This window comes from Anas acuta, chromosome 2 (assembly GCF_963932015.1).
Source record: "Anas acuta chromosome 2, bAnaAcu1.1, whole genome shotgun sequence".
NCBI classification, from domain to species: Eukaryota; Metazoa; Chordata; class Aves; order Anseriformes; family Anatidae; genus Anas; species Anas acuta.
This window is the reverse complement of record NC_088980.1, coordinates 118291566-118358626: the sequence shown is the minus strand read 5'-3', so window position 1 is coordinate 118358626 and position 67061 is coordinate 118291566. Positions and strand designations below refer to the sequence as shown.

The 67061-nt window shown below is 39.0% G+C and overlaps 2 protein-coding genes across 9 annotated transcripts; both read left to right on the top strand.

Annotated features, from left to right (window-relative positions):
- The first annotated feature begins 14711 nt into the window (after nucleotides 1–14711).
- Nucleotides 14712–37122, top strand: LOC137851096 (DGAT1/2-independent enzyme synthesizing storage lipids-like). Of its 2 annotated transcripts, XM_068671880.1 has the most exons (8): nucleotides 14712–14861; nucleotides 19826–19963; nucleotides 20057–20162; nucleotides 21560–21724; nucleotides 23436–23629; nucleotides 30711–30771; nucleotides 31168–31307; nucleotides 33112–37122. In XM_068671880.1, exons 2-8 carry the CDS (start codon nucleotides 19829–19831, stop codon nucleotides 33214–33216), a joined length of 906 nt encoding a protein of 301 aa, XP_068527981.1. In that variant the 5' UTR covers nucleotides 14712–14861; nucleotides 19826–19828; the 3' UTR covers nucleotides 33217–37122. The 2 variants fall into 2 exon arrangements, with proteins under 2 accessions (XP_068527981.1, XP_068527979.1); XM_068671878.1 differs by having other exon boundaries at nucleotides 14737–14861; nucleotides 19826–20162.
- Nucleotides 37123–38071: 949 nt separating this feature from the next.
- Nucleotides 38072–66371, top strand: LOC137851095 (DGAT1/2-independent enzyme synthesizing storage lipids-like). Of its 7 annotated transcripts, XR_011092995.1 has the most exons (9): nucleotides 38072–38397; nucleotides 42104–42431; nucleotides 44816–44980; nucleotides 50099–50292; nucleotides 52325–52385; nucleotides 54134–54273; nucleotides 55442–55567; nucleotides 56310–56424; nucleotides 65999–66371. XR_011092995.1 is itself a non-coding variant. In XM_068671873.1 (8 exons), the coding sequence occupies exons 2-7, from the start codon at nucleotides 42107–42109 to the stop codon at nucleotides 56412–56414; spliced, it is 990 nt and encodes a 329-aa protein (XP_068527974.1). In that variant the 5' UTR covers nucleotides 38074–38397; nucleotides 42104–42106; the 3' UTR covers nucleotides 56415–56424; nucleotides 65999–66371. The 7 variants fall into 7 exon arrangements, 5 of the variants coding, with proteins under 5 accessions (XP_068527978.1, XP_068527974.1, XP_068527977.1 ...); XR_011092996.1 differs by lacking the exon at nucleotides 65999–66371 and having other exon boundaries at nucleotides 56310–58570; XM_068671873.1 differs by lacking the exon at nucleotides 55442–55567 and having other exon boundaries at nucleotides 38074–38397.
- Nucleotides 66372–67061: the final 690 nt, after the last annotated feature.

Genomic DNA, 67061 nt, shown 5'->3' with positions numbered 1-67061 from the left:
AAGCTTAGCCATTGGGAAGCCTTGTGAAAAAGATGTTACGCCAGATCAAATTTAATTTGGACATGCAGACTATGTTTTCGACATCCTGCTTATCTTAAGAAGGATGTCACCTAGTGAAGCAGCTGGGGTTGGTTAGTGACTTATCTCGTGCTTGAATTAGCTTCCAGAATCCACAAGGATGTGAACTACTATTCTGAGTCCTTCAAAAGGCCTGGACAATCAAAAGGGAGATTTCTGAAAACAGAATTGGGAGTAGCATACTTAATTCAATGGGTAACTAGAAACAGATATATTTTAAAAGAAGGTTGAATAAAATGTAGTATTTGGGAGAGAAAGAGGAGTGATGAAGTTAAAGAGTTACTGTTGTACATATTTGACCAGAGTAGCTTTTAAAATCTTAAAATAAAATTCTGGTAAAACTCAGTGTTTGAATAGCGAATGTTACAGTACTAAGGTTGTGGGCTGTTGAAGAAATATCCAACCTGGACTAGCTACAAAATCTTTCTCTCTTCTGAATAAACCCCTGGATGAGATACAAGCATTCCATCAGAGAGATTTCTCCTGTTGCCTGGGTAAAATAAGCCACTACCAGTACTTCAGGTTTTTTGTTCTCCCAGGTGAGGGTGACCGTAGGTCCCCCAGGGACTGGAGACATGACACTTCGAAGCAGTTCTGAAGAATCAGGGAAGGAGCAACAGGCAGCCTCTCATCTCTTGTAGTTATCCCTATAGGCCAAGGTAAAATACTAAAGAAAACCATTGACGAACCACAACTCAGCTTACATGTAGTCCCTAAGCAGAAAATATAAACAAACAGATAAGACTTTTTGCAAAATGTTAAAAATAACATCTTAAAATGAAAAGTATTGCTTGTTGCTTTTTTCTGTTTGGGCTTATTTGTTCAAAACTCTGGTGTCTGTTCATATGACAAATGAAGTGTCTCTTATCTGTACTCCTGAATAAGTTGTCTGTGCTTCCTTTTACTGAGCAATTAATATTTCATGTCATTTACTGTGAAGAAAAAAGACAATAAGAAATGCTTACCATGGAATTCATTATCAAGGAAGAGAATTTACAAATCGAAAGTGTTCTTCAAGCAAGAAAGCAAGAAAAAAGTAAGTGGAGTTATGTATGAAAACATCACATTACACCAATATTGTTTAGAAGTTATGATAACAGAACTTAAAAGATATTTTGAAGTTAGTATTATTCCTGATCATAACTGCCAAAGAAAAATAGTTGTGTGGGAAGTGAGGGTGTAAATTTGCAGAAGATTAAAAAAAGAAAAGGTTCTGGAATTATATTTCATCCAAAACCGTGAACAATGCAATCCAGATTTAGTATGTGAAAACTGAGGGAACTGTGTTTTTATACTTCCAGCAACAAATTATGCGTCGGAGAAGAAATGTCCATGTACAATGTGCCTACAAGTCTCAGCAGTGAGGGCTTTTGAATGTCTCAGATTGTTCTTGTGATACTTGGATATATTTTTTTTCTAAATTGTAAGGACCTTTTTCACCAGATGGCATACAATGACAGGGATGAAAAAGACATTTTATACATTTTATACCTAAGATTTCTTTCCATAACCAATTGGGAATAGTGGGAGTTTATGTATCATCCTATGTATATTTTTTAGAAATGCCTGAGGCACTTCTTTAAACCTTACCCAGTAACAATATCACGTCAATAAAACAGTAGTGTTCAACCTACCACATGTTCAATAGGTTTATTCTAATGATTTTTTTATTTTTATTTTTTCAGAAAGTGGTTATAACCTCCCTTGGACTTTCCATCTAAGCTGGGAGTAACCGTCTTCCTTCCAGCAGCTTTAAACATAAGGCAGGTTACCATTTCTGTGTGTGGTGCCAGGCTTTTAACTCGAGGTAATTATTGTTATTCCCAAATGACTGGGAATAATTTTGTGTAAGATGAGGAAAACTAATCAGACGAGTGAAAGATGAAATGGTAACCATTTATTAAAATAAATCTATTTTTCTGGAATTTCAACAGATTATTTCAACAGATGATGCAATTACCACTATTATATGAAGGGAAATACATCTGTAATGCAACTCTCCAGCTGATAGATGATAATAATTATGGGATCTAAGGATGTTACGCACACATACTTACTTACATGCTCTAAAAATCCCCCTAATAAGACATACGAGATGCTGTCCTGTTATACATGTTTTTCAAAAGCCTATTTTATATATTATGCACATAGGACCTTAGTTTTTTGTTTGTCTGTTTGTTTGTTTTCAGCATTTAGAAGTAATTTATACAAAGAAGCACTAAACAGAAATGACATTAAGATTTGCTAATGTAGTCTCAAATTGCCAATCTTAGGCTCACTATTGCAACATTAGCTGCTCTCTTTTATAGACAAATGTGATGTAATTTTCCTCCCATTGGACACATGTGTTAGTGCAGATGTGTTATTTAAGGCACATGCTCAATATTTATCTTGTTATTCATGGTGTTTTTACTCTGCAGAATCCACCGCTATAAATGTTTCCCTCCTTTCTGACCTATTCTGAGCTTTGATACACTGATGCAAAGGAGTTAATTGAGTTCCTGAATGGGAAAATACGCTGAATTAATTTTGAAGTGAGAGATTGTATTTTGGATAAGAATTTACGATGAACTAACATTCAAACATGAATTGCCAATAGTATGTTAAGGTGTCTACAGTTTAAAAACTCAAAAATGTATCATAGTATATATGTATATCAAAGTTTACTTTCATATCTTCACTAAACAAGTAAAATCAATAAAATCAATAAAAATACATAGTCTAGATTCTGTATCCCTATTAAATTTGTTTCTTTGTTCAAACCAAAGAAAAGCTAGAACTACAAAAGTGCTTCTGTTTTTAACATAGACTTTGCTGTTCTAAAACTTTGTTATTAAGTACTATGCTTTATGGGTCTCTTTTATCTCTTTTTAGAAAAGGTTCAAAACCCAAAAGCTCAGTCTGTATCTAGACATATATAAAATTCATTCAAAAAAAATAAAACTAGTGATGGAGAAAGACTCTCTATAATGATATCTGTTATGCAATATTATTTACAGGCACTGCTGTAACCCAGATGATTAATAAGATTATTTCCACACCTGGGTGGTGTTGATAGAAGAGTTAATTATTTGCTACAACTTTGATTAAACTGTTTACAAACTATGACTTTAATATCAGCTCTACAACGTACAGTGTCTAGGTAAATGGTGCTCCTGTTAGTTTCAAACATGGTCCTGACCCATAGATGTGAAATCAATTAATGGTTTGTTCTCTCACTTTTACTTTAACGATCCAGGTAACTTCTGACCAGGATGCAAAAGGAGCTTGAATCTCGAAGTCTGACTTTAAACAGCTTTTCATACAGAGAGAGGCCACATTTCTGATGGTCAGCAGATGCTTTTTTGCTGACGCATTATCACATTGAGACACATAACTAGGGCAAGAAAACTAAGAAAATAAAAATCTACTCAAATTTATTTTTTCCTTATCAGCTACTCTCAGCTGCAGATGCAGCAGAATGGTTTTGTTGAATGAAAGATTCCAAAAAAGATACTGTTCTGATGACCCTACAGGCTGTAGCACATGAACTTTTTTCGACCTGTCTTTGGGCTACAATACTGTGAAGAACTTCCGAAAATCCTATTAACTAAGCAGTCTATTGATCTATCAATCCATCTGTCTACATCTCATGATGTTGTAGTGAATTGTAATGATAGCTGGTTTTAAATGGAGACACTTCTCAGCAAATACCTTCTATTTTTAAGAGTACTTTCTTCACTGTATTTTAGGAATACAAAGAAAATGTGTAAGAACATAAGCAAATGTATTCTTAATGTATTTATCTTGAGTCAGGATATTAAAAAGGAGATCATTTTTCATGCATTCTTTGATTTGTTTGTTCATTTGTTCAATTGCGTGTTCTCAAATATAAATGGTGAAAATGTTGGTTGCTTCCTACTTGAGGATGACAGGAGCAGGAAAGCATACAAGGAACAATGGTATTTTGTTCGCAATTTCAATTGTTAGGTTTGGAGTTATGTGGATAACCAGTACCCTTGACGGCTGGAAATAGCAATGATCTCAGCTGTGGGACTGAGTCACAGGACAGACAGGCAGTCACAGGGCCTAGGGCTGCAACTGAAAGAGGACATCAATTCAAGATGAAGTCTGTAACACCATGACCAAATCACCAGGGAGTGCACTACTTAGGATTCATCCTTTACCTGACAATTACAGGTAATAATAGAGCATTTAAGAACATATATATTTATAATCTACCAGAATTATTTTACTCCTTAGGGATCAACAAACTTTTCCCTGTCTGTTGAAGAACAGATAACTAGGACCACACATGAGACTGTCCTGAGCCCATATACATGTATGAGCTGCTACTGCATTAAGAACTGGCTAGGTTATGCCATCTCTAGGTATTTTCAACAGCAAAGTAACTGGAGTTCATTAATGTTCTTTTAAATACATTTAATATATGAATATTTGCACTGTAATGTGCCCAGTCTTTAGAGCTTGAAGCATTTTCAGCCTTACAGTAAAGACGTAGGTTATGATCCCTTTCACTTCCTTCACACGCATGAGTACACAGGACAAAAAACTGTCTGGCATCAGTCTGACTCTCTCCTGATGTCAGAATCCAAGAGTTCATGTTTGTAGTAGATTCTGGAGGAGAAAGAAAGAGTATCAGGAAGCAAGTATCCATAAAGACAGATCTATTTCAGAGAACTCCAGCTGGGAGAAGTAATTTTCTTTTTTACCTTCAGGTTGTTTGTAAGCGTGTTAACTTCATGGGTTAAGCTAAGGAGCTGTTCACAGTTGTTGAGTGATGGGTTTCATAATCCATTATATAAGTAAGAAATTTAGAAGCCTTTACAACTAGTGGAGTTCCCCCCAGGCTCCTCAGTAGTGACACTGTGGTTAGAAGCAGTATGGATGAAGTTACAGATGGGATGTGGGCAATGAAAGAATAGCATCTTTTTCTTACTGAAGACACAAATAGAGCTTGAACTGGCATGAACTGTGATGACAAAGGACAGTTCCATCCACTCTAGTGTCATAACAAGCCTTGGCACAATCTGTCCTGTACACTTCCTTGATGTGGAGATGGCTGTAGCCCTGGATTTCTTGGCTGCTAATGTAACCAGGTTACCAGACCATCTGAAACAAATAGTGCCGTGGAAGAGATGGCCCTCTTGATATATACACCTCAGCATACACCTCAGCCTCAGATTAATGAGGTTTAGGAAACAGCACAGGTAATTTAATTTTTGGATTAAACTTCAGTATTGCTTCTGGGGTTAAAAAAAAAAAAGTTTTAGAGGTACCCAACCAAAAGTGAATATTACATTTGAAGAAGCAGACACATTGGCCTTGATTTCTTCCTACTTCATCACACCTGTTATCACTGGGGAAAAAAAAAAAAAACAAACAAAAACACCTTGCTGAATACATGTAAGAATGAATAAATTTCCAGGGCCCCAAAAAGTAGATCCAGGAAGGCTGTGAATACCAAAATCAGGCCTTACTAGCTGACGGGCTTCTAAAGACAGGAACAAATTGGCCTGTGCCTTAAAAAAGTTGTGTACAATTGGATGTGGAAATATTAAAATATTTATATATATATTTGTGGAAATATTGAAAAATTGAAATGACACGCTGTGGCCCCAGTTAGCTACCAGATTATTTAGTTCTTGATTGAACTAAAGAAATGATAAACTCCTTCAATTCTAACAGAGTTCAGGATGGTTTTAACAAAGTTGAGCAGATGGAAAGGTCCAACAGCACATTATAATCTGGTGCACTTTGACAAATGAGCTTTGTGGTTTAATTCTTACAGCCAGTGAGTACCTTTTTCATAAGGAAAGAACAAACAGGTTCTCTGAATGCAGATCAGCAAACACCTGAGCCATAAAGTTAGGTAGCTCTGGGCTCTGTGTTAGTAAATTGGAAAAAGGTCAACTTCTGTGATTTCTCACTGAAGAGAAAGTGGAACTCCGTATGAAAACCACTTCCTTAATGTTTCATCCTGTTTAATCCAAAATAAAATCTCCAAGACTATGCATGCTAAATTATCAAGCATGATTTTAATCACAACGTGCAAGAACGTATTGGATTGACCAAGGTCTCATAACTTTCTCAAAGGCAAGGCTAGCAATCAGTGATGAGAATACCCCTGGCCATTGCTTGTTACCTCCTATCTATCTACCTACGACCAGTGACAAAAAACAAAACAAAACAAAACAAAACAAAATGACATCAAAGTTCTTTGTCTTTGATTGGAGCACCTTTGACTGGAAGCTCACGTTTTCTGGTTGATGACTTGAATAGACAGCTCTAGTTAATAACTCTAGTTATCTGATAGGAAGAGAAATTTGGTCCAATCCTCAAACAGGTGGAAGCAGTGCTTATTACAAAATACTCATAAAAAAAATAAAAAAATATGAGGAGGACTATTTTTCTGATTCAAGTTATTTGATCCTCAGTGGCTGAGCACAGGCACATTCACATGGTGGGCGTAGGAAGGAATGATGTATGTGAAAAAACAAAATGGATTTTAAAAACTAAAGTAGCTACATTATATATACACATGTATGTGTGTGTGTGTGTACATACTCTCTCTTTTTATAGAATCCCTCTTATAAACAGGGGGAAATAACACTGTGAAGAAGCCCAGCAGATAGATAAATAGTAAGCATCTTTTCAGGTGCATTCACACTGCTAGAGGAGTATAAATTGAGCCCAAATGTGAATGAGAATCAAGGACCCTGCTCTGCTGAATCTTCTTTGCTATTAGAAAGATCTTTGGCACAGTGAATGAAAGAAAATGAATTCAGTTTACTTTAACACATTGCAGCATATCTACTAAATTCAAGCTCTATTCTGAAGCATAGCCATGAAAAAAACAAACAAACAAAAACAAACAAAAAAAAACTTCTTTCATGGCTGGGTCTTGTTATTTTAGAAACATTGATTTTTAAGCTTTTCTTAGTAGCTACTTATTGTAGATATTAATGTAACCTGAGCTATGAGTAAATCTAAGGAAGAATAAAGTCACTGTATTGCAAATCAGCAACTTAATTCCTTATTAGTCATTGAGTTCTTGAAAATCCTAGCTTTGATCAGGCACGAAGTGTGGCTTATCACTGAAAATCTAGAAATCGACAAAAAAGGACTAAGTTCAAGAAACACTTTGGTACTTTTTCTTAAAGGAAGCAGGGATTGAAAGACAAGCTGGACAAAAATGTGGTTTAAAAGCAGAAAAGCAGTCTGGTTAAGAAAGTATGATGGTTTAGGTTTGCTTTTGTATTATTAAAATATAAACGTTTTCCCTGTTTTTCAGATTCTTTTCAAGTGATAGCTTTGCTCCTGAGAAATCACTTGAAAGCATGATTTAATCTTTTTTTTTTTTTTTTTTTTTTTTTTTTCCCCAGAAGGTTACTCCATTTTACATATTCCTGAAGATCTTCCATTATTTTTTTTTCATGTGCCAGGCATTGAACATCTAAAATTGCAAAGAGGAAAATGCATGTGCATCCGTGGTTATTACTAATTTTAATACAATACTAAAATGCCTTAATCCATCACATTTCAAATCACTTGCAAAGGACCTCCCAAATTCTCTGCCTTCTGAAACACATTTGTTTTACAGAAAAGTCCTAACAAAACAATAATAACAGTCTTGAAGCGTAGAGGGGTAGTCTCTATCTCCAGATTATTTTTAGACTGAGATAGACAAACATCTATGAAGACACAGAGGCGCTGCCTCAGGCAAGAGGATGAACCTGATCACCTCTTAAGATCCCTTCCAGTCCTCTCCTCGTGATTCTTTGGCAACCATGTCTCTGCTCTTGCCATAGAGGGTTATCTATCCATTTCCTTGAATAAAAGGAATTGACAGCCTTTTTTTTTTTTTCTGTGGAGTGATAGCAGAGATCATTGCCATTGCCCTTTAAGTCTCTCAAGTGTGCTTGAATTCAGTTCTTTGTGTTACCAGGACTGGAGACAGAAAACTCTGGCCTACTAGTGGTAGAAAACCCTGTCCTGAAATATATGAAAATATAAAGTAGTTAAAATGTTTTGAAATTAACTGCACGAAAGGGTGGCTTATTGAACAACTGTTAAGATGTATTAGTGGTCCGATTCTGGTCCAAGCATGTTATGCAAGCATTAACCTGTTGCACTTTGTATCATACGAAAACTGCTTGAGTAAGAAAATCGACTACAGCTTCTGACTTCCCATCATCCTGCATGCGAGGTTTGCCAAATTTATGGTTTCTCTTTTTCTTAACGAATGAAACACTCCTGTAACCTGAAATAAAGTTACAATATTTTCTCATTTCTCTTTGAATATATTCTTCTATGAAAAGAAACATTTTCTTTGCTGTTCAGTTTCTCAACAAACTCAAACAGGCTTTAGCCTTTTATTTGTGCTGTCATTTAGTTAAGATGAGAATTCAGATAGCAAATGAAGAGAAAAATATTTTTCATTTCAAAAAAAAAAAACAGAAAAACATGTTAATCTGTTTTATAAATGTCCAAATGAAATAACTTGATAGTGCATCAGAAGATGAAAAAGAAGAGGAAAAAAACAAAAGAAAACAAAACAACCAAACAAAAAAAGCAACAAAGCAACACACCCAAATTACGTCTTGTTAAGCACTTTCCTCTTAAATTGCTGAAACATCCTAAATTGATCCATTCGGTAAAACCCATGATCCTGTGAAATTTAATAACTCGATGGCCTCGTTCAGTGTGTACATCCTGTGTGGGCAAACTGCTAGGGTGTATAAGGAGCCATGTCACCCACACTTGATATTACAGCTCATCTACTTCATTTTCATTTGTGCACAGTCTACCCACTTAGGCAATTGCTACATATACTCCCACTCAACAGCTTGCAATAGAAAGAATGCTATTACAGTATTTAACTGAAGTAATAACTACTGCAAGGCTGCCTAACCTCCTGACAATCAGGACCTGAATTATATTACAGTGTTTGTATTGGGATTGTGAATAAGGTTTATAATGCTTGTGGTGGTGCAAAATCATTCAAGAGCAATAGAGCCCTTCAGGGGACTCTCAGTTAGACTGCTCTGAAGGGGAGACCTCAGTCCTGACTACAGTCAAGCCATGGTATGAGCTGTACAATGTTATGTATGGGCAAGAAGTCTGATCTGATAGACCCATTTTTTCCTGTGTCTCTATATGCATGAGTTTAGAAAATTACCATGTATTCAGGTACACATAATAGTTAATAGCCATGTAATCTGCATAAATGTCCATCAGCAACATCACCCAGGGCAAGTGCATTAGATACACTTCAGTCCTGTTAAAAGATGCATACTTATGGTTATCACTAGTTTTTTGACTGCTCACACCAGCACTGGGCTTGGTTCTCTCTGCCTTGAATGGTGATGAGTTGTCAGAGAAACTACGTATGTATGTTTTTGCTCATGCACAAGTGTTGTAATCCAGAAAACAGTATGTAGCTTCCGAAAACATTCCTTAATCTCATGTTTGGGATGAGTATTTGGGGTGCATGTTTGGGATGATTTTTTTCATGTCTCTTCTCTGAAAATTTTTGACAGCACGTTGGGATGTAATCATCACAATCTAGAGGCAAAGAATGAAGTATTTCTATTTTATAATCTATACTCAGCTCTTGGTTGGCTTTAGCAAATGCGTACTGAGCTTTTAGGCATTGACACGAAGGCTAAATTCTTGTTCCATCGTGAAGCTGGAGTGAATGCATGGAAATTGCCAGATACATTTCTGTCCTGTGTCTAGGCTGACCTACTCTGAAACTTAAATTGATGTACTTATGTTAAAAAGAAGGTCAGTTTTTAATATCTAAATACTTACAAAGATGCTGTCCTCTCTATATACTGTAATTTGTCACAATATATAGCACTGATCAGACTACATCTAAACAGAACAACTTATCCTAGTTCTGCTGCCTCTAGGCACAAGAATAGCTCAAGACTATCAGTGTAGGCAACTAAATTTTATGGGAGCAACTGAATTCCAGGAGACTGGAGGTAAGGATGAGTACAAGGAACTAGGGGAGGTTGTGGGAAGGAATGCTGGGGGATTGGGAAACATCAGTGGGGCTTAAAAGATATGAAGATGGACGAGGAGGATGGAGAGCAGTCTTTTTTTTTTTTTTTTTTAATAAAAAAAAATAGTGAATAAAAGAGCTAGGAATGGACAGTGGAATTTCCAGGTAATAAAGGTGGGGAGATCCAACAGCTTTGGGGGTTCATGAAGGGGTCCTGGGAAGGATGCACTAAATCGGAGAGGGAAGCTCTCATTGGTGACATTGTGATAAACAGCAAAGAAACCAGGAACCTAGGTGATGGTGACAAGGCAGGGGTTGTTCAGCTGAGATGGGTTAATGTTGAGAACATGTCAGAAATGTGGAAAGGAGAGACAGAATCTCAGTGTAAGAACTAGCACTGGGAAACAGCGACTGAGAATAATGCAGACAGAGATTAGATATAAAGGACAGGGAGGGAAGGAAACTGATCTGAGCATTAGTAGATAGGAGATACATTGGAAAAGAACACAGAGGAGATTTGCAAAATATTAATGTATGAAGAAAAAAAAATAGGACATACCTGACAAGGAACAATGTTTCTTTAGAAATTGGAAGAGACTCAAAAATTCCTTGTCACTTGTCTCATCTCTGCTATCAGAAAATGATTTGCTGAAAACCTTTAACAAAGTATGCATGACAAGGCAGGATGAAAACCTATTACATAGTGATGGGTTACACTTCCTTACAGTGCCAAACTCCAGCTGCACTGTTTAAAATGTTTCTAGCCTTAGCTGAGGACAAGTGTATCTGCTCGCACTGAATCTGGAAACAGTTGGCCTCGATTAACAGCTTTGAAAAAGAACAATAATGAGGTTGAGGATGTGAAAAATAAATGCAGAAACTGAATAGCAAAGCACCCTGGCTCTCATGGTCCTGTATAGGTAAGAGAGCTGGCACTCAGCAAAGCAAACCAGCTCAGAGAGCAACTCACCTGCAGTGTCCCGTAAGTAACATGAGACCAGGACCTCCAGCTTTCCATAACCTATTTATTAGATTCGACTTACAATTAGCAATAGAAACTCTTACTTCTGAAAACAGCTTCAAAGCCTCTTTTTCTTCTTCTTGCTAGAAATCTTACCGGAATATAAAACTTGCTGAACTTACAGACTGACCATTAAAATTCACTTATTCTGCGCTTCAACTGACCTTTAACTCAGTTACTTTTCTCCCAATTTAACCCCCAAATTATATAAAGGCAACAGTGATGCCCTGTTTGAAATTTCATTTTGTTAGGTGCAGATAAAACAAGTTTCTGTCTTATTCCTAAGACAAGCTTTTGCATCCTTGTCATCTTTTGGACTTTTTAATGTATTTGTTTCAATCTAAGTTAATCTTTACAAACAGGAAGGAAATGCATTTAAATACAGTATTTTAAAGAATGTTTCAGTACTGCCTTCCATGGTTACAGCCTCTACACTGGATGCAACTCTTCACTAATCTTACAGGAAATTCTTGTCAGATAAACCCTAAGGTTATTAATAAAATCCCTTCCACGGTTTCAACAAGTTGGCAGCTCTGCCACTGATGTGATTTGGTTTGTATAGTCCAGTCTTCTCTTCATCGGCTTCCACTGATATGCTTCCTACCAATGGTATACACATACACCATTGCATCCTAAACCATGGTGTTTTAGCAGTTATTCCTGAAATAACTTTTTCCCCATTGTTTCATGATCAAGATTGTTCATCTTCCCATAGAATATTACAGTTCTTCTTTGTACTGATGTTTACAAAACTGCTCACAAGTAAATTTCATTAGTCCATTCTCTTTATGCTGCTGAAATGGCTTAATCATTTCGTTTATGATTTATTCATGAGGCAGACCATGAGGCATCCTCTTTCAATACAGTGTGTTGTCACCCTTTTGGCCAGGTTCGATGAACATCAAAAACATTCAGTTTTCTATCAGATAACATATCAAAAACTTTCATGAAGCTTAGATAGATGAAACCATGTTTCTTTTTTTCTTTTTTTTTTCTTTTCATTTTTCATTTTTATTTTTAGCCTAGTTTCTTTGGCAAAGACAGATTGGGTTAGCTTGTTAGGATTTATAATTAGAAAACTAGACATGAATTTACTATCTCTCCACAACCAGAATTACTGTTTTCTTAAAATGCATAATACAGGTAAATCCTAATTGTTCTCTTCTTACTTTCTCAAATATTGGTGCTAACTTTGCTATTCTTCAGTTATCTGGTATTCTTAATTTCATGAAACTGCTGAAAAATCTCTATTACTTGGCCTGCAATTGTATCTGTTAGACATTTTTTTCTGGTATAGATAAAGAAAACTAACTCATCCTTACAGTTGCTGAACATTACTTTTTCCTTCCACCTTTGCACTCTCCAGTCTTTCATCTTTACTATCAATCTGCCTATGCTCCATCTTATTGCCCTTGTTCAAAATTAAAGTACTTTTTCAGCTCTATTAACTTTTAATTTCTCTCTTTTTCATTGGTTGCTACTTTTCTTTTGAAGGTACAAAATCACAGATAGTTTTTTCCTTATTTAACATATGCTCCTGATTCACAAGAAACAGCTTCTTATAGTGGTAATATCCTTTTTCTCATTTCTCATAGAATCTCCGTATTCATGATAATATGCATTGTACACTAGCTATTTGTTCAATTATTTTGAAAATGTCTTTCTAAAATTTTTGGCCATCATTTCATCTAAACTTTCAGACTTGAAATTTTGCATGTCTTTAACACCTTCTCTCATTCCATGAGATTTGAATTCTTAAATTTTATTTTCATGTTATAACAAGGGTAGTTTATCTGCCATCAGAAACCTCCCTTTGTATCTAAATATGCTGCTGCAGGCCTCGATCCCTAAAACTGAAAAAACTTCCAACCATTCTTCAAGATTATTCTGAAAGAGAGAGAGAGAGAGGGATAGCAAAGACAGCAATGAAATTATTTTTTATAGAATCATAAAATATAGAATGTCTTGGGTTGGAAGGAACCTTAAAGATCCCCTAATTCCAACCCCCCTGCCATGGGCAGGGACACCTCCCACCAGGCCAGGTTGCTCGAAGCCCCATCCAACATGGCCTTGATTACCTCCAGGGATGGGGTATCTACAGCTTTTCTGAGCAGCCTGTTCCAGTGCTATTCAATACTCTTTATTCCAATTTATCTTTCAATATCCATGTTATCATGGTTGTTATTTCATTATACTTCTGTTTTTCAATAGTAGTTTTAGTTCCTTCATTTCTATGCAGATTCTTTGCGGGACAGTACAGTCATGCAAATATAGGAAAACAAATCACATGTAAACAGAACAAATTGCTTCATTTCAGCTAGATTTTGCATTGGCTGGTAAACATTACATACAACCCTTTTTCTATCTGCACTGACCACGTAAATATACTTTTATAATTTTTAGCACTTTATTTCTGCATTTTGTTAACCTGTCTTGACCCATAAAAGCCAGAAGCCAGCTGAAAAGCATCACTGGTGAATTTCTGCATTTCTGCATTCACCAAGTTTGCGACTACCTTCCTTGAACCGAAGCTATAGCCTAACGTATGGGCAGGAAGGAATGTACTGCAGCCATAATTTTTTATCTCATGGGACTCGTGCAGTGACAGCAGTTTCTTTCTCGGCGCTGTGATGAATGTGGGTGTGTGAGGAGATGCTCAGGTGGGAGCACTGCTTGCTGTCCTCTGCATCTTCTGAAGTGCAGGTGGCAAGCCGATCTGCTCACATCAGCTGAATCCAAACTCTTCAAAAGTTTGGAGGGAGGGAGTCTCTGTTGAAGAATCCTCCTTGGGAATAAATCCTGCTGGACAAGCATTCAAAATCCTTGTCATGGTGCTACTGAATATGCTTACTTAGTTCCCTGAACATTTTCAAGTCTGTGTGGATCTTTCTGAAAGGGTGACGGCAGTGTCACACTGTGAAGGGCAGTTGACAGACAATTTTGCCTGCCTTCAAGACCCATGCCAGTTTTGAATCAGTATGCTTTACCCTGGGAAAGATAAACTCTGAAATCTCCCTTAGAAGCCTCTTCAATCTTGAGAAGTTTACTCTAATCATATATATATGTCTGTATATATATATATATGTCTGTGTGTGTGTGTGTGTGTATGTGTTACTGGTGTTGACTAAGGAAACTACATTGTAGGTTTCTCTCATCTTCATTTTACAAGTCGTTGTTATCGCTCAATTTCTTGCCCAGTTTCAACTGAAATTGATGGACGTGTCCTAAAGAGGTCACGCTAATCCTTTCCCGAACCAAAAAATTGGTATCTATTGATCTTATCTGCCTAAATATGACCTCTGTCATAACAGCCACACAATGAGTAGTAGTGAAACAGAAAGGTATTCTGCTTAATTTAGCCATGACTGCAAGGTTTCGGTGCCTTTTATTTAGTTGCCTGTCTGGCATCCTTTTCATCTAAGCCCTTAAAAGACCCTTTCCTTTGCCCAGAGAGGATGTAGATGCCCTATCCCTGGAGGTATTCAGGGCACCCTAAGGGCGGGCGGGCGAAGGTCCTACGTCCCCCCCCGCCGCCATTTCCTTCCTATGGGGGCAGCGGCTCCCCCATAGCACCGGCATCAGGCTCCGTACCCCGGACGGTTTAAAGATGGAAGTTTGGGCACGGAGCCCGCCGGGGCTGGCAGGCCCAGCCCCAGCCCCAGCCCCGCCTCTCCCCAGCGCGGGGGTGGCCGTGCCTCTTATGCCGGGCCAGGGGCGGCGCGGCGGGGTGCCTGCTGCTGCCGCGGGCAGGTGAGAGGGGCGGCGGGGGGCGCTTCTCGGCCGGGGCCGTGGGGGGGGAAATTAGGAGGCATTTCTGCTCAGAAAGAGCAGTCAGGCACTGGGACGGGTTGCCCTGGGAGGTGGTGGTGTCATCGTCCCTGGGGGTGTTCAAGGAAAGGGTGGATGTGGTGCTTGGGGATATGGTTTGTGGGTGGCATTGGTAGTAGGGGGGTGGTTGGACCAGGTGGTCTTGGAGGTCTGTTCCAACCCTAATGATTCTCTGATTCTACGTGTTTGGGTGCTAAGAGAGTAGATGGGAAGAAATCCACTGGGTTAAGTACCCTGGGTGTATTCAAAATCTGGAATATCCACCAAAAGTAGAAGGGCTGGGCTCTGTAATTGCTTACAGGGTGGTGGTTTCCTACTTTGGAGGGATGGTGCCTTCAGTTTTGGGGTGGGTGTGCTGATAATCCATTAAGTTAGGGGAAAGCTGTAGAAACATAGCAACACATGAGGTACGTGGGTTTATGTGGCAAGAAAAGTAGGTGATGTCTGTGTGAGAACAACACAAGGGTTACTTTCTGTGGAACTGCTATAAAAATTCTGGAAAACACAGAACTTGAATTTTATTTGCATTGAAAGGCAAGATGTGGAACTGTAACTGATCTGTTGCTTCCCTTGTGAACGGAGCGGTTGAGTTTGGCAGAGCAGGGAGTAAGAGGCTGCCACAGAAGAGCAGGTTGAAAAAAATTCAATGCAGAAGAGTCTCCAGCTACTTAACACTGCTCATCCCACTAGGATCTGCTGAGCTTACTGCCAGGAACACGCTGCTGAGCACTGAGACCAAGATCATCAGATCTTTAGTTGCAGTTGAAAGGCAACTGCAAGGTTTTGTTTTTTTTTCTGCCACATGTTTCTTGTGACAGTTTTGTTGTTGGTTTTCTGTTCCCTGGAATTATCATGTTAGCTGGTAAAATTATCCTTATCGTCAAATGCTACTTCAGCGAGGGCTGGGGATCTGAATGATGTGTATGCACTACAGGAGTCTTCTGCTGGAAGGGAAGCTCCCCTTTAAGTAGGGAGACATTAGTCCTGTCTCTGTGTGACATCACCTGTAATTCTACATTGTCGATATGGCTATTACTTTGGAATTTGATATGCTTTATAGGTGGAGCCAAAACAAACATCTTGCATGTCAACATAGATGTTGTTCTCTAAAAGAACAACGAGATCACTCACAACAGTAGCGCTTCATCTCCCTTGCCAGATGAGATAAGGAAATATCAATTCAACAGAAAAATGTTTTCCACAAAACGCTGTGCCCATTTGCTAGCTTTTTACAGGTTGTTCAGTTGTAAAGAACATGGGAGCTACTCTTGGCTCAGATTTGATAAAAGTAGAAGAGAAACTTTCCCTAAAACTCTGAGGCTTGGGGGCAAAACAGCAGTTATGTGTAAATGTGCTGTTAACTCTTGTATTGTCCTGCAGTGCATAACCAAGCAGGTCTTTAGTAAAAGTGTTGTACCATGCACTCCAACAGGTATGTAATAAGTTCTCTGTGTAGTGTTGGACAGAAAGGATGCTGCAAAATTGTGTTTGTGGTCTCAGTTGCGGGACTGGTGAGAGCTAGCCAGTAGGACATGGCAACAATCCAAGTCCTGTCCTGTTGTAGGCCTTTGTTATACAGGTAGGATGGAGAGATGTGTTTGGCATGGTGGACTCAAACTCACTTCATATGATTGAAACCCCGCTGACGGTTTGTTCTTTCATCATAAAATGTTGGAGGAAGTGTACAGCTGAAGTATGGGAGCTGGAACTGAAATCTGGTTGAGCATCCTAACTACCAGAAAAAGCCGTGCTCCTTCTTGTTTCCTCGCTTAGTCAATTTTTCAGTCACTTTTTCCACTCTGGCTTGGATTCAACTGGAATGATGTAGAACTTGCTTGTATCCCAGCCACCCTCTCACCCAGGTGTAAAGTGAACTCACACCACGTGTGCCAAATACTTTCACGTGTCCTTAGTCAAATCTGTGCTGCTGCTACCTGTTTTGTAGGTTTTTAAAATTACTTTTGAATACTTAAGTCTTTGAATTTCTTTTTTTTTTTTTTCTGCAGCCTTTTTCAGTGCATGTATTAAACTTTAAATCAGAAATGAATAAATAATCAATGTTCATTTGTACTTTAGTCTGAGAGCAAACAAGATTAAATATAGTAGTCTTCCATCCAGGAAATCATTTTCTGTTACATTAAAATTGAGATGGAGAAGGAATCAGTGGGATGTTACATGGTTTGCATTGATCAGTGTAACATCCCATAAATATTACAAGAAAATTCTGAAAATCCTAAATAACACGGGATACAGAATCAGTTCTCATTTTGTGGGCATCTGCTGATGCACTGATGGGAACTTTCTTCTCATGTCACTTAACATATGAAACGAATGATGATGTCAAAGTGAGCTTTATTTTCTTAAACAAAATGCCAACTGGCATTAGTAATGTACTTTCATAATCACTGTAGACCAGGTTAAGTTTGGGCTGCTCCCAGTAGTGGCTTTGCTTTGTGCCAGCATTTATTTATTAGCAGGGAGCCAGCTGGTACTGCTGCAGACAGGGCCAGATGCGGAGAGTGGTGGTGGAAAGGTGGGTGCTGCCTCTGAGCAGCTGCTCACATTAAGCCTACACCAGATATAAACCTCTCACCCCCTCAAAGAACTGAGGTGCGTTTGTTTGCAAAGTCATTTCCCACAAAATTATCATGAGTGGCATCAGTTACATTTGTCCCGTACCGGCTTTTCAGTAATCTTGCTGGTGATTTCTTTGGCTGCTGAAACTGTAGTTACTTTTCTTGGGGGACTTTGGAGTGATATTAAATCTCTTCCATTCCTCTGGGTTTTCCCTAGTGTTTCGAGAATTACTGAAAATGAGGTCAGAGGGATTTTTTATTTTTTTTTTTATTTTTTTTATTTTTTTTTATGTACTAGAAGATACCTGGACATATTAATCTTAGACTGGAACTTGGCAATTGACATGTTCAATGTATTCAAGTTAATCTTCAGATCATACAATGGTTAGAAATGTTTGCTTTATTATCAGCGTATTTACTATCTGTATGGAAGCTTTATCTCCAAATTCAAGGAGATCTAAGTTATGCTGCTGGCTGTTGTAGTCTCTGTTCCCAGTCTGAAGCCTCCCTAACAACACCAAATCCCTTCCTTCAGCCTATGCTACAGGTTGAATGAGTTATTCCCAGCAGCGTTTAATACTTCTGATTTGGTAGCCTGGGGCAAGCTCTTAACACTGCCTTCTCCTAGGCCCTTTCAGCAGAGCACACTTCACAAGCACTGAGGATTTGTAGTCCTTATTCTTATCACCAACTTCAAACAAGCAGTTACATCCTTTCTGTAGGGTAGAACCACACCATCAGCCTTAACCTTCCTAAACACCTTCAGCGTAGAGATTTTAATATCTAAATCATGCGGACTACTGCTTTTATGTCTTCAGTGAGAACTTCTAGATCTTGGTACATCTTAGCCAGGTATTTGTCATCAGTATGTAAACAACTCTGCTAATTTAGTGATGTTATTTATCATGTAGGTTTCATTTGTTTGTGACATGCTGAGCATGATTTAAAGCAGTGCTTGCTTCCTTCGTGCTCCTAGTTTGCTAGGAGCAAACTAGTTCCGAGTTTGCTCTTCTTACTGTTACTGTTTGTTTCCTTTGGCTTGGAAGCCATCCCGTGTCCTGGGGAGCTGAGCTCTGTGGTACCGGAGCTGTTTTACACCACTTCACCAAAGTATTTTATCCAGTGCTTTAGAGAAATAAAAAGATGGGGGGTTGGAGTCGGTGCTGTAGAACAGGTTTGCTCCTGTAAGTAGTCAGCTGAAGTCAGAAGAGTCTGGGCTTGCTGTGCTTTATGGTCTTGGCACTGACCGTGGCAGCTGTGATTTGTTTCTTGTTTGTACTTGTTCCGGTGTTGGACCGGAAAGTTGCTTGTTCAACAAGCAGTAACCTGATTAGGGTAAATAAAAGCTGCGTTCAGTTATGAATATGATCGTAATATCTGGCTAATTCTAAGACTTAAAGCAAGCAAGGGATGCTGTCATGCGGTTGCACTCTAGGGAGACCGTTACCTGCTGTAAGACAGGGCACAAATACCACTAGACCCATGGAAAATCTGAAAGAAGGGTGTGTTGGTGTGGTTGTATGGATGGGGAACAGCAGGGAAGAGCTGCTTTTTACAGTTCTGCTAGCAGTAGCAAATGCTGTCCCAGTCACCTCTTGCCCTCCAGAAGGAGCCACAGTTGTCCAGGTTTTTCCTGCTGGCTCTTCCTCTAGCTCAGTAACTCACTCTTTTGTTGGTTTCCCTCACCTAGCTACTGAATTGAGAACAACCAGAATCAAAGGCTGGGTTCTGAGGAGGATTGAAAGAGCCCAGACGTCTGGTGGCAGTCTTCTTGACCAACTGCTGAAAGCACTTAATAACGTTTTGAGTTTCTAAAAATTAAGTCACTTAACCACAGAAATCTTACACAGATAAATGGTTTTGACAATGGATGTGTTCCATGGGTCCTCGCACTTCCTTCAGGATCCTCCAAGAGCTTAATATAAAAATGCCTTTCTGTTGTGGCTGGTAACTTTCCAGAGGTTGATAGTTCGAGCATTAAATTGTCTTGAAGGTCTGCTGGGAATAAAGGTGTTCCTAAGGTGTGTAGCTTGCTTTTCTGATCCCCTGGCTGTACTCCAGGCTCCAACCATTGTACCATGAGTCCCTGTTGTCTAGCAGTATTGAAAGATCCATAAGTATATACGATAATCTCATCACTCTTTACAGGCAGTAGTGTAAAGCAGTTATCATAACATGACAGGGAGAGAAAAAACGTGTAACTCTGTGCTATAGCAAAATAGGCATCAATTACCTCCACAGTAAATCGTTTTTCTAAATGAGAAGCTTGCATAATCAGAGAAATTAAACTTTTTCCTTTCTCTCATGCAGGAAATGATAGGTAGAAAAGAATCCTGTGCCTCAGGACAGCTACCTATGACCTACCTAAGCTGCCTTGCTTACATACTGGAAGAATGGACTGCTGTGGAGTACCTGAAGAAATATTTTTTCCACGTGGTCATCATCTCGGTGACAATTAGTGCAATGTTAATTTTTTTTATTGTTCCTTTAACAATCCTCTGTTTCATTTACCTTACTAATGTTTTGCTTTTAATATATCAGAGGAGTGATGAGGTAAAAGCCACAAAAGATCCCTTGAGTGAAGTTTGGGATAGTGCAAGGAAAACTGTGGCAAGCTTTTGGGATATATATGCAAGAATATGGCATGGTAAGTGTGACATGACTTGCCTGAAGCTTTGAATTACAATTCTGAGTGAGGTATGGTGTAAATGTTAGTTCTGCTAACTTCTCTGTAAGTAAATGTGGTTTTTGTTATTGTTTTTTTTTTTTTTTTTAATTTAGTACCTGTTTGTAACCTGCTTATATGATCAAAACAAAACAACTATTTGGAACTGTAATTACTGTCTTTTTAGTTGGAGAAAACTATTCTGTTATGAAAATTTTAAATGATTCCAAGAGCTGTATGGAAAAATAAATGTGGTATTGAATTATTTCTGTTTGTACTGCAGCAGAATTTACAAGTACTCTGATTTTTCAGTTATGTTATATTTAACCTTTAGACGCTTTCACCACACCCTAATCCCTAGGAAAATTCTCAGCCACAAGCTAGGCACCTGTTCTTACCACAGGTATAGTTTAAGACTATTAGCAGGACTTAATTTGCTGCCCTAAGGGTAAAGAACAACAGGCTCTCTATGTTGCTACCCTTCCTCACAACTTTTTTGTGTAATTGTGAAGTATACTGCAGTCTAAAACTTTCTCCACCTCTTGCTAGGACCCTGCCTGTACCATCCCTGTCCTTCTCTTCAAATGGCTTTTGAAAGGAGCTGTAGCAGGGATAGAGATAAAGGCAGACCGGGTGGAATAGATTTTTTTTTTTTTTTTTTTTTAGTTAGTGGAAGCCGTGGCTTTCTCAAGCCTTTGTATGCATTAGCTTCCTACTCTCGTTCCACCTGAAACATACATCAAATGTAGGAAGAGCCAGGAGAAGTATTTATAGAAGTCCGTGCCCGTGAGGAATTTCCCTTACCTTGTTAAGTGAATGCATTTAAGTCTTGTGCAGAGAATTTCTGTTTGGGATTCTTGTGGATTCTGTCTTGGACTTGAGCCTGCAAACCAGGTCAACTTTTTACTATGTCAAATCAGAATGAAAGGGTCCCCAGCCCAACTCTTCATAACTTGAATGTTTACCTAAAAGGTCATCCATTCCCAAACTTTGAAATCCTTGTCTGTCTGAAGCAGTTTCATCAGGAGAATGAGAGTCACAGCAGTATGATAATGTTTTCTTGTTTGTTTTTTATTGCACTTAGAGGTGGAAAAAGTTCCTAACGGGCAACAGTTCTGGTTCAATGTCAGGTTAGAGTCTGATCTGATGATTAAATTGATCAACAAGTTAGTCCATTGAGTAGGATAATCTGTGGTGGCGGGGCTTTCTCTTTGCTGTTAATTGAACATTCCATCCAGAACATAATTCTTTTAAAGCTACTGCAGAGGCTTTTACAACTCTACAGAAGTCCTTTAATAAAGGACAGTAAAAAAAATGTTTTGAATTGCCATATAATTTACAGCTATCACTGTTGGTGTGTTGCTTTACATCCCAAACAGGTTATGAACTTCATGGTGTGGAAAACCTACCAGAAGGACCAGGCATTCTTGTTTACTACCACGGAGCTATTCCCATAGACTACCTTTACTTTTTATCTAGGCTGTTTCTCTGGAAGAAAAGACTTTGTCTGTCAGTAGCCGATCATTTTGTCTTTCGTTTACCGGGTAAGAACACATTCTTTTGTATTTAGGCATCATGAATTCAATCAAACTGTTGCTAGTTTTTGTGGAATTAATATTTATTACGCTTTGAAGGCAGCTTTTAAACTAAAAGCCGGGGGAGTAAGCTGGTAGATGCAGAAAGCAAAACAGAGTAGAATGCCCTGCTTGGTAAATAAAAGGTCATAAAAATACTGATAAGACACTCTAAAGCCAACAAATAGACGTATTTGGATGAAATTTCATGCTTCATTAGAAAGTGTAGGTTAGGACTATGTTATTAATCTAATGCTGCTTCATCAGAAATGAGCTATGAGTGCAGAAGAGTCTGGTGAATAGTAGGATATTAATTACCAACCTGCCCTCTGCATGGGGTAGACTTTGCAGTGGGCTATGATGTCAAATCTGTATTTTTGAACAACACCTGGAATAGGGTGCAACTTGTTTGAAAAAATTACTGTGAAAGAGTGGCTCTGTAATATTGACTAATACTACTTGTCCTCCTTGCCTGGGAGAAGAGCCCACCCTTGTCCTCCTTGCCTGGGAGAAGAGCCCACCTTGCTACAACCTCCTTTGAGGTAGTTGTAGAGAGTGCTAAGGTATTCCCTAGCCTCCTTTTCTCTAGGCTAAATAACCCCAGTTCCCTCAACAGTTCCTAATAAGACCTGTACTCCAGGCCCCTCACCAGCTTTGTTTCCCTTCTTTGGACATGCTCCAGCACCTCGATGTCCTTCCTGTAGCGAAAGGTCCAAAACCCAACACGGTATTCGAAGTGCAGCCTCACCAGAGCTGAGTAAAGAGGGATGATCTTTACCCTCGTCCTGCTGGCCACACTGTTTCTGATAGGATGCTGTTGGCCTTGGCTACCTGGGCGCCCTGCTGGCTCATATTCAGCCGGCTATTGGCCAATACCCCCAGGTCCCTTTCTCCCAGGCAGCTTTCCAGCCACTCTTCCCCCATCCTGTAGCGTTGCATGGGGTTGTTGTGCCCCAAGTGCAGGACCTGACACTTAACCTTGTTGAACCTCATGCGGTTGGCCTTGGCCCATTGATCCAGCCTATCCATATCCTGCTGTAGAGCCTTCCTGCTATCGAGCAGATCAACAGTTCCACCCAACTTGGTGTCATAAACTGTGTGAACCGTTCACTGGTTTGTGCAATGCTGAAACTGTCCTCTTAACTTGGACCATTCATGCATCTAAAGAGTCATACAGCAGCCCAATTTAACCCAAGTAGTTTGCAATTTAACCACAGAACACTCAATTTTACAGTTTAAGAACCTTAATGTTTATAATGTTAAAAATTACATTTTAAAAGAACACTTAAATGATGTGTTTGTTAGGTGTTTATTTTTGCAATAACCTGTATTGTACTGAAAAAGATAATTCTTCTACATTAAAACCTATTTAAAAAGCAGGAGGAAGAATTAGATGTTTGTTTTCAGATATCTAGATATGAGGCACAAGTCTCAGTTGCATAGCTGCTGGCTTGATAATTATGGAAAGGAGCATATGTAGGCATTGGCTTATGGTGGTGCTCTTGATAAACTGTTTTATCTTTATAACATTTGGGCAAAAACACTGTCACTTAGCCAATATTTACTCTGTACGTGTTTTATTTACTTAGTACAAATTTGCCTTAGTCTAAACACAGCTATTAGATTTTTTTTTTTTTGTTTAGCTGTAAACTTGTTCTTACATGCTGCTTATTTATTACAGGACTCAAGTTACTGTTAGAAGTGACTGGTGTTATGCCAGGTACGAGGGAGGAGTGTCTCAGTGCACTGAAGAATGGTCACCTGGTGTCTATATCACCAGGTGGAGTTAGAGAAGCACTATTCAGCGATGAAAGTTATCAGCTCATGTGGGGAAATCGAAAAGGCTTTGCTCAGGTTGCTCTAGATGCAAAAGTGGTGAGTATTATGTTACCAATCCCAGTTTATGCTTATTGCATGCAAGTTTCATTATAAAATGTAGTTCAGAAGCATTGGAGTCTCTTCTTCTATATGGAATATACTTGGGAGTAGAGATTTCTTTTCCTTTGCCCACTACGTTCTTCAAACTCAGTAACCATAGGGAGCATGAGTTTCATGGAACTGTATAGCCTTTTTTCCTGGATGCCTTGCAACAGCTTCATTTCATCAGTTCTGTTTCTACAGTTCCGTCTTGTGGGCATCTAACATGTCTTGACTGTATTTCAGGAATCTACACTGTGGTCATTCACAATGTTATGTTTTTTTTCCATCCTACTATATTTATTTTCTGACTTCATTTTTCTTTTACTTCTACGTACCCAGTCATTCTCATTTGGTTTGTTAACATCATATCGTTACATTCCTTTCTTATATTCTGAAAGGCTCCAGGATTTGTTCTTGCCATTACTTTTCTTAATGTTTGTGAAAGATTGCATCAGCTTAACACAAGGCGTTTCTACGTTAGCATTTGCATTTGAATCATATGTGCACTTCTGAAACAGTTTTTCTATCTCCCTCACTTACCATGCTTTCATTTGCGTCATGGAATAGTGTTTGAGTACCAGAGCTGCATGCATTTTGTCTGATACTAAACCAGAAGTGGAACCTAATACGCTCCAGCTGCAAATGTGTGTTCAGTCAATGGTACAAGACAAGAATTAGTTCTAAGTAGATGCGGAGCACTGAAATGTATTTGGTGGTGTCTGATCCTCAGCATCATCTCTTTTCCTCTAGAGGAGTGTCTGTGTTGATTCGCACTGTGAAAATATACATGTACACATGGACACAGTTCATTTAGATTTTCCATATGGATGATCTACAAATACAAGCTTCCACCCCTGGCTCTGAGTTTTCCCATCTGTGAGACTCCCACATGTGCAACTCTTTCTCTGATACAGACTCTAGGAGACAACTTTATTTGGGATGGCATAGAGCTTGAAGAGCAGCAACACTGTCTCTTTCCTAACTGCCACTTCCTGTCATCAAAAGTAGAGACCGGTTTTCTTTCTTAATTTAGACTTCGCATACCTTGCACTGTGGGTGTTTGTGACAGTACTAGTATACATCCAGGCTTCATCTATTCTGCCATGAGCTTTCTCATGGAATTGCAAAATCCTAAGTTTCTTCTGTATCTTCTGTACATTCTTATGAATGCCCCATCTTCTCCTGTGCTTTTCTTTGGCCTTCCAGATAAATGTAATCCTTTTCCATCTATATAAGAGAATTTTACAGGGAATTTTTACAGGAAGTGGAGAAGTGGAGTTCTTCCCATAACACTTGAATTCCTTGCCATTCTTTTTACTTTTTTTTTTGTGTCTATCCGTATCTATTTCTGTCCCCCATTCAAGATGTTGATTCTCAAACTTTTGGTTATTTGTGCCAAAACTCCTACTAAAAAGAACCTAGGGTTGCAAAATGAACGCTTCAATTTAATATTTCTTCATAACTATATCTGTCTTTGAAATCTTATGGGAGGTTACAAAACTCTAGAAAAAAAAATTAGAGGAATTGGATTATCCAATGGGTAAAGTACTTTTAGACCTGGAGTCCTATTTCTACCTCTTTGTTGTGTGGCCTTTTAAGAGCGTCACATTTCACAGAATCACAGAATTTCTAGGTTGGAAGAGACCTCAAGATCATCGAGTCCAACCTCTGACTTAACACTAACAGTCCCCAATTTCTGTGCTTTTGTTCCCCCTCTCTACCCTTCTCTCAAAAAGCATGGACTTATATGAAGTATTTTGACTAACATTTATATTATATGCTACCACTACTAGAAAATACCAGTCTGAATAGGATAAACCCAATCAAATTCATACGTGCATTTTGAATTCCCTTATAGTCTTTCCTCTTTTGTATTAATAAAATACTTGAGCAGTCTGAAAGCAATGTCACTTCAACAAGTGATTTTGCTTCATTTTATTTTCATATGTCTTTCAAGCTACCTCAGACATTTGAATAATATTTTGCCAGATGTTTTTACTTCACTTGCGACCTTATAATGTAACTCTTAAATGAAATGTCTTTTTTTTTGATACAAATTGAGTTAAACAATTGAGTGACCTTAATAGAGTGCCACTGGGATTTCAGTATGGTGAGCATCCCTGTAATTAACTTGCAGACTCCACTGAATCTTGGGCATCTTTGATATTCCTCTGGAAATCTTTGACCAGAAATACCTTAGATAACAGAACACTTACCAAAAAAAAAAAAAAAGGTGCTGTGCATTTAACACTAGCCTGGGCAACATTAACCATATGTACAATTTCTTACATAAGGTTATGCTACAGTATTAACTGGAGTCCATCTTTTGACAAAGTTGGAGTTTGATTGCTCCTGCTTACCCTTGCTGCATCCTTTCCATTACTGGTCAAACCAGTCTCATAGGTTGACTCAAGACTGGGGATGGACTCGTCTAAACTAACAGAACTTGCTCTGTAATGTAGCAATCCATGTGCTTTCCTAATACTTGGATCATGGCTGAAGGCAGAAGAAGACAAGCATCACCTTGTTTTGAGTTTATTAAACATATGGTGTAGCCATCAACTGAAGAACCAAACACGCTTTACAATCCTCGTAATAACTACGTGGAAGTTCCAAACCTGCCATAGGTTACTTGAACAGGAGGGTTTCAAGACAGAAATAACTTTACATATCTGAATACAGATTCCTATTCTTTATTTAATGTTATGGAAGTTTAATAGTTCTTCCTCTGGAAAAGTTGATGAAAAGCAAGCCAGGAATGTAGTTTCAGCCTTAATTCTTGCCTGCAGATTTCCCCATTCAGTTTCCTCTTCATCTTGTGTAACTACCCTGCTTATACAAGGTCAGAGAAGGAAAATACTACTATTTAATGTAAATCCATGATCTTCCTGGACACATATTTGTATCAATTGAGGTTAAGTATGTCAGTGACCCAATCTTCAGTAATACCCTCTGTCTGTGCCTCAGTTTTGGTGGGCTAATGGGGAGGAGCCTTCATCCCTGCATTTTATCTATGCCAAAAAACAGTTTGAATCTAGTTAGGTAAAAGATAAGCAGGAACTACTGTTTGTAAATTTCCTACAAAATAGTGCTTCAAACACTTTGGTTTTCTTTCTTTTCTATAATTTAATATACACACATGGAAGTTAAAAGAATGCTGGAATTATGGAGGTAGCCCCTTTAGTTGGAGGCTGTCACGATATAACTAGGCCCTGCTTTCCTGTAACTGGTGATGGTAAACTAGGGATTAATCCCTAGGGATTAAGGGGAAGGGAGGGAGTATTCCTCAATCAGGCGAGGAAGTCATGGACAGGCTCATTTAGCAAAGGGTCGAAGGTGATATAAACGGTAGGGACGTGGTAATCAACAAAACTGCTGAAGTGAGCTCATCCTGAGCATAGGCAGGCAAATAAGGAAGTACCTGTAGGACAGTGTTGGGGGAAAGCTCTCATACTACTGCTGCGAAATTGATGTGCTTTGGATGCTTCTCTGAAGTGCTTGTATGCTGATGCACACAGGATGAAGAAAGAAAAAGAAGGAATTAATTACAAGTCTGGTCTGTGGGACGAACCCATGAGTGCCAAGGGAGCTGGCTGGTGTTATTGCAAGGCAACTGTCAGTTGTCTGTGGAAACTCCTGGTGATCAGGAAAGGTTCCTGTTGACTGGAAAAAAGTAAATATCAAACCTGTCTTCAGGATGGGTGAGAAGAAGAGTGTGGGGAACTACAGGCAAGCCAGTGTTACCTCAGTTCCTAGGGAAAACAATGGAGCCACTAATACTGGAAACCCCTTTCAGACACAAAGTGCGAGGGGGATGATCTCCAGAGGTCACTTCCAACCTCAACTATTCTGTGATTTTTGAGTTGGCTGGGTGTGATCCAGCTCAGTTCCAGCATTGCAAATTAAACCTATAGATTACTGCTTCTCAGCTAATCGGCCCTGTGGATTGGCTTGTGCCTCTGTTACAGGCACAAACTCATGTATAGTGTGTACCACTTTTTATTAGCCTAAGAACTGAATGCTGCGAGTTCCTCTGTTTTCATCAGCTGATCATTGTATGCAAAAACTTTTTTAGTTGCTTGCCAGATTGCTTAAAGCAAAAAAAAAATGTTTTCTTGCATTGTTCCTAATATTTAAGTGTTTTGTCTTGATGGCTTTCCACCATTTTAAATGACATAGACAATTAATAGCAGAAACTTAATGTTCTATTTTTAAAAGTGTCCAGTAGTTGTATGACTTTAGAAGATGTTACTGGTTATTTTTAAGAGTTAATTTATGATATTTTCCCATAACTCCTTATTCTGAAGGATTTTTTACCACAGCTTTACATACCTCTGATATTTTTGATATATGTATTTTTTTTTCTCATTAAATGGTCTCCATTGCTTTGAGTTCTTTACTTGGATTTACTTATTTTTTTTTCTTGCTTATTCATTTTTATTATTATACCAGACCTTACTTTGAGAAACTGATGAGGTGGGCTGAATGTGAGCATCTACTTGCATTCTGCAATGCTTCTTGAGCTGGCCATTTTCTTATTCATAACACATGATTTTAACTTTAGGCAGAGAAATGGCAAAACTTGTTGTTTCAGTCAGTGACACTGCAATAAATGCATAACCTGTTATTTTTTTAGACTCCCACTTACATTTTATATGTACATCCAAAGGGAAAGATATAAACCTTTTAATACAGTATCACTTTCCTCACAAATGGCAACTTAAAAACAGCAATGTTTGTGGGAGCTGAGGAACGTAAATTGGTTTCTGTTACGGAGTTTATTTGATACACCAACTTGCTGCCTTTCAGCAGGATGTTAAGGTAGTTCACTTTTAAGCTTTTACTGTAATATCAGTTAACACAGATTACTCAAGGTATGCGCTTCTAAGGCACAGGCAGAAAAGCCAGACTTAATCAGGATGTAAGTCTGCATCCAGAAAAGCCAATAAGATGGACTAAAAATAACTGAGAAAAAAGAACCAGAAGCTGAGAGGTTACCAAATAATCACTAGGCTTTCTCTGTCTGCCTGCCCGAGATAGATGCCTTGCTGTAAACAGCTATTGAAGCTCTGTGTCTTTCTAACAGCTAATACATTCAGAAAAAAAAAAAAGTATTTTTGAAGTTGCTCTTCTAATTTTGTTTTGCTATGAGAGGGTTGATTCAGTTGCACTTTAAAACATCAGAAATGAAAAATATGATTCTGATATTGTATTGCTGGAATAATCCTTGAGTCAAGCCCAAGGATTTAATCATCTGCCTGCTCACAGCTAAGTACTGCACTGCATCACAGTATAGTGAAACCAGGGCTAACTCTTACACCAACAGCAGTTCATTTCCATGGGCTACTGTGCTCCATTCTCCATGCGGACTTCCATGATACAGCTGTACAGTGCTCTGAGTAGCTGTACTTGTACTGTAAGTCTCTGGAAGAAAACTAGAAGAGCAATTCTGAGAGCAGAAACTGAAACCTAGTACTTGCTCCTCCCAGCTAAGTGTCCCAAAAGAACAGTGCATCTTATGTTGCATGTGTATGCTCACTTGTTTTTTTTTTTCCTTTGCTGTAGCAGGCAGGATGCGCTTCAAGGACATTTATAGCTGTAGGTTTGAACATTCAGAAGGTGGGGAGGGAGTTAAAGGTATGAAGTCATGTTCTTGTGTCATAATATCATCTCAAGAGAGCAGGTATTAGTTAATTGCTTGAAAGGAGTGTGGACTTCCCTGTCTGTTGGAATATTATGGCACAATATTTAATCTTTTTAGCTAAAACATTCAGTTACGAATAGGAAAAAAAAGAAAAAAACTTTCGTGCAGACTAGCGTGATGGTCTCTAAAAATGCCTTCGCTTGGGATGTTAATTGTTCAATTTTAATCACTTCTAAGTTCAACTAGAAACTAGCTTTCTAAAAACAGTGTAATGGAGGATAGTATTTGTAACACGTGTGAAAACTAAAATTCTTCCCAGTATTTCAATGAGTACATCCTTGGGTTATCTCCATAAATATATCTACTAAACAATGTGCCTCTTTATTAAGGGTAACTTCCACATTGCAAAATAAATAATTTTGATAATTTGGTTAGCTCTGCTCAATATCTTCTCCCACATAAACAAAGAAATACATATTTCATAGCTATGAATGAAAAGCAGACTAGCTGATGAAAATGTCATATTAGTATATTTATTTCTGTGCCCTAAATAGGAGCTGTCATTAAAAGTAATATCAATTGTGTACATTTTACAGGCTTATATAGATTTTCTCTATCAGTGACCTGTGTGAAGCTGACAGTTTCAGGCCATACTTGATTATCAACAAATCCACAAAATTTGTATTGCTCACTTATAATTTTTTCCCTGATCATTGCAGAGAGGATATGTTCATCATGGCCAAAAAATAGTTCTTTGTTATGATTCAGTATGTTTTACTCTTATTTTTTTTTTTTTTAATTTCATTTGGGAAAATAAAAATGCATCTACCAGAATTTTCTGAAAACACATCAGTTTCATTGGTACAGCCTGCAGGTAAGATTCCTGAGGGCCAGGATGGGCTTCCACAATGGGTTCAGAGACATAAAACTTGGAACCAATGTCCTGATAAAGGCGCTTAATGGCAGTGTGAAGAAGCTTGTTGATTTATTGTCTTCTTTAGGCAGAACAGAAGTTTGAGCCTCTGTTGTAATCACTTATGGTGTGGAAAACATTCAGCGATCTGTTGGCTACTGGGAGGTGATGCACTGTCTGACTGTCCATGCTTTTCTAAGAAAAATGTTTAGCGTGCATCTGTGTCCCAAACTGAGATGTGAATGTTAATAAATGTTCAGAAGTTCCAGTGCAGGAGCGTCAGATAAGTTCCAAATACAAGGAACTGCCACTGCTTTACTCAGCTCTCAGTGTATCAGTGGTAACAAAATTCCATGTTTGCTGCCTGACCAACTGATGATTATCTTCTGTATTCATTTTCTTAGCTGCATTAACAGAAACTAAAAAATAAATTCAACCTTTGTATAACATTTTTACCTATGTTTTTCATGATTCCATAGCCCATCATTCCAATGTACACTCAAAATGTACGGGAAGGATACAGGATGTTTAAAGAACGAAGTAAGGACTTTAAATATATATTTAAGTATTTAGCATGTTTCCTCCACTCTTCTCTTAGACTTGTCTCACTTTTCTTCTAGACTTTGTTTTTCAGACTCTGTAATTTAGCTTCTCCAACGTGCCTGCTAGGGGTAAGAGGTGTCTCAAATATTGAACTAGCTTGTGTGTAACTGGCTGGGGCTGTGTGATTTGATTCTTTAATGAAGTCTTATTTTAGTGATCTATTAATTATATTAAGCTTTGTTTTAGTGAACAACTACCTAAATCCTGTAATTTCATCTTGATTGTCAGATAAAGCATGCATTTTTAAGGAGTCTTCCAAATCCATCAGATTTCAAGTTTGTATTATGTTTTCTATAATTATAATCTCACTTTTTCCTCCTTCAACTGTTACAGGATTTTTCAGAAGATTGTATGAAAGTACTCGATTGCCATTTACTCCTCCATATGGAGGACTTCCAGTTAAATTTCGCACGTATATAGGGGAACCAATCCCTTATGATCCAAATATAACTACAGATGAGTTAGTTGAAAAGGTAAGTTGGCTCTACTTGCAGTATTGAACTACACATCTTGTGCTCTATTATATATGCACTTGAAACCATTTTTTGTACACTTGAAAAAAGACAAGTACCCTTTTACTAGCTTCTTGAAGTAATAGGTAGTTAAGCTTCAGAATTACAAAATGGATGGATACTTATCAGTACTGACGTAGTAATAGGTTATTTGGATGCCCTTACCCCTTCAACGCAGGTGAGCTCTGTCTTCCTGGGAATGCTAACTTAGTTTCTTGCATGCTGTTGATAACCTCGATAACTGAAATGATATAAGCTAGGTTTTCAGTTCAGTTTTCAGTAACTAGGAAAATAATTTTCATATAGAACAAGTGTCTTGAGAAACTTGTCTAAATAACAGCTTCAGCCTTGTTTTCAAATGAAAAACATCAGCGACAAAAATTTTCATCCAAAATACAGAAATATTTTGAGTACCTACAGCTTGGTGAAATCAATGGAGCCTAGGAACATAAAAATTTCTATAGATTCAGGATTTAGGCATTTTTCAAAATACTAATTTACAGAAAATGCGTGTTCTTGTACTTTTCATAGAAGATGAAAAGAGGGATTTATTAAAAAGAAACTGGTATGGTCTAGGAATACACAGATCAAAACATTGGTTAGAAATTAGTGATCTAAAAGCCACCTTGATTTTTATTTATTTATTTATTTATTTATTTAAGTATCCACAGCAGATTTTTCTGGGCTTTCTCACAGTGAAACCAGAACGACAAAGTTTCTTGTAAGGTTCTTTCTTAAAGGTTATTATAACAGATGGTTACAAGAGAACCGTCCCAGCAAGCTGTAGAGTTTGTTCTTAGCAGGCTTGGGAGGCTGCATACAAAATTCCTACTAAGACTTTTTTCTCATATTCCTGGATTTTGGGGAAACAGTATTTTGTGGACCTGCAAAAGAGAAATTTAAAGGTCACATGGAATTGATTTGCTTTACTTGGTCAGCTGTTTGACCACCTACTTCAGTGGGAAGAACATTAGGTGTTCTGTGTCTCCTATTAGTTAAAGACTTAAATTGTGTTTGAGATGAGAGCAGTGGTCTGGCTGACAGCCATCTGATCCTGCCTTGGAAAGGAGCGAGGAATTGAATGTGTCAGGAAAAGTTTAGCTACTCTGTTCTTATATTCCCAGTGATACTCTACCATTGCTCTGGAGTAGATCACTAGTACTTGGCTCCCCTTAGTTCAATTTTAAATACATCAGGAAAAACTGAGATACTATTTCCTTATCACTAGCAGAAATACCTAACATTTTATGCACCCTTGTCATAAACTTGCATTCGAATCTGCAATATTGGAGTAAAAGTAAACAGAATTTAGATATGTGTCTTATGTGCATGCTGAATATGATAAACTCAGAGAAGAATTCTTGTTGGGGAGGATATATGGAGGTCCGAATTCCTGATCACAGCATGGGATCAGACTAGGTCAGTGAGGTTGTAGCCAGTGCTCTTGAAAGCCTTCAGGGATGGAAGTTGCATAAGCTTAATGCCTGCATATGTTAAAGGCTACTTTGACGTAGTAAATCTCAAGTTTGGTAAGTACCAATAATTTAAGCCTATCCAAACTGCAATTCAATGTTTTTATTCCCTTCCTTTTCAAGGAGAGCATTGTTAGGATAACTAGCTAATGTAATAGACAACTTTTTTTTCTTAAAGTAGACCTGTATGTGAATTGCCTGGATACCTTTTAAAACTGTGAGAAGTCAGTGATTGTACTGTTCTTTATTGCATATGTAGGTATGTAAAAGTCAACTTTCTCCTCTCTTTTCAGACAAAGAGTGCAGTTCAGGCTTTGATAAAGAAGCACCAAACGATCCCAGGCAGCATATGGAAGGCTTTAATGGACCGATTTGATAGACATCGTAAAAGTGATTAGAATGCTTATGTTTATTTCATTGTTTTTACAATATATAGTAAAAAACAATGTCCTGTGGCAGTGATGACTAATTGGTGTTTAACCGGTTTAATGTACAAGTTTCTACAGATTCAACAGAAGAAAACAGTAACGCTTTGAAGGTTCCCCCCTGTAAGCTCTTTCAGTCAATGGCTTTTGGAGGATATTCTCGAAGTCAGAAGGAGTGAGCCCTTGAACAAGAAAACTTGTGTATAATAGCAATGCAAGTGCTAAATTTACCAAGAAGAAATCACGTAGCCAATATTTGACAGGTTCCTAAGAAAAAGGTATTTACATATATCTGAAAGTTTGAGAAGTTTTACCTAGTTCTGTGTTGTTGTTTTTTTCTGAGCTGTTCACTGTCCAGTCTCAGAAAAGTATCTCAGAGTAGGTGTTGTCCCACTGAACTGCAGTCTAGCAGGCACTCCGTCAGTACCTTCCAAGCTAGACCTCACACAAGTGTGAGAAGAGAAAATGCCTTTAGCTAATGATATGTTGCTTGGATCATTTTTCTACAAATGTATGCAAAGAGAAATAATCCCATTAAAACAGGTATTAGACTCATACAAATATATCAGTGTAATGGTTCACTATCCTAGAAAGTAAGAATTCTGCATTCAGGACTTCCCTCTTATGGGGGAGAAAAAGTCTCCAATCCCATTTTATGTCCTCCTGCCCTTTTATGAAAGAATGAAACAAATCTGGCTAACTCTAGGGAAGAAGTAACACAGTAACAGAAATACGTGGTTCAGATTCCAACTACACTTTGAGGCAAAATTTAGTTTTGCACTCTCAAAGAGAGTGGAAAAAAAGCTTCAGTTAATTGTAGCACTTTGCAAATACATGTAGAAAGTACTTTCAAGTCTGTGCTGGTACATTCATGCATTATTGCACCATGCAATACTGATTTAGCAGATGAGGCTGCCTGTAGTCGGAGTGACTGCGTCACAGTCTATTTGCAGTACAGATGTGCTACACTCACCCAGGCTTCCCAGGGAGTGGGGTGAGGAGAGCTTATCTAACACAGGCCTGAGGCTTGTAACCACTGGTGGTTCACCTAAAAATGAGGTACTGCAACACATCCATTCCCATATGGATTGAGCTGAAGTGCCTGCTTGGAAGGGAGGATATAGGCAGTGTTGTCTTCCTAATACAATCTTCAGAATACAGAAACCTGCTAAAAACAGAACGTGTTTTTACAAGCTGTGGGTTGTTGTTATTGGTGGGAGTGGGAGAACTTCATGTAATCTTTTCAATGTGCCATTAAAAGCAACCAAGTCTCTTAACTTCAAACATGAAGGAAAGTAATTTTCGTGCCTCATTTTGTCTTCTTGTACTTCTAATATCTTGCCCCTGCACATACTAAAAAATTATGTGGCATGTATAATATTAGCTTGTTGTCACTAGAAAACTAAATCTATCTATTGGATTAAAATAAACCTCTCTTCTCATGCTGCTTTTCTCTAAATATTTCTTGCATATCTGAAAAAGGGAACAGAATGGACAGGTGAGCATCCCTTGAAGAATGTTATTTCCCCGGAGCAAAAAGACAAGAATCGTGTCCTGAAAAAAACTCAGATCTGTCATAGGACATAAGAATGTTTACTTGAACCCCTTAACTATAATTGCAGTATGCAGGCAGAAAGATTTTTCTCTCAGCAGAGATGCAACACGCATAGGAGTTGATAAACTAAAGCAAACCAAGATGCTGACTAGTATGCCTTGACATGAATAGGAATTCAAACCATGAAGCCGTGTATAATGCACTCCAACAATACAAGCTAAAATTCAAAAATGGAGCTTAACTCGAGTGAGAAAATGAACTAAAAGAAAGGATTATCAAGTACTAAAATAAACACAGATGATGAACCAACAGGAATTAGGAGTAATGAATCTAAAAGCATTCCTTGTATCACAGAACTATGTGGAAGGACTAGACAGCACCATTCTCTATCCTATTCTATTTTTCAAGCACATTAACATCATCAGTTAATATACTTGTCATCTGTATTCTGAGAGCAACACAACCTTCAAACTCCATGTACTCTGGTACCTGATAGTAGGGGCTGTGCTGCAACTTCGAATAAAGCGCTAGCCTTGGACAGAAGATATGTAATCAGAACAACAGCTATCTTTCAAAGTGGGGATTTGAGCCTAGAGCTCCTGTATCTCAGACAGCTTGGAACAGTTTGTTAATAACAACTCAAGGTTTTCTGGGCTATTTCATCTTAACACCTGCATCCCTACGTTATCTACAGCTTATCTGAAGTGAGATGGAGTGAAACTTAATTTCTGTTGGTTTTCTTCTATCATAGTTGTCTTAGAGTATTTACTGGGTTCTCAGGATGATGGACAAAAATATTATTTAGAGAGCCAAGTGGTTTTGAATGAAGAATAAGACTGATTTTTCTACTAAAAATAGTTAACCCCCCCCGCATGTTAGAATACTAACATGTATTCTCTAATACAGAATTCTAATCTAGAACTGCTCTAATACAGCAACTAGAACTAGAAACTGGTCTTACAGAAACTAGCAGAAAGTAGAGCTTCTTTTCATAAAAATAAAATTGTAATTGTCTATGAGATGATTCCCCTACAATGCAAATTTTCCAGCTTCTCTGTTATATATATAAAAAGAAAGGTAAACCCAGCAAATGAAGATGACCTTTCCCTGTCTCATAATCCAAACCACATTTATGACTTTTTAAGATGCTGCACTAGGGGAAAAAGTTCTGCTGGTAGCTTTGGAAAAATAAATTGTAAATAATGTAAATAATGTAAATAAAATTATAAAAATGCACAATGGAACAACCCCAGCTCAGAAGTCCAGTAGATTATATAAAAGTAAAAGATAGTCAAAAAAGCATGACAAAGATACACAGAGTTTGTACCCAATTGATGCTAAATTTATCTTACCTAAAGTTGATGTCAGAACAGTGCTGTTGCTTTGAAAACTGTTGAATTTCAGTCCAGCTGGTACAGTAGCTAAATAAACCTGTATGTCTGGAACCAAGCCTGGTGTAACTGCAATATCCTCTTATTTATTGCATTTATTTATATAACATATCAGGTAGATCCAGAAATCATATCCAAGGCTGCGGGACAGTCAAATCTACGTCAACATTGCTTAAAAAGTGTCCAAACTGCAAAGATTCAGGAATATTAATTTCAGTCAGATACTGCACAGAACAGCACACATGACTTCAGGAGAAGAGTATGAGAACTAAAGCAGCATGACTCAAGCTATGCTGAAGGGCTAAACTACTCTGGACTGTGTGGTTTGGACTCCTGTTCATGTCCAGGCATATTAGCAGACATACACTGAATATAGTCTGCATGTGAATGAGGTCCCCACCCCAATTTTATCAAATACATAACATCAGCACAACCCTAACATTATTTCCAATGAATCCCAGCTGTGTTTTTTTTTTGTTTGTTTGTTTGTTTTTTAACTTTCAGAAATGAAGTCTATTGTATTCATAGGGTTCTTCCAGAGTTGTTTCTATAATGGAATGTATTACTATTTCTCCCTTTCCTATACCAAAACCCTCCCCACAAAAAAAAAAAAATAATAAAAAAAAAAACTGTCCCCAGTAAAATCCTTAAAAAATTCATCAATATAGCAACTTCACTTTACTCTGTGGTAAGAATACCAACATTTCCTAAATGTTCCTGATCTCTGGCTAAAACGATTTAAGGCAAAGAAGTTTTGGTTTATGGAAATAATTAGAGAACAAGTATTTGAGTTGTATGCAAAACATGTCAAAGAGACCAAACACTGTAAAAACCAAACAAACAGATACCAGACATTGTTTAGATAATGTGATTTGCATATCATATTGCCTTCCTGTTGCCCTAATCAAGCTGAATAAAAATTAAATCTTTTTACTTCTGGTTGTCAAACCAGGGAATGAGGATGGTATAAATTTGTCAGTGTCCTCCATATTCAGTCCAAATTTAATCCAGGTTTGAAGTTCCTGACCATTTCAAACGTCACTGGAAAGAGACCTCTGTATTTTTAAAAGTCTAAGCACAAATATTTGCAGTTGTGTAGGCATCTGTAGTTTTAAATTTAAACATGTTATGGTTTTAAATGGAAAACAGGGGAATAGGGAAGGTGGGAGGCATGAATTTTGGTCAATGGAGAACTTTTTCAGAAGTTGCTGAGTGTGTGGTGTCGGGAAGGGTCCCAGCAAGCATCCAGGACACTACAAGCATCCTATACAGCCTGCAGAGGTTCCAGGCCAACTAACATGAAACAAAGGACGATGACACAAGGCTTCTGCAGGAGAATATGAACACAAGTCTTATGAGAGTCCTATGAGGAGCGGCTGAGGGAACTGGGGGTGTTTAGCCTGGAGAAGAGGAGGCTCAGGGGAGACCTCATTGCTCGATACAGCTACCTGAAAGGAAGGGGTGGGGAGCTGGGGGACAGCCTCGTCTCACAGGTAACTAGTGATAGGACTAGAGGGCATGGCCTCAAGTTGTGCCAGGGGAGGTTCAGGGTGGGAATGAGGAGACATTTCTGCTCAGAAGGCGCAGTCAGGCACTGGGACGGGTTGCCCAGGGAGGTGGTGGAGGCACCGTCCCTGGGGGTGTTCAGGGAAGGGCTGGACGTGGTGCTTGGGGACATGGTTTGTGGGTGGCACTGGTGGTAGGGGGTGGCTGGCCCAGGTGATCTTGGAGGGCTGTTCCAACCGTAACGATTCTCTGTCCCTACAAAAGATCTTCCCCACGAGCCCTCCCACACACAAGCCCCGGTCCGGCCATGTAAGGAGCCGGGCGGGCGGCGCCACCAATGGCGGCGGCTCCCCCTGGCGGCCGCCTCCAGCACGGAAGCGGCGGGCGGCACGGCGCGGTGCGGGGCCGGCAGCGGTCCGGGCGGCTCCCGCGGCCCCGGCGGCGCCGGGTTCCGAGCGGCACCCTCCATCCCTTCCCCTCCTCTTCCTCCTTCATCTCCTCCTCCTCCTCCTCCTCCTCCTCCTCCTCCTCCTCCTCCTGCCCTCACGCCGCCGCCCCCGCTCCCCCCCGCCCCGCGGGGAGCCGCCCGAGCCCCGCCGCCCCGCGGGCACCCGGCCTCCGCGGGGGCGGTGGGCGAAGGAATAAAAGCGGGACCCGGGAGGGGCGCGGGGCTGCAGCCGGAGCCCCGGCCGCCAGGGGAAGGTGAGCGGGGACCGGCACCGGCACCGAGCTCGGCACCGCGGGTTTGTAATGGGGGAGCTGGGCTGGGCTCCGCGGGGCGCTGCTCGCTGCCCCACAGCACCGGGGCAGCCTCCCAGAGCCTCCCAGCTGCGGGGTCCTGCCCCTCGGGGGGCTTTTAGCGGCGTTACCGGGCTCTGAAGCCCCCTTGTGCTCGTTTGCTGTGGTGGTGGCTTTGCTCATTTTGCTCTAAATGCCTCCTGTGGCTGCCCGGCGCAGTAGGAGGCGGCGTGTTTCTGCTGGCCGGGGCGTGTTGTGGCTGTCGTTTTGCAGAAATTCCCTAGTTTTGGGGCACTGGGATGCTTTGTGGAGGTTCCTCTTGGACTTTTCAGCTGTGCAGTGAAACTGCAGCGTGCTGGTGCTCTGCTTCTCGCAGCACCATGAGCCCAGGTAGCCCAGTGGCAAGAGCACAGCTGTAGTTTAATTAAAGACTCGTCTGGGCCACGTACTAGAAACTCATGAAGTTTCATGAAACTCAAGTTTCTTGTCCTTTGCTTGAAGGAGGTCCTGATCAGAGTGGTGTCACTGGTGTTTTGAGAAGGCAGGGTACTTAATTTTGTAGTCGTAAGGGTGCTGGGCAGTCATCAGTTAAACAGCTCTAAAGTGGGACAGCCCAAAACATCTGTCTATTAGTAGTGCACATGAGCTGTGTTGGGCCTTTATTCAATTCAGGGCATGTGTGTGCTGTTTTGAGGATGGAGAGAGTCTGTCATCTCCACTGCCATTACCTTTGGTAGGGCGTTAGGTGCAGCTATAACATAAATCACATTTAGGCTTGGAAACAGAGTGTTCCTGTGGACCATCAAGGCAGGTGCTGGATTTCTTAAAAGGAGAGCAAATTTACAGGCTGGAGGTAAGTTGAACATGGGTCAGGATGGCTGTCTGCATGCTGGGCTGCGTGGGCAAGGCCATAGCCATTAGATGAGGGAAGTGTGTATTTCCCTTTATTTCCCTCTTCATCACTCATGAAACCACATGTTTTGAGCCTCACGATACAAGAAAGGTGCGGACAGCCTGGAGGAGACTCCAAGAACACGGTTAGGTGACTGGAACACATTGCAGACGTGGGGAGGTGGAGGGAGCTGTGTTGTTTTTCTTAAAGATGAGGAGGATTAATGAGGATCTCACTGCTCTTCTTAGTGAGTGGTTGCAGGGAAAGTGGGATTAGGGTTCTCAGCCAAGGGACAGGAAGCAACAGGAACAAATTGTAGTAAGGGAAATTCTAACTAGGTCAAGGGAAAGCATTTTCACCATGAGGGTGGTCCAGCACTTGATTAGGGGCTGAAAGAAGCAGTGGGATCTCCATATATGAAGATACTACAAATGGGACTGGATGGTGCCTTGAGCACCCCAGTCTAACTCCTTGGCTCTGCTTTGTGCAAGAGGTTATATTAGTGCTGTCCAGTGATTCTTTCCCCTCTAAAATATTCCATGATTCCCTTCAAGAGTAGGAAACAGCATTATTCAGAGTAGAATTGATGGTCCCTAAGGGAAGGCAGTACTTCAGCTGTTACCTCTGTGGTTGGCAGCAAAGAATTTTTATTTATGTTACAGGTTACTGCACAGATACATAAGCAAACCCATAAAATTGCAGTGAGATGCAATACCTCAAATGCAATCACATTTCATGCACAAGGACAAGTAACATTTTGCAAGACTGGCATGTGTAGACAGGACTTAAAGTTTACTTGATGAGGACTTTGTGTTTGGAGAAAGTCGTAAACAATTAAAGATGTAGTAGGAGGGAAAGCATAACTTTCAGTAATCTTTGAAGTTCTGTACCCACCTCTGAGTTTTAAAAAGCTCTTGTGCCATAACTCATGCCTACGTACTGTTCTCTGCTTAGTAGGTGGAACCAATGGAGATATCCAGGCATGACAATCTGGTAAATATAATGTTGAATCCTACTCCTAAATCCTACTTGGTCTTGGAGTTGTGTTCTTATGACTTCCCATGGTTGTTTGCTGCCTCACAGGTTCTGGAGTTAGTCTCTCAACTGGAATGAGAAAGAACTTTCCCTTGCTCTCTTTCCCGTCCTTTTGTCCAAATTGATCCTCCCTGCCACCCCTTAAATGCACACACACGAAATCGGCAAAGTGCCTTTAACTTATGCCATGTGCTTATGCATTTATGAAGATTTATCAGCCGCTCTTCTCATTGTCCTCGAGAACATGCTGAAGAGCAGAAGTTTGTAAGCCTGGGTTGGTGGAAAAGGCATGGATCGTGGGAGCAAAGCTCTTGTCAGGACATCCTCTATCTCCTCTTGAGTAGGAGTTACCTGGAGCAGTGTGGGTATAGGCCAGTTTCAAAACAGAAGTGATATCCTTGCTATATCGAAATGGGGGAGGAACAATTGAGACTGGGAAATAAGTGAGCTGAGTTCTGTTCTGGTGCATGCTTCAGTGTCTCATAGCAAGTGGGGAGTGAAACTGATCTGCTTCTTAGTATTTGCTGCCATTGGGATTCTGATAGCATTAGCAAAATTATCTTCTGAATTTCAGTCTCTTGTTGCTTGTGAAACAGAGCAAGAGTAAAGGAGTGATGAGAGATATCTCTCTGCGTAGCAATTCTGCAGTAATATGTTGTAAGTCACATTTTAATAATAAAAAAACTCACATTATTTCAGAAATTATTGGTTTTAATTAAAATCCATCCATTTCCCTCTAAGTCTGCACTGTAACTGCAAAATGTTTTTTTTTCCCTGGACTTGATTAACAGTTACTCCAAGTCTTGACCAAAACTTTTCCACACGAGGATTTTTTTTTTTTTCCCAAGGTATTTATCTTGTTCTAGAACTCTAGCTAAGATACCCCAGCATACAGGTTGTCTCAGGCTTGTAAGATGAAGCGAATAGCAAATTTTCCCCTAAACTGTACATATCAGAAAAAAATGTTGCTCCAGAACGATAGAAAGTATGAAATCAGTCCAGAGAGAAGTAACACTGAAACTTCTTAGGAACTGGCATGGAAGAAGGTTCTTATGCCTAGACACAGTAAATGCTGAGCGATTGAAGCTCTTTGAGGACTTTGTGATCTTTTTCTCTTTGTGGAACCTCTCTGTGTTGTATTCTGGGACTTGCATTTCACGATCTTTAAGTTTCTAGATGCAATCAAAAGTCTCTACATGAGCAAGACTTGCTTATTTGAGGCCATCTTCTTACCAAGCCATTGTACGTTCATGGTTAGTGGAAGCGTTTGGTAGGGTTTTTATAGCACTGAATTTGAGATTGCACTATTTCCTGCTGGAGTAAATGCTTGGGACAAAGTTTTGAGTGTACTGCATATGATGTAGGATAATAAAAAATACTAATCAACTAATGAATGCGGCTTTCTGGGAACTGGAAATAAAATAGGTGTCCTGGATCTCTATAAGATGTGCAGTTTTTAATGAGAGAAAATAGCTTGAGGTGCAACAACCATTCTATCTTTCTGAAATTAGAGCTGTCAGCATATCTGCTACACAAAAATGACCGAAAAGAATAAAGTAATGGTTTTGCTGTGTGAACCATTCTGTTTCTAACGTGGCCTACTGTCTTGTGTAGCACATGGTGTACAAATAAAATGCATCACTATTTTGTATGATTATGCAGTATACGCAGGTTTATTGCTGTCTTTTTTAAGGCTTTATTCATCTGTATTTTCTTTTTTTTTTTTTTTTTTTAATTAAACAGAGGATGATAGGTGGAAATGAATCCTGTACTGCAGGACCAATATCGCTGTCCTACTTAACCTGTGTGGCTCACTTACTGGGAGAATGGACTGGTGTGGAGCATCTTGAAGATTATCTGGGTTATACAGTCTACCTTTTATGGTTGCTTCTTCCACTTGCAATAGCTTTTATATTTCCAGGAATTTTCTTCTTCGTCTTTATCTACAGTGCTGTTATCATTCTTTATATTCATAAAAGGAAATTAAATGGAGAAAAATCAGGTAACGTTTGGGATGGTGCAAGAAAACTGTTGACTACCTTATGGGATGGACACGCAAGGATATGGCATGGTAAGCAAGATCTGACTTCTTATTAGAAAGTGCTGAAGCTCTTATTCCTGGCTTTACCTCTGGGGATTATCAATGTACATCTGATTGTTGTTGCTGTTTGATGAAATTTGAAATTCAGGCCATTTTTTTTCCCCTAGCTTAACAACTGCCATTTGTGCTTCAACCATTGTAGAGCTGGGAGAAAAAACAATTGAGACTTTTGGATGTAATATTTTTAGTCTTGCACTTTTATTCCTTAGCTGCTACCTTGAGATCTTTCATCTAGCTGGATATATGCTATTTTTTAAAATTGTTTAATTGTTTTTCTTTTTTACTTTTTAATAACTACTGGATTTTCTTCATTCCAGGAGGACCTGAAATTATAGCTATGTTAAAAATCAAATTAATTTGCCATGTCCTGTGAACTTTTTAGCAAGCAATAAAAAAACCAAAAATCTTCTTTCTGTTCTTTCAGAGTGAATACATGAACACTGGAAGCTAAATGACAGTTATAACCTAATAGCTAATATTTCTGCACATATTTGTGCAATTTAATTACAAGTAACCAACATAATGCCAAACAGTGGCTAAAAGGAACCCTCAACATTGGTTCATTCACTAGTTGCTACTTTAATTTGATTTTAGAACCCCACTTTTTATATTTTCTTTCTCTCTATGTATTTTTGACAACTACTTTCTCTAGTAGAAGAATGTCAAAACTAAGGGCTCTGTTCCTTGTCCCTCTACTATTATATCTCTTATAAAGACAGACTTAATAAATGATTTGGCTTTTCTTTCTAAGGAAATCATAAGCCTCTTTCAGAACCATTCACTCTAAATAGAGCTAAAGGAGAAAGATGTTTAAGAGCAATTTACATAAAGAACAAATCCTTCTTGAAAATCATCTCTATTTGTTCTCCAGTCAAAGGGAAGAGGGTTTTCAAGGCATTGATAGCCAGATGGTGCAGCGGCTGTATCAGATGGGCTTTGTAAGACTAAGATGTAACTTTCAAATCTGTGAAAGTACACTAGATCAAAATCAACAGCGAAATCAAAGGGCTTAAAATGCTCACTTCATAATGAAAAGCTATTTACTTTTTTCATAAGAAAATGATTTTTTAAGGCCTTGGCTCTTTTCATCCGTAGTAACTTTTTCTTTTTTATAAGAAGCCCAACTTTTTATTTGCACAGAAAATATTCTTATCCAGTCCATCATCTACTGATGTGACTTTTTTTCTGCCCTGGCAGCTGCTTCCACGTTCTCTGAAATATTTTGTGATATTTGTTTTCCCCACTTGGTTAATTGGTAGTTCACAGGAAGGAATTTTCCTCCTGAAATCTCATAGCAATGGGGAAAAAAAAAAAAACAACAGCAACAACAAAAATAAATAACAGAACCCTAAAATGGTGTGTGATACCTCTAACCTGTGCAAATGTTAGACACAGGTATTGTTCTGGTTGTGCACAGCTGGCAGGGAGCTCAATTAGTGGTCACTTGTGATGGCACAGGTGATAGGTGGGTGTGTTTGCTATAGGTTGCAGATACACAGGTGTAGAAAGTAAAACAGTAAGAAGAGCCAAAAGTACAGACAGAAGTTTAAAAAAGAGGGGCGTGGAGAGATTGTTCCAATAACTTCAGAAGTGGCAGTTAAAAAGAAAACAAAAACAACACTAACAAAACTGCTCAGTATTAACTGAATGTGTTTTAAACTGGTCTATTTTGTTATTTTGTGCTAACTGAATATTTTCCTCACTGCTAACTAAATTAGAAATACACGTCCAATAAGAAACTTGTATGTTTCAATTCATGTAAATTGCAATTGAGCACATAAAGCCTCAGACAGCTTTTGGTGCTTAGTGATGGAAAAAATAGAGCAAGCATAACTCTGAGAAAAGTAACAAAAAAGAGCTTCACATGCTGGAATAAAAAGAGCCACATAAATGGATGTTGTCATGTCAAATCTTCTTAAACAGTTACTCATGGCAATGAACTTGACTTTGAAAGGTAGCTAATAACTTGAAATGGTAGTGTTTCAACACTTCTATCTAATCTGTATTTTGATTTATCTTGAATGATTGATTAAGAAGGCTACAGCCTTGAAGGCAGCGAAATGGAAAAAAAAAAAAGGTAAAATTATACAGTAGTTGAAGAGATCCAAGCTGTTGTTTTTGGTGTTGTTCTGTCTTTCTTTAAATGTAGATCTTCTGATTTAAATGAAGCACGTATTTCCTGTGAAAGCAATTTAGTCAATGCTGCAAGTCACCTCTTGACATTTTAGCTGCCACTTTGCTCTAACACTTCTCAATAGATACTGGTTTCAGCTTGCCAGTTTGATGCAAGTTAGTTTCTTTGGGATAGAATTGTATCTTATTTTGACATCCATTATGTCTTTGATTCCTAACAGGTTACGAGCTTCATGGTGTTGAAAAAATTCCAGAAGGACCTGCACTTTTTGTGTTTTATCATGGAGCTTGTCCTGCTGATATTATCTATTTCATATCTAGACTTCTTTTAGAAGAGAAGAGATTCTGCTGCCTAGTAGCTGATCATTTTGTCTCCAGAATACCAGGTAACATGCTTCATTATGAAGGATCAATTTGAAAACTCTATAGACACTTTTTTTTAATAATGTAAATAATGAAAATTGAAGTGCAAGAATACAGCTTTCAGAACAAACTCTCAGACAAATTTAGTTGATGTCTGTTGGAGAACAGATGTTCCCTGTAAAGAGCATACTCAAGAATGAGTTTATGCAACTGGCCTGTGCAGGGATGGGTTGTACTCCTGGCTGGGCAACTCCTCTCACAACTCCGAAGTGTTTAGAAACAAACAAAAAAGAAGAGGTCATGGGAGAAACTTTTGTCTTTGTATTAATTGGTGTCCAATACTTCAATGAGGTGTTTCCTTTTTATTAATATAGGCAGAACGAGTGGTGTATAACCTGATTAAGAAATAGTGCCCTTAAAATTGGTGACATTAGTATGGGAGAATAGAGGATGCCTTTGTGTATCCCACTCAATTGAGTATGGTGGGCAGTAGAGACTGGTATCTCCAAGAAGACTTTAAGTAGAATCCGGTCCAGAGGAAAGCCATGGAGGTATCCAAGTTTGTGTGAAACGTGTAGGAAATGAAAAGTATGTTTAGGGCAAACTTCTGGCTGGACAGCCTAGGGAAAAACCATGCTGAAATAAGTCAAGTTAGTTATGTGGGGATTTAGTTTTTTTCTTCTGGAGGGGTGGGAAAATGCAGTTGAATTTCCAAAATACATTAGCATCCAGTTCTCTTCCCAAATTCTACTAAAAACCTCATAATTTGACTTGTGAATTTATAGGAGTATTATGTAATGTACTAATATACAACATCAGCAATGCTTTTACTGAAAATAGTTCATATCAGAGAACTAATTTTGCCATGAAATCATTTCAGCCTTAATCCCTAAACACAAAACCTTTTCATGTGAGTAATGTTAGGTCTTCGTTTCTACAACTGCTTTTGCCAGTAGACTAGGATTTGGGTTAATTATCCAACTTCTTGTATACATCTGACTAATGCAATCTATTTTGTAGTTTATTGGGTATGATGTGGAGTCAAATCTTAATAATTATGCACACTTGTTAATTAAATGTTAGTTGTAGTTTATTCTCGGGAAGATCACTGGCAATGCCAAGCTGGAGGAGCAGTTGTCGCTCCAACAGATAGAGCTGGTATTCAGAGTAACTTCACAGAAAGACTGGCAGAAACATCACAGAGTTCAACAAAAGTGAATGTGAAGTTATGAATTTGGGATGAAATAATCCCATGTGACAGTACAGGTGGGACCCTGAGTAGAAATTGGCTTTGTCAGGAAGGATTTCAGTGTTCTAGTGGACAACAAGGTGAACACGAACCAGCAGTGTGCCCTTGCAGCAAAGAACCATAGAACGGTTTGGATTGGAAGGGACCTTAAAGATCATCTCATTCAAACCTGCCTGCCATGGGCAGGAAAGAAGATCAAGTGCATGGTGGCCTTTTTTAACATGTGTGTAGTTGAGGGAAGAAATTATTTCTCTTGGTTTGGCACTTGTGAGAGCACGTCTAGCAGTACTGTGTCCAGTTTTGGACTCTCTAGTATGAGAAAGACATTGGCATATTAGAGCCATATTCAGTGGATGACTGGAGGCTGGAGTGTATGATGAGGAGAGGCTGAGAGAAGTGGATTTATTTGGTCTGTAACAGATAAAGGTGGGTGGAGATATTGCTGTCTTTGATTACTTAACGGAGGGGTGCAGAGAAGCTGGAGACAGATTCTTCTCAAAGGTGTACAGCAGTAGGATGATAGGTGACAGACAAGCTGCAACACAGAAAATTCCAGTTAGACATGAGGAAAGGTGTTTTATGATAAAGATGATCACACACCGGAACAGATTCCCCAGCTATTCTGGGTGAACTCTATCCCTGGAGATTCTCAAAACTCAACTGGCTGAGGCCCTGAGTAGCCTGGCCCAGCTGGACCACTTTGGGTGAGAGGTTGGACTAGATGGCCCTCCCAAACTAGATAACTCTCTGATTATGTGAATGATTTAAGGCTGTTCAGGGAAGAGAAGTCCAAGGAGCCCAGATTGTTGTTCTGGATTGCGTCTCAAAGCCTGTAGAATAATCTATGAGTGGCAGCCCAGGCAGATGGAGCTTCTCTTGTGAATCAAATCAGAAAGATGGACATCCTTTTATCCTAATACTAAGGCTGCCTGATCTCGATTAAGGCTTCAGATTAATTTGGATGCCTTTTCAGAAGATGTTTTAATTAACCCAAAGTTACCAGACTCAATTTAGGAGAAGTGGAAGAAAGGCTTTTAGACACACTTGGATCAGGCGATTTACTGATCCTTCTGTTTTTATGATTTGTGAGTCTATTATGAATAGCTGTGAGGAATGGCTTGTCCCATGAATCTGAATGTTGGACCCATGCCAGGATGCAGCTGACAATATGCAGTCTTATTGCTTCCTCTGCACTAGGCGCTTCTGTACTGAATTAACTGTGATTAACTGGGTTGGATTTATAGAGTATTGCTGTGCCCCCTGAAGGATTCATGAGTCTACAAGGGGTCAAACAAGCTCCTCCTCCCTGCTTAAGTCTTGACAGATACAGCTTGGCAACCTGTGGAAGGGAATTTAAACTAATAGAAGAACTCCTTGAGATACCTGGAAATACCTGTTGAGCATTGCCTAATGCATCTCTCTTTCATGTAGATGCAAAAGGAAATTATTTGCTTGCCTCAATTTATACTAAATCAGTACTATGTATTCTTCTCTTGCCTGTGTTTTTAGGGCAGAAAGACAAGGAATGCAGTCCTTGGGCTAACTTTTTTCCTTTTTTTTTTTTTTTAATACTGGAAGTTGATCACAGGGTGGAATTGGGAGGGGAGAAACATTCTGGTACTCCACGGTCCTTTAAATTCTCATCTGTATAATACCCAGGATTATGTTGATTTCTCAAAGGTTGAATTAAAATGAAATCTTCTACTGAATAGTGGGGAATAGAAGAGTGTGCTAGGGCAAAGGGCAGAGTCCAGGTTGAACAGTTGAGTAAAATCAACTCTGGATTTTTTGGTGTTTGGAAAAATTAGCATACCTTGATGTTCTGGCTTTGTGTTTAGGATATTTTTTTATTGTTTAAAGTGGGGGGGAAAAGTAGATTCCTGGTGGTTGTCATGCTATAGCCAGGTACTACCCCAGTGCTTCTTATGATGACCCTTACCTTGGATATAGAGTACCCTGGCTGTCTCATCTGGGCCACTTGATTAATTCCTGTCTTTCTGTTGCTCTGACTTGCCAGATTCTTCCTTTCTGCTGTTGGAGTAGAGGTATTAATAGTAAAGTATGATTTGCTGACTAGTCTGTGAAATACAGCTCAGAATATAAGGTTTACAGTAAAAGCCAAGGGGGGAAAATACAGCTGAGGAACTTTGTGGAGACCTGAAACCTCACCACTGTTCCCTATTACAAAACATAGCCTATATTCTGTTCCCGTTTTTTTTTTCTTTCCAATCTATGAAATGGACAGACTCATACGGTGCTATGCTATCATCCCCGCTCCTCCTGCATGTCTGCTGTGGAAAGGAAAGCTGTTTTCACACCTTCTGTTTCCTTGCAGTCCATCTTCGTGCGTGATTCTACCTTTGCTGTGCTTGTTTTGTATCTCTCCTGATTTCATGGACAGAAAAGAGCTGCGAGATGAGCAGCTTCCCATCCCCAGGTGCATTCCAAAGAGCTTTAATGAGTTTGGGAATGTAAAACTTGTAAAAATAAAAAATAAGCTATTTAAAATTTGAGAACCAAAACACCTGAGAAAAATTAAATATGAAAAACTAATTCAGGAGTCACCTGTGCAAATGGTACTAGATGAAGCCTGCTAGTGTTACATGTGGTACAAAGCAGATACAACAAGCTGTGAGACAGCTACAGCAGAGCTTGTGTTCTGGTGTTGTGCTCATGGATAGATTCAGACTGCGTGTAGGTATAAATCAGGAGTAATTATACTCATGTCACCTACAAAGATTCATTGGAGTTTAGCTAAGAATAAACTGATGATATGCTGCCTCACGGTCTCCTTCCAGAGTCCTTAGTCTATGCAGTGTGTACAAAAGGACAGAGCTTTATCTTCTTAACTGTACCTTCTCTTGTGTGTCTGTTCACGTTAACAAATCTTTATTTGCAGAGTAAAAAAAAGGTGATCTGTTATTGAGGGTTAGGCTTGACTAGATCAGTTCTGTGCCCTTGTTTGTGGCTGATTGGGTTAAGTTTGGCTCAATGGGAAACCTCAAGAAAGAGAAATAATCTCTCCCATGCTGGTCAGTGATCTGAAGCTCCTGTTTCAGTATGTAATACTCACAAATGCTACATAAATTGAAAAATTATTGATGTAAGTGAACATGACTGGCTTCCTGCTAGTTACGTTCTTGTACATTAGATTAGTTGTCTAAATTGAGCACGTGTGTGTCCATTTAATGATTGTAAGCAATTTCTGGTGTTCTGCTGTTCATTGAAGAACAGAGTAAGTATGGCATTACACGTTTAAGGTATGAGGAGTTTATGTAACGTCACAGTTTTAGACTTTAGTAAATGAAAAATCTTCACCTAAGATGCGTATATGAATCTGGTGAGCCCCGATTGCTTCTGTGGTGAGCTGCTGTTATTTTCTGATGAAAAGCCACTTGGGTACTCAAACTGACCTGAGGATTCAGTCCCTGCAGTGATCAGGAACACAGGGAATGCTAAGTTCTGTTTCTCATCTCCTTGTGCATGGACTACTGTGTGTTAACAAAACAACAGTTTGCTGGAGTTTTCTCCTATTGGACTTCATTTGAAAAGTAGAGCATGGGCAAGGAGACAGTGCCCCAGAGCAGACTTAACTCCTCTGAAGGGATACATGAGATATGCCAGAGTGCTTGCCTTTTTTTTTTTATTTCCATTTTTGTCCTGATTGTGGATTGTGAGATAGCATGCAACCTTACTGGAACGGAAAACATAAACTTTCAAGTTTTTTAGACTGAAATTTAGAAGCAGAACTTAATGCACCAGTCCTTCTAGCAATATCTTTGGGGTTTTAGGCTAGTAGACAACTTTTAGCCATTATGTTCTGTCTTGGGGATTTCTGCTCAATGATAGTATGAATTAATGTTTTCTGAATTAATATCATCTTACTTTGCAGGTTTTAAACTAATTGTTGAAGCATTTGAAATTTTGCACGGACCAAAAGAAGCATGTGTCAATACTCTGAAGAAAGGCTATCTGTTAGGTATTTCTCCAGGTGGAGTTCGGGAAGCACTTTTTAGTGATGAAACATACGTTATTATTTGGGGTAATCGAAAGGGCTTTGCTCAGGTTGCCATTGATGCAAAAGTGGTAAGTATGACTTGCAGAAAAAAAGTATTAAAAAAAAAAAAGCTCACTTACTGGTTCTTTCTTCCAGGGGAAGCTGTTTTGATTATCAAGTATTTGGTGTTCCATTGCTGAGTGTCATGAATACAGTCTACTTGCTTTTTAAACTACATTTCAAGACTTTTGTCCCTTTTGATAGAAGATTTTTGGAGTCACCTGGGAATAGTGTGGTCAGAAAATCCAGAGTTTAATAGAATAAGAGATAAAATTCAGGATAGTTTCTACTTTGTAAGCTTGTGCTGTTTTACACCTACCTGGTCGGGGCTGTGACGGATCAGCCTCTGACCTGAATGGCTGGAAAACAAAAGTATTTCTCTTTCTCCTATCATTGAAGTTCACTGTGACTCAGCAGACCTGCCTGTGCTGTTGTACTCATACTAGAAGCACTGGCATTACATACTGTATTGGTATTTATATACTCATAAGGGATGTCTAGGGCATATAGCAGCAGCAAGAGCTACTGCTTCTTGGTGTGTACTATTTCTTTTCAGTTCTGTCAAATATTAAGCATTGTCCCATGTCCTTGTAGACAGGTAGTTATTTATATGGGACCAACAGTGCAAGGCACATAAGTGTATGATAGATTTGAATTGTATCTATTTTAATAACCCTTTCAGAGTCCCTCTCACTCTGTATTTGTACTTGAAAGATGTGTTCATATGTGTTTAGGTGTGCGTATTCCTGATTTAAAACTAATTGTCACTCCAAGAGTTTTATATGTAGGTACTGTCAAAGAGAGACTAGTTAAGTCTCTGAATTTTATACCAAACTACAATACTCTTAAGACCTAATATTAAATATATTTCACTTTTATCAGGAGGAAGATAAATTTAAACAGGATACTTCCAACAGATTTTACTAATATGTTGTAATAGAATACAAAAGGCAATGTATGGGGTTTAACTAAGCTTGTACTGCTTATATCTATTTTATTGAACATATATTCAGTTTCTTTGTGCACTCACAAAGATCTTGCAGCTTCAATTCCACCCTCCTGCCCAATAATTGAGAGATACAGAAGAATATAAATAGTGTTGGAGGCACTCTTAATCATGAATATAATTCTACATGGAAAGAAAAACGTTTCTGAATGTCAGTACTGGGACCTTCAGCTTCCTTAGGTTCTCTTCCCAGCAGTTTGCTTGCCATAGGTAGTGCCATATAAACCAATTTGGTACATGCAGAAATTTCTTATTTCTGTGTCAAAAGCAAGCTGTTCCAAGGAAGATGGTTCTAGAATAAGAAAATGTGTTACCATTTGGCATAGGCAACTGTACTTATTCTCTGTTGTTGCACTGGATTATTTATAAACTTTTAAAACAACTTTTTAAATGACTTAATACCTGTATGAAAAGTTTAATTTACTAACTCATCTACATGCTTTAAAAAAAAAAGTTTGAAAGAATCTGGATGTGTGAAAATCTTAGAGCTCTCTTTCTGATAATTTGTTTGTAAAATGATGTTAAAAATCTTCATGTAGTAGAACCTCCCTCCCCACACAGTAAATCTTGACAGCTGTTTGCAAGTTCAAAAACAGCAATAAAAGCTTGAAATATTAACACCATTCCAAATATTCATCAGCAGAAGTGACTCACAGACCTATACCAAATATGACATATGTGAAGCAATGCAATCAGCACAGTAGAGCTGAATCAGACAAGTTTAGGGTCCCAGTCCTGTCAATTCTTTGAGCATAACCACAGATTAAGGAAGAGGTTTAACCACTTAATTCACAAATGTGCAAATACTTCTAGACAAGAGGAGGCTTAAATGCTTCACAGGTTCTGAAAACCTGTACTGCTTTAAGAAAATGGACTTGCTGAAACTTCATGGGAGAAGGTTGCAGAAGAACTTAATGAATCCTTGTTTTGCTCTCTGTATGTCCTTGTATGACAAACACTTCTGAAATGAATTTGCACATTGGGTTTAAGTGAGGTAGAATTCTTTTAGATAGTGTTATTTTCATTGAATTCTTAATATTTTTTTTCCCTCCTAGCCCATCATTCCTGTGTTTACACAAAATGTTCGAGAAGGCATTAGGACATTAGGAAAAATAAGTAAGATATTTTATATATACTTCTTGTAGTTTATTTTTCAATATGTGTTTAGTCTATCTCTCTAGAAATAAGCCCCATGTAAATCTGAGATCTGGCATAGCCTTGTTCCTTGAGGCTTGCTCACCAGCAGAATCCAGAGACTTATTTAGATTTAATATCAGCATTAGATGTGGTATTGGCTCACCGAAGTTATTATCAACATGATAATGTGCCTTCAAAAAGAAGTAGTAGAAAGGAAAAAGTAGCCAGAAAAAGGCAAATAGCTAGCATCTGCTAGACCAACTCTAGGTTTTCTGCTGTTAGGAAGCAAGGGTTTACAGTTGACAGTATCTTTAAACATTCTCTTAATACTCTATGCTTAGACCCCTATCTGTCTTTAAAGGGTTTGTAATGTATTTCATCTGTAGTTAGTATACTGTGCAGCGTTAAACCTGTAGTTTCTCACAGAATCTTGCTGTTGCCTGCTCTCTTTCCTCATTTCTGGGAGTTCCAGCACATTAACAGATGGGTGTTTGTCTGGAGAGTCCACTCTGGGATGATTAGCTGCTCATCTCTCTGCTGATCTACTCTTTTTAACTTCTTCTGTGCCTTTTTTTTTTTTTGTGTTCTTCAACTTGCTGCTAGCAGAAAGGACCTGAACAGCCTCCACTGAACAGCATGTTCTCTTTAAAATATGGCATCATCATCTTCATCAAAGGACTGCAGGACAAAACAATTCCATTTCTTTTCCCCTCTAATTAAAAGCTATATATTGCATGGAGAAAGCCCAGGCATCCAATGTAGATGTGCACAGTGATTCACACATTCTTCAGATGCTACAGAAATAAATAGCAATTAATTGTTAGTGTGTTCCAGAGAATCTTCCCAAACTGGAAGTTTAAGCCAGGAAAGTATTGTGACCTGTGTAATACAACAGAGGTGCTGGAGGATTTTAATTCTCTTCATTGCTCCTGTTCAAACACATTGCTCTTGCTTGAGTAGTATTTGAGTATTCTTTGTTCTTATAGGTTGTGTACAGAAAAATTCACATCTGTCACTAAAGATGTTTTTTTATGCCAACACTAAGTTAAAGGAATTTCTTGTCTAGAATTGAAGAAGAGAATATTAGTACTCATTTTGAAAGGAATTTATTCTAGTTGCATTTGGGACAGATGCTTAGGAAGTGACATGAAGAAGTGTCCTCTTACAGCTGATTGAAATTTTTATTGCTGTTTTCTTCTTTGTGTATTGTTTCACTGCAAAGCAGTGTGTGGTCTGAAAGAGCAATTCAGCATATCAGCATGACTGGCTTTTAGGTAGACTATTTAAGACTATTTCTGTTCCTTTAGACCTCAGTGGGATTAAACAGAACAGTCTTCTACCATTACTGGTTTCTTAAGCTAACCTGTAAAATTAGCTAAATGGTAAAAATGGTAACCCCTATTTGTGTGTGTTCCCTTACGCTCCAGAAGCAGCTACAGACCTTTCTCTGCTTTCATCTTTGCAGCTATTCTTTGGGGGGTGGGGGTGGATATTTCTAAAATGAGTTTGGAAGCAAGTCTTATGTCGGTGTTAATGCAAATTTTGGAAAATGAAAGGTAGAATGACACATTCTGTTGAGATGACACATTTGAGAATCTGGGTCACTGGCTGGATTACTTGACAATCCAGTTTCAGGTTTAAAACATGGTGAGGGGAAAAAAAAACATGGTGGAGTAATCTCAGTCTCTCTCTTCTCTCCTCCCCTACCTTTTTTTTTTTAATATTAGAAATACTTAGGAAACTATATGAACGTATTAGATTGCCAGTAGTTCCTATGTACGGTGGGTTTCCAGTCAAGCTTCGTACATTTATTGGAGAACCCATTCCATATGATCCAAACATAACTGCTGAGGAACTGACTGCTAAGGTAAGACAGATTTGCATATTATATATGTGTGTGTGTGTATATATATATATATTTAAAGTATTTACTGTTTTAATAGAAAACACTGGAATATTCTTGTCAAGATAGTGATTCCTGTTGTGGAACTAATTGTAGAAGTTGATGGAATTGTGGTAAACTTTGTACTTGCTTACCTCTAAAATATTCCTCCTAATGGCTGATGTATTGCTATACCTCGCAGGTGTTCTAGGCCTTTTAAAGTCAATACTGTATTCTTTATCTGCTTCAGGAAACAACTTGCTTTAGGGCCTAAGGAAGTTCAGTCAGATAAAATTGCTCTGGGCTGCTAAAGAAAGTCATGGGCTTCATCCAGGGAAAGTGTTCTGGATCTTGATCACTTAGAAAATTACCAATGAAGCCTTTAAAATACAGTGAATCTGTGGTCACAAACTGTTGAAATTCCATGCAATGAAACAACTAAAGCTGAATCCTTTCATGACTTCGTACAGTCTATTTCCATTTCTATTTCCTCCAACTTCTCACCCCACAAATTAACTCTTTGAATGTTTGCCTTCTTCAGATTTAGGTGGTTTGTAGAGAAGCTTGTCAGTATTCATTCAACTCGTGAATAGATTTCACAGTGCAGATATAAAATGTGTGAAGCAGTCAGATTGAGGGCACCAAAACAGCCATTTTGAAAGCTTCGCAGGGGGTCTTGTTTAGCATTCTGAAAACTTAATCTGAAAGATCCTTGTTTTGACAATGCAGGTGTAAGGTCGATTTTCTGTCATCACCTGCTTATCATCTCATTAGATCACTGCAAAATGACATTTTGAAATGTTTATCTGCATTATCTTATGCCCTGTTTATGGCAAACTGAGTGCTTCTTTTGGGGGTTCAGTCTAACAGAGCCTCAGCACTGTTGGTTTGCAGAAGCAATTGTGTGTGTTTAAATGACTTTCAGCCATGCTTTGGAATCTTACATTTGTACACGCCCTCACTTCCTTCTGCCTTAAGGGTGCATTCTGCTAGATAAAGCCTGTGGAACGTGAATCCCCTAGAATCCTAGAGTGATTTTAATGTGCTTCATCTCATGTTTCAGACTATGGCATGGTATTCATTTTCCCATTATGTATAGCAAAGGAAAACGTGAACTTAATTTTTTCCTAATAGAAGCTAAGGACACTGTAAGGACACTTAGGACATGGACAGGGACCTGCTCCCGGGACTTAGCAATTGATAACTTACTTCACAGGAACAGTGAGAGCTTGTACCAAGAATATCTCTTCCCCTTGTTGACCCATGGTCTGCAAAAGCAGTAGGTCTCTGTTCTGTCTCTTGTCTTAAGAGTTTAATAGTCTGTGCTTCTGTAGACAGAACATGGAAGTTGCTATGTGTTTTCACCATAGTTTTTGTGTATTGCTGTTTTTCAGTGTTCCCCATGCAGGGGAACTTATATAATAGAATGGCTGTTACTAACTTCTGGGCTTGCTAAATTTTTGAGTGCAAGTGAATAATGCTGTTGTGTGCAGTTACTTAGGTGTGATCTAAGCATGCTTTGCTGGACCAGTTCCTTTAGGGGGACTTGGATGCAGGGATAATTATTTTGTAAAAGCCAAACGTACTTAGGTGGGACACAACTGTGTTTCCAGGGCTGCTTCTGATCCTGAGTAGAAGCAAAATTCTTGCATGCAAAGTGTTACTGATGCAAACCTGTGCATAGGCAGAAGATTGAGTTGCAGTGCAGTATACAGGTACTGACATGCTTTATAGATCTAGGTCTCTGCTAGCTTACTCCATCACCATTTTACTATTGCGTATCACTAATAGGGCTTGTGAACACAGCTAACACAGATGAAAGATACTAGTTTGCTGGTTTGTTTCTTGGTAGTGATGCCATGGACAAATCATGTGGGCTTAATCATGGAAAAAATAGTGTTTTGTATTTGCAATAGTTCTCTTTTTCATCCTTTCAAATTTTGGAGCCTAGAAATGGTGTTCGTGTGTGAACAATATAAAGATGACTTAATTTGACCCAACCCTTTTCTCTTTCCTTACAGACAAAAGCAGCACTCCAGGCCCTAATAGAAAAACATCAGAAGATACCAGGAAGTATATGTAGGGCTTTAATGGAACGATTTCAAACGCGACAGAAAGAAGACTAAGGTCTTCTGAGTAAGCTACTATTTAGTTACAATATTCTTAAAGTCATAAATACAACTTACTCATTCTTCTAATCATAGTTTTTTAAATACTGTCCTAATGATACTGCTGTATATTTTAAGATATATGACAATTTCCTTTCCTTTTTCCCTTGTCCAGTATTGGGCTCAGGAGCCCAAACTTTACATTTTACCCCATTACAAATGATTTAACTTTTGACAAATGCATTCCTATGTTGAAAGTGTTCATGCAAAAAAGACACTTCAGGTCTTTCTTTTTAGAGTCTCATCTTTTTTTTTTCTCCCATCACCATCAAATGGTTTTTCTCCCAACCATCAAATGGTTGTTGCTTTAATCTTGATGTTAGACCCTAGCTCTGCAGTGGGTCTTAGTGTCTTAATCATCATCACAGCAAATAGGTTTTATAGGCCAGATTAACTCTACAGCATTTATTAAAACTTTCTCTAGGTTATTGCTTTCATGCTGCTGACAAACGTGTTGCTGACAGTAGCAGTTAACCTTCTGTGGCCTGCAGTACCTCTAGCTATGCCTGTAAAACCTGCAGTGAAAACTGTTTGGTTTTACTGGCTTTGCTCAGAAAGCAATGAGTAGAGAAACCTGCAGTGATCCAAGCAGGTTTGTTACGAAAACCAGTCTGGTGTGGAGCGAATCACAACACGACAGCATGGCTGCTATTCCAAGCTGAGCCTTAATGGATATTTACCCTGAACTACAGCGTTGTCCTGTATGCTTAGTGATTCTGAATGTGCAAATTCTCCTTCAAATGGATGAAAGAAGCACTTAAACTTTAAGAAACAGAAATTAGGGTACTATTTAGTAACACAAGGAAAGCTTTATAATAAAGGAAAGAAAAAAATAATACAACACTCCTTTAAAAAGTAATGGTTCTTTTGAAAAACAGTGTGTGTGTATATGTATTTTATACATGTAAACTGTTAAATCTCCATATTCTTCAAACATAGTTTTTATGTAAGTTATTAAATCAGGGTTGAGAGGGAGGTTCTATATACTTCCCATAAGTAAAAAGCATTGAAGAAACAGGAAGAAGTTGTAGGGTTGGGCTTTTGTGCACTTACAGTAAATTACTTTTTTTCTTCCCTGCACTAAAGCCTACACTTGTATTATCCAAATAGGAAATATCTGAAATATTTCCTCTGATTGCCAGCAAGTTTAATCTACAGCTCTTTAAAAAGTTCTTAGATGCTAATTTGTTTTGGAATGAGGACAAATTCCCTAAGAAAGGGTAAAAGAGTGTTTCTGTATATTATGTGGTCTTTCAATAGTGTTGGGTTTTGACTTTTTTTCTTATAGAAGACAACCCTCAACTTCTTAAAAGAGCAGTTATATTCAAATAAATATCCACTACCCCAAACACATAAATATGTGCTTTGGTTTTATATTCTTTAAACTGTGAAAAATCAGTCGATTACATAGCTGCATCTGGAGGATACCCTATATTAGAATAATGTAGACTCTTTCCCATACAGTGAGAAATCATGTTTTGAAAAAACCCAAAAGCTTTCTTATTTTATAATGTTTTTTTTTTTTATATATAAAAGCCTTTTATATGGTGCTGAATTAATTTTTTTAAGGGTTTGTAAAAATCATGTTGCGCCAAAGCAAATGCCCATTTTGAAGTTTTAAAAAGTATCAAAGCTTTTATTTGAAGGCAAGGTTGTCCTTTAAATTTATCAGAATGTGTTTCAAAAATATTGTGTTCACACAGTATATCATTAAAACTGGTAATGCCAAGTTGCTACATTGGAGTGCGACATACATATGACTTGTGCTTTTGATATCTATCTGGAGGAAAATGTAAATCGGTCTGTGTTGTGAAATTCTCAAAGGCAGCTGAATGTAATTGAGTGTTGAGGTTGTATGTACAAGAAAACTCAGTTTAAAAGTTTCCAGTAGGCATGAACAGACCTGTTGTGATCCAAGATTTTGTAAAATTTATTTTGCTAAATGTAGGATATTTGATGCAATTTTTGTCCCTTAAAGTATTGAAAGATGAGTATGAAAAGTGAAGGTCAGTATTGCAACTCTTGTTTGTACTTGTATAGGCCTTTCGTATTTATTTCTCTATATGAAATTGTATAAAAGACACCTTTCAAATAAAATTGACAGTTGGAACAGGTTTCTGAGGTTTTGTGTTGTGTTTAAACTAAATGAAATTATACATAGCCTGCGCTGCTGAACCTTTGTGTATGGAATGATTTAAAGGGAAAGTAATGGAGGCAACAGTGGAAAATAGGACAAAAGTCCCATAAGGAACTAGGTCTCAGTTTTAATAGTTGTAATCAATGTCGCAGGAGGCCTTAAGAGGCACAGCAACACCACCGTGATTACATTTAAGATTCCACAATAAGAAGTAAGTCATAAACACTGACTAATAGGATTTATTTGTGCAAGTAGGGTAGATAATCATTTGCACACCCAATTTTGTTGAGTAGGAGGGGGGGACAGATCTGGAGACTTACACAAACAGGATTACAAACTGCTTTTAGCTGATTTGTTTTACTGTGTGTTAGGCAGAAGTACTTAAAGGAAATTTTCACAGCATTAGACTAAACCACTGATTACACGATTAGCCTTTGGATACGCTGAAGACTTTCCAGATTTCTCCATGCGAACAGCATAACCAGGATGTGTGCATTTTGAGGTTGTTTAGAAGTAGGAATAGAGTGGCTGCTGTACTGATAAGTATTTGTCATTAGCTCTCAGCAAGATAGCAAACCTCCTACTGGCCAATTTACTGCCCTGTTGTGTAACAGCAGAGCTCAGCCTGCCCATCTATTATTAGGATGCTTTCATATGAAATTAATCACTGAAATGCAAGCTAGAGCAGTTAATCAGCATTGTCAAGACCATTGTGCGATTCATCTTGTATTGGGTTTGCTGCACAAGTACACCATTATGTTGCTTCATCCTGTTATTCTGAAGAGAAAGATACAGTTCTGGGGACACTTAACTTGTTAGCACTGGCGTGCTTAATCCCTGTCGTACCAACAGGGTGCCAAAAGTAAATGTGCTTAGAATTGCTGCATGAGCCTAATAGCATGGAAGATGCATATTAAGAAAGATAAGGCTCCTAAACATCTCTACTGAAACTTCATGAGACTATATGATGCCACTTATTTTCTACAAAGGTCTTTGACAACACAGACCAATGATGCTAATGCCCATTTTACTATATATATTTATATATTTTATATATATTTAACATTCAGGACTAGCTAAAATGAATGGTGGTCTCAAAGCAAATTATTCTTCTCATCATGAGTTATTCACAGTATTTGCTTGTTTGCTTTTCTTAAATAATTTTGTTCTGCACAGACTGTTAATAACAGGATATTAATATCTTGGGTTTTGGTCACTACATACACAGTGATACCAGATGTTGCCTCCTGAAACATTATTCAATTGTTATAGTGATCTCTCTGTATCAAAAAATTGCTCACAAAAGTTTTTCTTAAAAAAAAAAACCAAAAAAAACAACTTGCTTATGCACATATAAAGTAGGTGCAATACTTCTCTCCCCACTATGAAGTTGAGTCAGCTGTTACAGAAACAAACCTATCCTACCAGGTCTTGTGTTACAGCCAGCACATGTGAGCAAGACCTCTTTAAATTTCTTTTGAGTACTTCTGCCTACCATGCAGTAACCCAGATCAGCTAAAAGTAGTCTGACAGCAAGACTGTCTACACCGGTTACTGTAACTGGAGAGAAAGTGCAGCGTGATTCTTCAAATTATGTTTGGCTCCTGTTTCCTAGCTAATTTCATTGCATGCTCTAGAAACAAGAGATGTTCTAACAAAATAGAGAAAATCTTATGTTTAAAAATACATATTAAAAAGCACTGAAGTTGCAAGAAACTTGAAGTTGAAAAGCAAGTTGAAGTTGAAAGTTGAAGTTGCAAGGCAAGAAACTGAACTAAAAATACTTAATTTTTACCTAGTTCCTTTTAACGAGAAATAATTTACTAAATGTCAGGGTGGTCAAGAATTCATAATTTAATGTCATCTTTACAGGGAATTTGTAGCAGGTGAATTGGGGTGATTCCTGTTGCAGATATACCCAATCTTCATGTATTCCAGACTGTTTTTTACTCCTCTTTTTTTTTTTTTTCCCAATAGTGGTCTTGTACGGCTGGGTCTGTGCTGTGCACAGAGCAGTTCCAGTGCTTCAATTACTACTTAGGCAGGAACAAAAGTATAGAACCCAATAAGCATTTGCTAGTTCTCTTTTTGATCTCTTTGAAGGCTACGAAAGATACCTAGAAACGCTTCTGAACTCCTATTCCAGCTGCTGTGATGGAGCTGCCGGTTCTCCAGACACGTCTTAATGGTTGGATTTCGTACCTTACGATATGAAATCTACTTTCATCACGGATCCACAAAAACTTTAAAAGTGCCCTGTCCCTTCTGAAATGTATTCATTTTCTTTTGTGGCTATTGTCCATTGGATTAATTTTCTTAACCAGCTGGCACAGCAGCTGAAGGCTTGTGTGGTCGATTTTTTTTCCCCTGTAGATTTCCACATTCCTGACAGACTTTTTGGCATGTTGAACTTGCTTTGTGAGAACAAGCTTGAGGGAAAAGGCTTCCTGTAACTTGGCTCAGTCTCTAAAGGCTGTGAATGAGAAATATGAAACAAGGCCTACCAATGAAACAAGCACACCCAAACCCCAAAGTGGCTTTGGAATCCTAATTCTGGATAATCTTGAGTCACATTTAGAGAAATAAAGCAGCCCGGCCCCTTTTTCTCCTTGCAAAAACCTTCTGCTGGCACAGAAACATAGCAGATCTGGCGTTATTTTCAAGGCTGAACTTGCCATCTTAGTTGAGCCGTGGCAGGGGGGATTTTGGAAGGAGCAGCCTCAGAAGAAGGCCCGGCCACCCCATGTTCAGTGGCTCAAGTACCCTCAAATATCTAGCTCAGCCCAGGGCTGGCTCAGGTACAGCTGGACACTAGAAATTACAGCTGAGGAGATAACTTAGTTAAATTCTGGTCGTTGTTTGTGCACATCCCACCGCCACCTTTAAGATCCCCACACAGAGCAAACCTTACGAGGGAACACTGCTGTTCTGACAAGTGAAAAAGCATTATATAAAGAGCCTCTGGTATCTTCTGTCAGACATACAGCATCCGCAAACACCGCTTCTGGGAGGTAATAAGGCTTCTGCACAGCAGCTTTGATAGATGAACTGACAGATGCTCTTAGACTACGTAAATTATCCAGCCCTTCTGGTGGAGCATCTGGGCTGTACGTGGACCTAACGTTAGGCTGAACACACCAGCTTCAGCTCGCTGTGGTTGCTCCATGCACGGTGCCTCGTTATTTATTTTTTTTTTTCAGTGCTTTCTTTATGGCACAGTGGATGTACATTTTGGCAAACGTTTAAAATTGGAGGATTGATTTTGTTGCTGTCTGCACAAAGCTAAGGGGAGCTCAGTGTGTAGGTGGCTAAGCACCCACCGGTGCCCAGAAACACACTGAGAAGAATAGTGGGAATAGAGAGTTGACAGAAAAAGGCGGACAGAAAATAACCAACGGAGTGCATTAATCAGTCTTTTTTTAGTTTCTTACCTCTTAGCATCTTCTGACTATTAATGGCTACAGGACCAGATACTATCTAATCTTATTACTTAGTCAGCAGCATATGTGTGTGTGTGTGCACGCGTGATTCCCTGTTTCATCTGTATAAACAGGAACGTGGGACCTACTTTAGCTACTGTTGCAAGACAAATCGCAGAGCATTATTATTCAATCTGCCTGCTACTTTTGGGAATGTCTAGATGATATCTTTCCTGCTTGCTTTGTCATTATTTTGCTTAATCATTTTTTATTAGCTTGTGGACTAAGTAGTTTCTGTAGATGTGCTGATTTCTAACAGACCATCCCTTCAAACAACAAAACATGGACCATACCATGACAGCAAGGAAATAATGGTTCCTGGGTTATCAGGCACATTACCGTAAGTGTAGGAATGAAGTCTTTAAGAATATTTTCATCAACCGGGAGGTTGCACCTCTGAGGATCTGGGCCCCATTTCCAGTGTCTAAAATGGATAGCATCCATGTTAGCAGCATGCTCGCATCAGGACAAATAAAGCCTGAAATGCTCCGGTCCCAAAGTACAAATATTTGCAATACTGGTCTTCCTGAGCGCCAAAGTAACATACAGAGGAACATCAGGTTCAGCAATGAGGGAAACAGACACACTCAGATATAAGGGATTGTTGGCTACTGATGCAATTTCACCCAGAGAGGGGGGACCTCTTGAAAAAGACTTATTCTTTTGTCAAGGCTGTCCTTCAAAGGAGTTTTATCTCCTTGGCAAGCTGTCCTGTTTCACCAGTCACTCATGCTTTCCAGGGAGGTGCCAAGCAAGAGATGGGAAAGGAGACATGAAGAATGAAAACACGAGCCTGTAGTATCAGCTTTTTGGGACAGAAGGAGAATGTGCTTCCATCAAATTCAATCAGATTTAACATTAAACTACTGGGAACAACAACTATTTTGCAACTGGGGAGAACAGAAAGTATTTGGCTGAGCATTGGTAGGATGCATTGGAAGGTGGAGGTGATTCATCCCAATGTAAATGCCATTGCTGGGGTGGGGCAAAGTCAAATTGAAGATGTTCAGCAGGTGATGGCAGCTCTCTGAAATAAATAAATCAAATGGAGAAAATACAACAGGCTCCATGTAGTTCATTTGCTGGTGAGCCAAGTTTCCTTTCCTGGGATCCTGTGCTGTTCTGTGTGTGTGCTGGATTCACCTTTTATTTCATCAGAAAAGCCTGAAGGTTGATTTCTCTCAAGAAATCCACTGACATTACAAGAACACATCAAAAATGGAAACTCGATCCTGCTTTTTTTTTTTTTTTTCTCTTACATACTTTTTGCCTCTTAGCTCAGTGAGCAATGCTGCCCCTCACCAATTCCTGCTGTCCCCAGCATGGAAATGGATTAATATTTAGCAAGGCAGGTTTTCTTAGGTTTGAAAAACTGTCAAAATGCAAGATGGCTCAGTGATGCTCAGATAGTGCAGTTGTGCCCCTTTTTAAGATGAAAGGAAAACGTGTTTTGTATGCCTGATCCTCAATGTCCTTTGCCCCTTGGGTGCTTCTTTCACACTTGCAAATACAGAAGCAATAACTCCTAGCATGGAAAAACACAACATTGCATCACTTTTGCAGGCATCCAAGGGCAAACAATGGAGGGATCTTTGCACGGGGAAGCTTACAGTATAAAAAATGGGATGATTTGCAAACTTTTTGGCTGTTTTTTTCTTTCCTCTCCTCCCCCGGGCATACTGGCTGAAAGTTTGCAGCCAGCGTTTCTAATGTCAGAAACAATGAGGTCATGAGAATTTAAAAGCACTGCTGCCTTGGCACGAGTGGGAAACCACACTGCTGAAGCAGAGGTTATTCCTCTGAATACTTCAGCTGAGATTTAATACCAAATCCTACATTCACGTCCTGGCAGCATGCAGGAAGAGCTCAGGTCAGGGCTGTATACCAGGTAAAATGGCAGCGATGCAAACTGGCATGCAGGAAGTAAGCTATTCAGGCATGGGCCCCATGATATGGACTGAAAATGTCAGCACAAAAGAGCAGCTTCTGCTTAAAAACTGGACATGCAGGGCCTGGGAAGTGCCAGGACACGGCACGCTGCCTGTCCAGGGGTAGGCAGCAGCTGACGGTGCCCAGCTCCATTTCTCATCCTCCCTGCTACGCTTGTCCAGCTGTGTCTCCTCACTGCTTCTCCTTTTGTATGGTCTGATCTGGACACTTACACCTTCATCTCTAGGCACTGCCTTTGCATATTTGTCCTAGAACTCCAGGCGTTTGTAAGAGAAATTGCAAAAAGATGCCGAGACCAGAAGCTTCTCTGCTTTCTTCCCACTGCACCAGATGCCTTAATAAGAAGTAAATCTTCTATTAAGAGATCTGGCTTCCTGTGTGAATTCAAATGACACCTCTTCAGAACTTCTTTTGAATCGAGGTAGCAGATAATGCAGAGCAAATTATTGCTTCTGATAACTCAAGTTTCAGAGAAACGTCAGATAAATTCTTCAAGGCAAACTGTAATGAACACGAGGCTTTTATGTTCTTCCAAGATTTTTTGTTTTTCTCTAAGGCTGCCCTGTTTTTTCTTCCTCTTCCTTTAGGAAATGTGAGGGCTGTGATCTCAAAATATGTTGCATGGGTGCACACAAGAAAAAGTACTCCAAAGGATAAAAGTGCTACCAAACACTTCCCTTCCTACTTTAATTCTGCTTCAGGCAGAAATAGAAACAGAGCATATTATCTCTGTGCACAGGAAGAAGCATCCTGTGGCATAGTATGCTGGTGAAATGAATTATCTATGCAAGAAAAGTTAATTAAGAAAAAGGTTTTATGAGATCTGTATTTAAAACAATATTAAAAGAAGTTGAAATTGAGGTTTCTCGTGTACCACTTGTTTGCACTACCAATGAAATGCCATAAGTGACTGGAAATTCAGTGCAGTGACTTCTCAGCCACAGCTCGGAGGGGATGTGTCTCAGAGCAGAGCAGATCATCTGCCCATATCGCCATGTAAACCAAGGCACACGCTGGTGAGGTCTGCTTCAGATCATGGGTAAAAATTCTGGCAAGAAGACTTGCCCTTTTGCAATTCCAGGGGGTTGTGTAACAGATAAAACAGACACAGACCATGCAGCAGTCTTATTCTGGCAATCTATTCAGGGAAACTGAAGACAAGTTTTGTTTTGTAACTCTCTGTAAAAAAGCCTCACAGAGATGCTCTACAGGGAAGAAAAATTATTTTCCGTGCTAGATTAATATGTCACTTTAATGAAATCCTGTCCCAGTAGGGTGTTGAAGAAGACATTATCACTAAAATCTGGGGCAAAGCATCATCCAGCCTCATGTCTTACTATCACAGAGTAACAATTTGAGATAAGGTGGTGTGTCCAAATAAAAAAACCCTACTACCAATACACAAATAGCACAGCGTTGGATAGTTACAACTTTAAAGATCAGGTGGATCAGATATTAAAGCAAAAGCTCATCTAAAGCTTGATTAAGTATTAGCTACAACTCACACACGGCAGCTCATGCTTTAGAAAGATTTGACTGCAAGGCATGTCTCTTCTTAATTACCAACACTCTCCTGTCAGCTAATGGTTGGGGCAGAGCTCCTTCTCCCCCAGAGCTGTAGCCCCTGCACGGGCACCAGGGCTTCTCACTGGAGACAAAACAGCCCATTTCCTCCTTTATACCATAAGACTTAACTTAAACTTCAACCTCATTTTTCCTTTACAAGCTCATAAAAGTCTGCACTGAGTGTGCTGCTCACATGGATATGATGTTTGGAGATGTTGATTAAGGGTTACCCTTAAGGTATGCTATACGCTTTAGGCTATAACAGTGTTTAAGCACACAGCAATTATTTACATTCCTTTGGAGGCTTAAAATGCCTCCACAGAAATGGAGAGTGTTCTAGCCCATTATGGGCCAGCAGGGAGTCCTCATTTCTAACTTTATTTTTGTCTGTTTGTGTGTTTGCTTTTTAGATTTGAAAATATGGGTGAAGTGGAGTGACACATAAAAGTCAAAGAAACTGCAAGTCAGCACAATGGATCCTGGGAAGAAACCGGAGGCAAAAGGTGACACTACTCTAACCAGTCAGAGAAGTTGTTCTGGAGATTAAGTTTCCTCCCTTTATCAGGACATTGGTAGGACACACCTGAGGACATGAGACCTCTGATGAAGTACCACACAGGTACAATGTAACCTCTCCCACTGCTGCACTGGCATAGCTTGCTGGAATCTGAATCATCATGAGAAGGTGACAGTGTCTGAAACATAGACACTACAGATGGCAAGCACAGCCCCAAGCAAAAGCACATCCCCAAAGAAAAGCACACACACACAAAAAAAAACAAATACCAGAGACAAACAGGCCTTTAAAATAAATGAATGAAGAAACAAACAAAAAAGAGAAAGCCTTAAAGGGAGACCCTTGGAAGAGTTACAAAGATCTCTAGGAAGAAACAATGCAATAAGGACGGGGTGAATTGCATAATGCTGCCTGATCCATCTAGAGGGAGCCTCCAGATGTTCCCTGTAACTCTCACGTAAGTACAAGTTGTGAAATAGCTAGTTTGCTCTTGAGTAGCAGTGAGAAAATTAACACTGTCTGTAATCTAGGCAGCCAAGACGAAGCTAGAATGGTGCACAGGTATCAGGGGAACAGCACAATTACGTTCTTGGTAGAATTTGCTTCAGAGCAGGTTTCCAAATTAGTTCATTATTCATGACAATGTCTTCTTTTACAGGGAGATGCAAGTTGTCTCATCAAGAAAATGCAGCTGGTGGATGCAGGAGTCAAAGCTTATTTTTCCAAAAGCATCCTCTAATGCCACTGTACATTGAGACGCTTTGAATATTCAGTCTGAAAAACAATGCCCACATTTTTCAGAGCTGCTGAGCATCTCTGGATCCCACCTGAGAGGACCAGATCTGCAGGCCCTGACAACCCTCCAAAACGCCAGGGTAAGCCCCAGCGAAACCATGTTTCCTGCAGACAGACATCATTGCCCAGTGACTTTTTTGTCGCTGATTCCAGGTGGAAAC

Excerpts from the sequence above, each read along its gene's own strand:
- LOC137851096 (XM_068671878.1), top strand. The coding sequence starts at position 19,829 with ATGATAGGTAGAAAAGAATCCTGTGCCTCAGGACAGCTACCTATGACC. Across the intron at positions 20,163-21,559 it reads ATATGCAAGAATATGGCATG|GTTATGAACTTCATGGTGTG; the intron begins GTAAGTGTGACA and ends CATCCCAAACAG. Across the intron at positions 21,725-23,435 it reads TTTTGTCTTTCGTTTACCGG|GACTCAAGTTACTGTTAGAA; the intron begins GTAAGAACACAT and ends TATTTATTACAG.
- LOC137851095 (XM_068671873.1), top strand. The coding sequence starts at position 42,107 with ATGATAGGTGGAAATGAATCCTGTACTGCAGGACCAATATCGCTGTCC. Across the intron at positions 44,981-50,098 it reads TTTTGTCTCCAGAATACCAG|GTTTTAAACTAATTGTTGAA; the intron begins GTAACATGCTTC and ends CTTACTTTGCAG. Across the intron at positions 52,386-54,133 it reads TAGGACATTAGGAAAAATAA|AAATACTTAGGAAACTATAT; the intron begins GTAAGATATTTT and ends TTTTAATATTAG.